The sequence below is a fragment of the Juglans regia genome, chromosome 16 (genome assembly GCF_001411555.2).
Source record: "Juglans regia cultivar Chandler chromosome 16, Walnut 2.0, whole genome shotgun sequence".
Lineage (NCBI taxonomy): Eukaryota > Viridiplantae > Streptophyta > Magnoliopsida > Fagales > Juglandaceae > Juglans > Juglans regia.
In genome coordinates, this window is record NC_049916.1 from 28,627,118 (window position 1) to 28,699,206 (window position 72,089).

At 38.2% G+C, this 72,089-nt stretch overlaps 3 protein-coding genes across 5 annotated transcripts in view; 1 reads left to right on the top strand and 2 right to left on the bottom strand.

The window, feature by feature from the left end:
* Positions 1 to 15,700: 15,700 nt before the first annotated feature.
* Positions 15,701 to 18,101, bottom strand: LOC109018240 (NADH dehydrogenase [ubiquinone] 1 beta subcomplex subunit 3-A-like). Its single transcript, XM_019000431.2, has 2 exons — positions 17,765 to 18,101; positions 15,701 to 15,942 (listed from the first exon to the last, which is right to left on the bottom strand). Exon 1 carries the CDS (start codon positions 17,995 to 17,997, stop codon positions 17,767 to 17,769), a length of 231 nt encoding a protein of 76 aa, XP_018855976.1. The 5' UTR covers positions 17,998 to 18,101; the 3' UTR covers positions 15,701 to 15,942; positions 17,765 to 17,766.
* A 10,590-nt stretch (positions 18,102 to 28,691) lies between these two features.
* LOC109018335 (2-C-methyl-D-erythritol 4-phosphate cytidylyltransferase, chloroplastic) lies at positions 28,692 to 50,439 on the top strand. 3 transcript variants are annotated; one of them, XM_019000578.2, is made up of 12 exons: positions 28,692 to 29,051; positions 29,180 to 29,262; positions 29,357 to 29,428; positions 30,494 to 30,549; positions 37,009 to 37,088; positions 37,261 to 37,334; positions 43,995 to 44,072; positions 48,422 to 48,490; positions 48,696 to 48,764; positions 48,886 to 48,932; positions 49,915 to 50,005; positions 50,147 to 50,439. In XM_019000578.2, exons 1-12 carry the CDS (start codon positions 28,889 to 28,891, stop codon positions 50,210 to 50,212), a joined length of 948 nt encoding a protein of 315 aa, XP_018856123.1. In that variant the 5' UTR covers positions 28,692 to 28,888; the 3' UTR covers positions 50,213 to 50,439. The 3 variants fall into 3 exon arrangements, 2 of the variants coding, with proteins under 2 accessions (XP_018856123.1, XP_018856060.1); XM_019000515.2 differs by having other exon boundaries at positions 28,694 to 29,051; positions 37,252 to 37,334; XR_002000610.2 differs by lacking the exon at positions 48,886 to 48,932 and having other exon boundaries at positions 28,693 to 29,051; positions 37,252 to 37,334.
* Positions 50,440 to 64,288: 13,849 nt separating this feature from the next.
* Positions 64,289 to 72,089, bottom strand: part of LOC109018644 (protein STICHEL) — an 8,941-nt gene continuing 1,140 nt past the window's right edge. The window contains exons 1-6 of the mRNA XM_019000813.2: positions 70,757 to 72,089; positions 70,358 to 70,577; positions 68,346 to 68,915; positions 66,135 to 66,846; positions 64,935 to 65,016; positions 64,289 to 64,834 (exon numbers count right to left, since the gene is read on the bottom strand). The exon at positions 70,757 to 72,089 is cut by the window's right edge and continues 1,140 nt beyond it. Of these exons, the coding sequence (XP_018856358.2) occupies positions 64,736 to 64,834; positions 64,935 to 65,016; positions 66,135 to 66,846; positions 68,346 to 68,915; positions 70,358 to 70,577; positions 70,757 to 72,089 (3,016 nt within the window). The 3' untranslated portion in view covers positions 64,289 to 64,735. The remainder of the gene's footprint in view (positions 64,835 to 64,934; positions 65,017 to 66,134; positions 66,847 to 68,345; positions 68,916 to 70,357; positions 70,578 to 70,756) is intronic.

Consider the following 72,089-nt stretch of genomic DNA (forward strand, 5'->3'; position numbering starts at 1 on the left):
GTATTCCAGACAACATATACAAAATGTGTTTTGTGATAATTTTGATATTAGCAACATGTTGGATTGTGAAAATGAAATTGAAAGTATGCAATTTGAGCAACAGATGCTAATTGTATAGATCATTGGTAGAATGTGAAAACAAAAATGATTGTTGGAGATTGTGAAAATAAAAAATAAAAAAATATTTAAACAAATAAAAAATTGCATTAAAAGGTAGATTAAGGTACATTTGGATAATAAACTCATCTCAACTCATCATTATAATTTTTTCAAATTTCAACAAAAAATATAATAAACAATTCAACTTTTTCAAATCCCAAAATAATAATATTAAAAAATAATATTCTAACAATATTTTGTCATCTCAACTCAACTCAACTCAATTCAACATCCAAAAGTTGCCTAAAAATAAAAATTAATAATATTTTATTATTATAGAGAGTGCAACTAATTTAATGTAAAGTTCATGTTTTGAGTGATTAACCAATAGCCAAAAAGTGGTATATTAGCTAAACTTTGACTATTAAAATAACTAATTTCATTGCGCGCTAGTGTATGATGGACCCTTCTACTGTAAATGGAATTCGACTTCTTCGAGGGAGTCTGCCTCCATAAATGTGATAAAAAAAATTTGAGAGTGAATGAGAGAGAGAGAGAGAGAGAGAGAGGAATTGCACTTGAATACCAGAGTCGGCCTCAACCCCAACTCATGGCTGCCTTTATACAGAATTTGCGAGATGAACATATACATGAAGGGTTAGACGACTGTGTTTAACCTCTTGAGACCCAACGACTATTTCATTTACACTTCATTAAAGGAAATGACACCGTATAACTATTGACTAACTAACATAACTACCAATTCATTAAAGCAAATGACATCGTATTCATCCTTTATTAACTAACAAAACTGTCGAGGCTTCTTTTCATTCTTTTACACTTCATCACAACACCTTTCACATTGCACTTCATCACTTCTCAAGCACATAACATACCCTCCCCCTTTAAAGAACCTTGCCCACAAGGTGAGAGAATTTGTCACGTAATTCCCAATAAGCCTCCCAAGTAGCTTCCTCGATAGCAGCCCCCTTCCACTGTACAAGAACCTCCATCAATGGTCTGTTATTGACTTTCCTGGTCCTCCTTTATAAAATGCACTCAGGTTCTGGGGCTAATTCACCATGAAAATTGACTAGAGGTAAGGCAGATAAAGGCGATATTAGCTGGCCTAGCTTATTCTTCAAACATGAAACACTAGATGCAAACTAGAAGTTTGAGGCAAATCCAGCTTGTATGCCACCTGACTAATCCTCTCAAGTATCTAACATGGTCAATAGTACTTGGGGGATAATTTTAAGTTTCTCCTAACAACTAAGGACTGTTGTGTATAGGGTTGTAACCTGAGAAACACACAATCTCCAACTTGGAATTCTCTCTCAGTCCTGGACTTATCAGCTTGATATTTCATCCTTTCCTAAGTTGCTTGCAGATTAAGTTTTAAAATAGCCAACATCTCTTCTCTTATTCTCAACACCTTTTCCACTGCCTAATTAACAAATAAACCAGGAATATAAGATTGCAATTTAGTTGGAGCTCTACCATAAACCATTTCATAAGGGGTTAACTTGGTAGAAGTGTGAAACGTGGTGTTATACCACCAAGACATGTATTCACTGCCTCAGTTTGGCCATCACTTTGAGGATGATAGGCAGATGAATAGGAGAGCGTGACTCCTTGTAATATGAATAATTTCTTCCAAAAGGAACTAGTGAAAGTCGCTCATCTATCAGAAACAATATTCTGAGGCATACTATGCAATTTGAAGACATGGTAAAAAAATAATATGACCACTTTCTTTGCTATGAAAGGGCGTTTTAAAGGCATGAAATGGGAGTACTTTGACAGCCTAGTCACAACAACCATCACCACTAAATAACCCTTAGAAACTGGCAAGCCTTCCACAAAGTTCATGGACAAATATGTCCAAATATTCTGAGGTACAGTCAAGGGTTGTAATAATCCAGCAAGGTGAATGTTTTCCACCTTCTTTCTTTGACAAGTTTCACACTCTCAAATGAAGCTCTTCATATCTCTTCACATCCTTTTTTAAACCAAGCCAATAAAATTCATATCTTGCCCTTTGGAGGGATTTATGAAATCCTGAACGACCATCAGAGGGACTCATAATGAATAAAATGCAACAACTTCAACTTCAACTATTGACAATTAGACACATAAATCTTGCCTTTTCTAAATAACACCCCATGTTTCATAGTAAAAGAGGAATGTGAAGTAGAACCATCTGTCATCAATACTAACTGTTGCTGAGTTATTGGATCTATGACATAAGCTTGTCTAAGCTCTTCTAACCATACTGGTGTAAGGTATGAAACGACATACACTGCAGCTTCATCTTCTTGGTAATCTTTTTGAGACATGCATCAACCACCTTGTTCTTTATCCCTTTCTTATATTCAATGGAAAACTTATAGCCCAACAGCTTTGAGATCCATTTTTGTTGAGCTGTTGTACCTACTTTTTTCTCCAACAAGTATTTCAAATTCAAATGATCAGTTCTTATTGTAAGAACTAATCCTAACAAATAAGGCCTCCATTTTTAATGAATAAGACCAATGCTAGCAACTCCTTCTCATATGTAGAAAGTGTCAAATTCTTCCCTTTTAAAGCTTGGCTTAAAAAAGCTATGGGTTTCTGATTCTGCATCAACACAACACCCACTGCTACTCCACATGCATCACACTTAATCACAAACTTTTGAGTAAAATCTGGCAATACTAACACAGGAGGAGTCACAACAGCTTTCTTCAACTCATTAAAGGCCATGGTAGCTTCTTCATTCCACAAAAAAGCATCATTTTTCAACAAGGAAGTCAGTGGGGGTGCAATATGGCCATAATGTTTAATAAATTTTCTGTAATAACCAGTTAAACCCAAAAAACCCCTCAAAGCTTCAAGAGTTTTTGGAACTGGCCAATTAACCATTGCTTGTAATTTCCTTGGGTCAGCTCTCACACCCCCTGGAAATCGAATGGCCTAAGTACTCAATCTCTTGACATGCAAAGTGACACCTAGACTTTTTAGCATATAACTGATTTTGCTTCAAAACTCCCAAAACAGTTGCTAAATGTGTCAAATGAGATTCTAGATCCTTGCTATACACTAGAATATCATCAAAGAACACAATTACAAATTTTCTCAAGAATGGTTTAAATACATCATTCATGAGAAGTTGAAAAGTTGAGGAAGCATTAGTAAGTCCAAATGACATAACAAGGAACCCATAATGTCCCTCATGTGTTCTAAATGCAATTTTGTGTATGTCTTGAGGCCTCGTTCTTATTTGATGATAACCTGACCTAAGATCAAGCTTTGAAAAAATAGTTGAGCCAAATAACTCATCCAAGAGTTCATCAACTACTAGAATGGGGTACTTATATTTAATGGTGGCCTCATTGAGCATTTTGTAATCCATGCACATCCTCCAAGAGCCATCTGCCTTTCCGACCAGCAACACAGGCGATGAGAATGGAGATTCACATGGTCTAATAACCCCAGTCTTAAGCAATTCAGCCACTATGCTTTCAATTTCTGCCTTTTGAAAATGGGGATATCTGTATGGCCTCAAGGATATAGGTATACACTCATCTTTTAAAATAATCTTGTGGTCTCCAGATCTATTGGGAGGAAGGCCCTTGGGTTCCTAAAAAACCCTTCATATTTTTGCAACAATTCATCAATTTGAGGGGACAAGATAGATTGTTTCTGAGCATGCTCTACAGCCATCAACTGGAGCCAAAAGCCCTTTGAACCCACTTTAGAAATAGTGGCTAACTCTTTATTATCAACCAACTCAGCAGTTGGTGATGTTAACCCCTTAAGAACCACAGTTCTGGTGCCATAAGAAAACTGAATGTGTAACTTAGCAAAATTCCAAAGTATAGACCCTAGTGACAGCAGTCACTATACTCCCATAACCACATCACACCCTCCCAAATTAAGGGTGAGAAAATTAGCAATAAAATTGGTATTGCATCTGTACTGCTACAGCAGTAGTTCTGCCCAAACTATGAACAACATCTCCATTGGCCACTCCAACCTGAATGGATTGATCTTTATTGACTGCCAAAGCACACTTCTCAGCCACTGTAGTATCCACAAAATTATGGGTACTGCCAGTGTCTATTAAAATGACCACCCTCTTTTTATTAATCTTACCCATAATCCTCATTGTCTTAGGATTTGGAGTCCCTCCAATAGCTTGCAAGGAAATCGAAGCAATATCACCAAACTGCATTGCTTCTTCATTATCCTCTACCTTATCTTGATCTTAAGCAATTTCATCATCAAGAATATCCATACCCTCTAACAAATAAGTATTTGGCTTAGTGCATTTGTGACCTTGATGCTTATCCTCACAAAAATAGCAAAGCCCTTTTCTTCTTCTTTCTTGCATTTGTGCCTCAAAAACTTTCTGATAAGGCAGTTTAGTATTAGGCAACACGTTAGGTGTCCCTAGTATTGACCTCCTGCAGATTGACCACCAAGATCTCTAGAAGTGCCCCTCCAAGATATCGTAGTCGACCAAACATATTGTTCTTGTATCTTGGTCAACCCAAAGGCATCATTTAAGGTAGTGGAATTAAACATCCTCACTGGTACGTAGTCTCACTTCATCCTTCAAATCACTTAAAAAACAACTTAGCTTGTTTTTTTCGGAAACTCCTTTAATTCAATTTGAAAGCAACTTGAATTCTGCCTTATAAGCAGTGACAAAATTAACTTGCTTCAAACGTGTTAATGCCTCCATTGGATCATCATAAGCTGATGATCCAAATCTAACTTGGATAGCTTTTGTGAATTCTTCCCAAGAATGGAAAATGTCTACTTCACTAGCATCTTGAAACCAGATAAGAGCTTCTTCATCCATATGAAATGAAGCCAAAAAAATTCTTTGGCCAAGTGGAATCTGATGATACAAAAAATATTGGTTCGCCCTATATATCCATGTTGTAGGGTTCTTACCAAAAAAATCTTGGAAAGTCAAGCTTAATCCCTTTAGAAAAGGATCTGTCACCCATGTCTTGAGTATGCACCTCACCCATTTCTTCATGATTATCGCCATCTTTGCCTTCACGTTGACCATCCTGATTGTTTATTGCATTATGTCCATTACCCTCAGAATTGTTGCAAGAAATTCTTGATATATGCTGCAAAAGCTCCGAGAACCTCTTTTCTTGATTCTCCCTTTCAAGTCTTGCCACTTCTTGCTATTGAAATAAGATGGAAATCGTATCCTCTATCTGTTTTTGTTGCCTTTCTGGCTGCTATCTGACTTGGCTAACTACATCCACAATCTGTGCATAAGATCTTGTACCTTCTGCCATTACTACTGACTGCTGATACCAACTGTGATGGACCCTTCTACTGTAAATAGAATTCGACTACTCAGAGGGAGTCTGCCTCCAGAAATGTGATCAAGAATTAGAGAGAGAAAGTGTGAATGAGAGTGAGTGAGTGAGTGAGAGAGAGAGGAATTGCACTTGAATACCAGAGTTGGCCTCAACCCCAACTCATGGCTGTCTTTATACTGAATTTGCGAGATGAACATATATAAGAAGGATTAAACAATTGTGTTTAACCTCCTGAGACCCAACAACTATTTCATTTACACTTCATTAAAGGAAACGACACCGTATAACTATTGACTAATTAACATAACTACCAATTCATTAAAGCAAACGACACTATATTCGTCCTTTATTAACTAACAAAACTGTTGAGGCTTCTTTTTATTCTTCTGCACTTCATCACAGCACCCTTCACACTGCACTTCATCACTTCTCAAGCACATAACATAGTGCTTTCTCCCAGCACAACAGAGCAAAGCTCTATCAAATCATCATCATCATCTCTCTCTCTCTCTCTCTCTCTCTCTCTCTCTCAACTTTGATGGGTTTTGGACAAGATGGAAAACATACTTATTCATGCACGCCTTGTCATGTACACACATAGGATGTATTAGTTTTTATTGTGCGGTGTGTACTGAAAACTTGAGAAGGGTTTATGGTTTGTGCAGGATTATGATGATGTCAAGAACATCTTTTATTTATTCTTCATGCTGCCTCTAATTTCCATGCACCTATGATCACCTGTGATCGTGAATTTGTTTAGATCAATGTTTTGAATACCGTACTGAAAATTGTACCAGTCAAGGCACTGGAACGAAATATTTCAGGACTGGTACCGTTTCGTGTATCATTTTAGGATAGTTGATATATGAATAAATTATATTCCAAAATAATAGTCTATATATGAATACATTATATATAAATTATAAATAGTCTAATCTGTATTAAGGATTAAAAAAAAAACTTGTAGTTTGAAAAAATGAAAAAAAAAAACATGAAGGTCAAAATATAGGCCAGTACAGCCTGTATTTGGGCTAGTACGAAACGTATATGGTACTTGTACTGGCTGGTACGGTAAGAGGTTGAAAACAATGGTTTAGATGGTTCGGAACGGGTCATTTTGGAGCGATTTGGGGGGGTGGGGAGCAAATTGCTTGACCATTGGCTTACCAGTTATGCTATAATGTTGAGAGCTCGTGAAATTAGGCCTTGTTTAGATTGAGAGAGCCTTTCAACTCATCTCATCTCATATCTTCACATTATTATAACTTTTTCAAACTCACACACAAAACACAATAAACAATTAAGCTTTTTCAAATCACAAAATAAAAATAATATTAAAAAATAATATTCTAACAATATTTTATTCAATTTTCATTTCATCTTTTCTCATCTCAACTCACTATCTAAATCTCTCCCAAAAATATTTGGGAAGTGAGATGAGTTAAGTATTTTTTTTCTTAATTAATGAAACTTACCTTACCTAAAATTAAAAGCTCCGAGAAGCTGATAATTAAAAAACTAGGCATCCTTTCCAAATGAAACACAAATATAACTAGAACCAAAGATAGCTCTCTACAAAAGGAACTCAATAGAATACCGGGTAATTATAAATATATGTTTCAAAAGAAAATAAAAAACCATTATGAAAATGGGACACGAAACAACGTATTTTTTTTTTTTTTAAAAATGAGTAATTCTACTCCTAAGCCGGTTTAGTGTCCAACACTGCACACCAACTGAGCTGACAAACCCGATTTCTTAAAAACAGTCTAATCCCTCTCTGCTCTCCCCCTACCTTACCAAATCCTTTGTCTTCCCCCTCCCTTTGCGAATCCCTCTCCCCCCTCCCAAAACCACTCTCCCGTCGACTCTGCTCTCCCCCCTTCCTCTAATGAATCATTCTCCCATATTCCAAAACCGAATCATTTTTCCCGACGACAGCCCTCAAGACATACACCAAGAGATCTGAGAAACACTCCCTCCCTAACCTAGCTGAATCCCCTTGTCCCATCGACACCATCCTTTAAGAAAAGTCCTAACAGATCTGAGAATACCCACTCTCTTCTCTCGTCGACACCATCCCCTTCTCTCTAAACCCATCAACAACATCGTTTTTGCTCCCTTTATTATTATTATTTTTTTGTCTCTAGTTTTCCTTTTATCCCCCACCTTCTATTATTATATAGTGGGGTGGCTTCTGGATTCATTGTAACTTACACTTCTTAGGTAGTGTTGACCAGAAATTTTTGGACGATATAAGTGCACCTCAATTTTGTTCCTTAACAATGAAAAATATTGAGCGTAGAAATGTCTTCTTCTTATTATTCTTCTTCTTCTTTTTTCCTTTTTTTTTTTAACTTGGTAATAGCCAATTGTTGATTAATGCAAGCATTTGCTTCGTATATTACTTAGTAGATGGAGTCCAAGGATTATAATATGTTGCCTAACATTTTTTCCTATTTATTCATTCAGATTCATTATGTAAAAGCTAGAGGATTGGCCAAATTTATGTCATTTGGTGCGATCTGGACAAGCAAACTGAAATGGATTGAAAATGATTAATTCCGCTTCATTGTTCAGTTGGGTTTGGTAAGTAAATGGGGGAGGGGCGAATCCGAATGGAAGATTTGGAGAAGAAGGTGGAAAACGTGGAGAGTAGTCTTCAAAACGAATCGTCTTGAAAAAAAAAAAAAAAAAAGCCAGCTCAGCTGGTGTATGGTAGGGGTGTGCATCCAGACTGGATTTTTTTCCAGTCCGGTCCGGAACCCGGAAACCCGGGTGCATCCAGGCGGTTATCCGCCCGGTTTACACCCGGGCGGTTAATAATATCCCGGATCCGGTTACGGATCCGGTAATGTAACCCGGTTATCCGTAACCGGGTCATTTAAATTGAAAATATCCGCCCTTTCTATTTGTCTTCTCGCATCGCAACGATTAGGGTTTGCATCCGCCTTCTCGTCTTCTCGAATCTGTAACCGGGTCATCTCGAATCTGCCTTCTCGTCTTGACATCTTCTCGAATCCACCTTCTCTCTCGGTCTCTAAGTCCCTTCTGGCCTTCTCTCTCAAGTTTTTCCAATCCCCGAATCCGTTCTGGTCTTCTCTCTCAAGGCTCTGTTCTCTCTCAAGTCTTTCGACCTCACCGAAACACAGAAACAAAAACTTCGAAGTGCTTTGTGCATCTGGGTGAGACACGCGGAGGCTACCATCCATATTCTCTCTCTCTCTAAGCTCTTAAGGTATTTTCCATTGCTCTGTACCTTATTAGTGGAATTTTTCCTTTTCTCTGTTTCTCGCATGGTATTTAGTTTTAATCACTTTATTATGTAATACTCTGTTTGTTTGGTTTATATTATTTTTCATTTGCTCTGTTTTCACATGGGATTTAGTTTTCTTGCCATTACAGTGGGTCTATGGCAATGCCTGATTTAGGTGAAGGTTTAGGATTAGCTAGTGAGGGTAGCAAACAATCCCATGTTTTTCTTACTAAAAAAAAAAAAAAAATTAAGCATTGGATTCCCAAAATGTGGATAATCGTCAAGTATTCAATAAAGCATAGTTAGTCTCTAAACCCATATGTTTATGTTTACATAAGAGAAAAATATGCATCAATTAGTCTCTTCAAATAATATCTCTAAAACAAGTGTGCACTTCAAAAGGTTGACCGTTTCTGTATTGATAACATGTTATTTACTCTCCAATTAATTGAAATCAAGAAGTATAAAAATGGCAATACCACCCAATGAGTGGGTCAACAAACAAGATAAAAAAATAAATGCAAATGTCAATAGGATTTGGAAGAGATGAAACAAGAAACAAATCTCCATTAAACTGTTTAGGACAAGCAAGTCAAAGCTACCATGGAGTGTTTTTCTCAGAGGTAAATTAGTGTTGGAAGACTTGGGATCATCCCCTAATATGTGCACTGAAGCTGCATCAACCTTTCCATTTCCACAAAGATCAAGTTATTATCATTTTTCCCTAAACTGATTGATAATTATAAAAATAAATACAATGGTTTGGAGTATTTTCTGAATATCATCGTTGGGAATCTTTTCTGAACTTGGTGCTCCATACTGATCTTCAACTGATCAGAACATCTTAAATATGAATTTTCTTTTACCATTATTATGTCATTTCTGATACCTGATTTACACAATTGCAAAGAGGAATTGCAGTTTATAAGAGCTTGCCAATTGAATGGCGATTTTGTATGTTGACCTATTTATGTAAAGAATGGTGTTCAATAAGGTGGTGATCACAATTTGTCTTTGAAGAGCTTTCATCTAGGTGTTTTTCTTGTATACGTCCAGTGCATTTGGTTACTCCTATTGATATATATATATATATAATATTATTACTTAAAAAAACAAAAAGCTTTCATCTTAATTTTTGTCATGAATTCAGCCTTCCCAACTTAAATTTTAGGAATCTTCTTCAAGGTTTCATACATGTAGTTATGAGATGATAATTCTTGTGAGCTCATATTAATTAATTCCTTAATAGCTGGACTGCACTCATTACAAAATTATATATTTCTTTTAATTAAATAAATTTATTACTTCATGCATAGTACTAAACGTTTATATTTATTACCAATTTATAAAACTAATTATTTATCTAATTACTGATCTACCACTATAATCACATCACAATACCATGGAAAGTAAATCTTAGTGATCTAAACGGAGCGTACTGATCTACCTACCTTGCTCACTTAATTTCTTAATTATCCTCATTAAAAATATCTCTGAAAAGATTTTGTTCTAATTTGTTGATCGATGTTTTTCCTGAGTTCAAATTTCGAAAATTAAATTTCAACCTCCACTAAAATTAATAGAAATAGAGAAGAGTTATGGTTATAAAGAGAAAACTTACAATTAATTGATATAGAGAGAAAAGAAGGAAAAGATGGTTGCAAGGCCATGGAAGAAGTTACAGTGTATGAAATTAAGGCTGATGATCAGTAGCGACTACAAGAAAGTATGCCTTTTGGGGCCAAATTATATATATATATCCAACCAAACATATATACAATCCTCACACAGTATCCTTTTGAACCAAACATATATCCAACCAAACATATATACGATTTCTCTAGCTATTAATTATAAAAATATTAATAAGATATATCATCATGTGTACATCTCTTTTTTGAAGTTATAATTCTCAAAAAAATCTTATCATATTAATTAATTATAGATATATACGGCTCATGTGGTGTTGTGAAGTGTGTGCAGTCCATGACATGTAGCTATCATCATGTCATATACCGTAAAAATCTAATAGAAGCCCAGCTTAAATATACCAGACTAAGAACTTAGTGCCTAGAAGTACACGTACTGCAGAAATGGTATAAATTTATCTGTTAGTATTACCAAAAGATTGGTGTGGCTTATAGGATGGAATGTGCTTATAATTTATCCTAGGACCTATGCTATATGTGAATCTGGTTTGTTTGTTTTGTTACCTAAGAATGATCTAATTGGCCAAGCTTGTTTGATATTTGCTGTAATTGTTGGTTCTTATTATATTTGCTGAAGTATATACATTATTTTTTATGTTTAAAATAGATGGAAGGTAATTTTAGTGGTAGTGTTGGTGGATCAGCGCCTATTTCATTGGACATAGAGGAAAACACTAATCCTTTAGTGCCTTCCTCTGTGAATACCCAAAATCCCACACCATCTCTCCCCCCAAAGTCAAAAAGAGCCAAGAAGGCTACGAACCAATCTCTTGTATGGGATCATTTTACAAAGGTTGAACCTATTGATCCCATTGCACCCAAAGCTCAATGCAATTATTGCTTTAAGATTTATGGATGTCATTATAAAAATGGTACTTCATCGATGTCACATCATCTAAGATATTCTTGTCCGAACTCGCCCATTAGAGAGAATAAAAATATTGGGAAGGATAAATCACCATCACACACTGGAGTTAGGATGGATGGTAAAAGATCTAGTCCTCAAGTGTTAGGACAATATGATCGTGAAAAATTAAAGGCGATGATTTCTAATTTGTTTATCCAGTGTAAATTGCCATTCAAGGTTATAGAGCATCCGGCATTTGTTAAATTTTTGGGTTATTTAGAGCCTAGACACACATTGCCATCCCGAACCACCTTCCAAAAAGAGTGTATTGGTTTATACAAGGAGGAGAAGCAAAAGTTGAAGGCATTGTTGAGTAGTCAAAGAGTGAGTTTGACCACCGATATATGGACATCGGTGCAAAACAAGAATTACATTTGTGTTACATGCCATTATATTGATCAAAGTTGGGTATTACACAAGAAAATTATAATGTTTTTCAAGATTCCTAATCATAAGGGTGAGACCATTGCTTGGATGTTAGAGTCTTATTTGGCGGATTGGGAGATTAACCGCCTTTGTACGATCACCATGGATAATGCCTCCTCCAATGATGTTGCTATTGATCATGTGAGGAGGAACATAAGAGATAATGAGTTCACAATTTTGGGAGGCGAGTTCATACATGTGCGATGTGCTGCACATATTTTAAACCTCATTGTATGTGATGGTTTAAAAATTATTCATGATGCTGTAAATAAGATTAGAGAAGCAATTAGATTTGTGAGGTCCTCACCGGCAAGGCTTGATATGTTTAAAACGTGTGCAAACGAGCTGAATATTATGTGTGAAAAAATGGTGTGTCTAGATGTTCCTACTAGATGGAACTCAACATACCTAATGCTTAGTATTACTGAAAAATACGAAAGAGCTTCCGTACTAATGGGAGTGAAGGAGTCAACTTTTGGCACCTCCGTTTGAAGATTGGAAAATAGCTCGTATTTTTATTAAGTTTCTAAAAATTTTTTATGATGCCACTTTGAAAATCTCTGGCTCATTGTATGTGACATCTAATATGTTATTTCAACAAATTTGTTCAATTGAGAACACTTTGAACAACATGGGTCAAAGTGAGGATGATATGTTGATGAAGATGGCTTCTATTATGAAACTTAAGTTTGATAAATATTGGGGGAAAACAGATAGGATGAACATGATTGTTTATGTAGCTTTTGTCCTTGACCCTCGATATAAGATTACAGTCTTGTCATATTGGTTAAAAAGATGCAAAGGGGATGAATGCGGAGATAGAATTGAGGCCAAAGTAAGATTGCTCATAAATCATTTGATTGAGCAATACACAAGTTTTATGGGCTAGGTAGTGGAAGATTAAATATGGCCCATAGAAGTTCCTCAAGTATTATTGGTGATGACCTGGACTCTGAAGATTTTGATACAGCTCTAGAGCAATATCTTGAGAAGCAAAACAGTTCAGTACTTAGCTCGGACATGGATAGGTATTTGTCTGATGTGATTGAACCAAAAATACCCGAGTTTAATATTTTGGATTGGTGGAAGAAGAGCTCATTTAGATATCTCATCCTTGAGGAGATCGCACGTGATGTATTGGGCATCCCTATTTCCACCGTCGCATCCGAGTCCGCATTCAGCACTGGTGGACGTGTAATAGATCCATACCGAAGCTCATTAGCTCCGGAGACTGTCCAAGCACTAATTTGCACGCAAAATTGGTTGACTTGTGAACCACTTAGTTCTTGGGAGGTCGATGAGCATGTAGAACGCGTTGACATCAAAGGTAAACACTTTGATTTGTTAAGTTTGAGTTTTTATTATTAATTTATCCATTTAACTTAACCTTTACATTTTTTTCTGCTTAAGGTAATCATCTTCCTTCAACTTCAGCATATGGACTCCCACCCTATGTATTGAAAACTCTCCTTATGCAGTAAGTTATCGGAACCATGCCATTTTTAATTTAAATAGATCATGAGTTTCTTAGTTCTTTGTATTTAAATAGGTCAACCTTTGTTGATTTTAGGTGTTGCATAACCCACTATGATTATGTACACATTCTTGTTTAATTTTGCTAAAGAGAGACCGGATTTGGGTCAAAATCTGTTTTCTGGCATGGACTGGATGGTGAGAAATCTGTTTCCACATCACTCACCTGTTAGTTCTCCTTCATCATTTTTTAGTTGTCACATTTATTCTTGTTGGGTAAAGGAAGTTTCCAATATATTTCACTTGATGCAGGAAGGTTTATGCTTTAGACATTTCTGGTGAAATACCCAAGGAAGTTTTTCTGCTAAAGGAGCTGATGGACTTGTGAGGGATCTATTCTTAAGATTTAAGAACTCCTTGTTGCTTTGATATTGATTGATATTTGAAATCTTGCCTAATGATGCAGGAATTTGGGTCAGAATGTTCTGAGTGGACCCATACCTGATGAAATTGCACAGTTGCAAAATATGCAATACCTGTAAGGCTGTAACTTCTAAACTAACTTCTTTTTGTCTTTCTGCTAGTTTGAATGGATAGAATCAAACTCACTGCCGTTTTTCATTTTCATATATACGTTTGAGGTGTATTCATATTTGTTTTCTTTATGATGAGTGATTGAACAGTAGCCTAGGCATAAACAACCTGACTGGTCGAGTGCCTCCAGAGCTTGGTAATTTAACCAAGTTGGTTTCTCTGTAAGCAAACATGTGCATTTTTTCAACGCTATTTTCTGTGTTTGTTAAGCTTCTTCTGTACTCATCTAGTAATTTCCAAAAATTGTATCATATTACAGAAGTTTTAGCTCAAACAACTTCTTTGGACCGTTACCAATTGAGCTTGGAAAATTGACCTCCTTGCAGCAGCTGTAAGTTTTTCCCATTTTTGCCAACCTTGAAGTAGCATCTTTCTCTTTGTTGAGCAATCTCATTTTTTACCTGTACTTCTTTCAGGTATATTGATAGCAGTGGAGTGAGTGGACCAATACCACAAGAACTTGCAAACTTAAAATCCCTACAAATTCTGTACTTAATTTCTCTTCTCTATGTACTTGAACATGGTGCTTTTTGAAATATCAGAGTATTATAATATTTGATATATATTATGTTGACTGGTACTGCACTTTCTCTTTCATAGGCGACTTCAAGGTTCCTTGCTTGTCTTGTGATTTATCTTTATCGATACTGCTTGGTAATACTAACAGATATTATATATATGCAGTACGTGTCCAATCCCAAGTAGTTTTGGTGCTCTAACTAAGCTAGAGAATCTATAAGGCCTCTCCTAAATATGAACTTGCATGTTTTGATGCGTCATGTGGACTTTAATAGTTGCTATAAGATCTATATCCCTTTGCACTTCTAATGTACTATTCATGATTATGCTTTTTCCCTGACTCATTTGGGATTTCTGTTTTCCTTATGTTCTTAGGAGAATCGGTGATCTTAGCAAGGAAGACTCAAATCTTGATTTCTTGGAAAAACAAACGAGTTTGTCCATACTGTAAGATGTTCTATGTTCTATATCGATCTTAGAAAAAGAAACTTAACATGAATCTTTAATGTACATACTAAATAAACTTTCTCAAACGTGTTTCATAGATCTTTGCATTCTATTAACAAGTATTGGATATTGAATTAGGTACATTCTCATTGTCTTGGAGGGCAGCCCACTAGAATGGCCTTGCCCCTTGAAATGGCAGAGGAACCTGTTTATGTGAATGCCAAGCAATATCAGTTTTACTTCCAAAATAGCACTGGATTAATACAAGATGTGAAGACTAATAAATTTTGATCTTTGTAAATTTATTTCTTTTGTTCTTTGTAAATTTATGTTTTAGTTTAATTAGTTGTGATGTATTATTATTTTTTTTGTTTTTTGTAAATTTACGTCTTCCATTGTAATGTAACAACAATATTTTTATTTATTTTACATTTTTATTATCAGAATTTAAAAAAAAAAAAAAAAACTAAGTGCTATAAAAACATTTTTTTAAGTTTTAAAGTCTCTAAATAAAAAAAAATTAAAACCGGATTAACCCGGATTTAATCCGGTTACAATCCGGATATCCGGATTGAATCCGGTTATCCGCCCGGATTAAATCCGATAACCGGATTAAATCCGGATTAATCCGGGCGGATAACCACCCGGATTTTAGCATCCGGATCCGGATCCGGTTATGGCCGGATATCCGGATCCGGATCCGGATGAACACCCCTAGTATATGGTGTTGGAGACTTAAGTGGCCTAAGAGTAGAATTATTCAAAAAAATATGTCAACTCATCAAAATTCATTAAAGAGAGCTACGGGCAGAACCCAGGTATGCTCTTCCTCTTGATAGGGCTCCCATGCATGGGGAGCCATGGCAAGCAAAACCATAATTCTAATCCAAGAATTTTATGGTAGTAGCAGACGGAACCAACCAAAGAAAGACAAAAGTACGGAAAGAAAAAAACATTAATTCAGCCATCAAATGTATGGATAGTGAATAGAATATAAAGAGAGTTATTTATAATTCCACATAGTAGCTTCTAGCGAAGCTACCATATTCCTACTTAGAAACAAAATAAACATTGCACGCTTTAAGCTTAATGTTTGAAATGTTTTTTATTTAAGACCAAATTAAAAGAGGAATTCTGAAATACAAGGCCCAAGCTTCCTTCCTTTCACCAATAGCTCATCTGCAAGATCAACTATTTGTCAAATAATCAATTAGCAGAGACCATAACTGTTTTTGAAATGTGATAAAGCAAAGTAAGAGCAGTGTGAACATCTTCAGTTTGAAAGTAAAAGCTCTTCCAGGTTCCAATCAGAACATCCTCACATCATAAAACGTACACGGGTAAAGTTTAGCTGGCAAAATTAAAGATGTAGGGAAAAAAAATGAGAACTGCTCTCCTTAAAATGCTAATGCTTAGGGCAGCGGGTAGCTGCCCCCCGCCCCACCCTTACCCCTAACCCCATGCCACTCATTCCCAGTGAACGGGCAGAAGGATTTTTCCCTTTCCATCTGTAAGCCCACCAAAAGGCATCATCAAACGACAGAAATACAAGGGGAAAAAAAGGAACTCCAACAGATCAAAAACAACTCTCTAAATGTAAATTATCAACTCTCTTCCTCAAGCAAGTGACACAGAAGAAAAAAAGGAGGAGGAGGATGCGAGGAGGGGAAGGGAGGGGGAGGAGGATTGGGCGGATTTTCTTCCCATTACCCTTGCTGGCGGGGGGGGATTGGATGGACGGGGGGGCGAGATTGTGGGAGCCAGCACCCAGCCCTACTAATGCTTGCTTGTATAGGGCACTTGATAGACTCGACTTTTGCAAACAATGATCACAGCAAGAAATAATAAATCCACTCTATTTTGTTTTCCTCTTTTCAAAAAATAATAATTCCTTTCATGCATTAGTAAGGGTTGATCAAAGTAAAAGGCATACAAGATAGGTAAACAGATAAACTATTTTATAGCTAAATGTGAATCTTACCCAGAGTAAAATTCATTTATATAGGGAAAAAATTATGAGAAAATGCCAACTCATAAGAATGCATTCGGTAGATGATAATGATGAAAGAGCCACAAATAAAATAAATAATATCCAACATTCTTGCTGGTATAGATGTTCACACAACCTAATATCTCATTTATTCGTTACAAAATCACCGTATGATATCCAGACCAGAAACTTTCTTTTTCTTTTTTTTTTTTATGTCGGTGAACCTCTGCAAGGCAAGGCCCTTCAGACCCACCCCTGCATAGTAAACCCCGGTCCATGCACCGCAAATCCCTACCGTACTTATATAAAACCATGACAAGGACTGTTCAATTCTTTTGTCAGTTGAATTCACTCAGCCAAAGACCACTCGGTTTTTCGTTTCAAGATTCAATAGCCCAAACCTAACTTACACGAACTCTTCCCTAAGTATATCAAATTGCAATTAATATTTCCGTGTGCTTCAATCCCATCCTAATACCATTTAAAACTTTGAACTTAGGTCCAAAAGTTGGTAATTGAGAATAGAACTTCATTTAAGGCTCTATTGCTGCCACAGAACTGGCGCAAAATAGCCGATGTCTATCCCCATGATCAAAACTCTCATCCCCCCTTCAATTAACAAAAGACTAAAGAGCGCTATCTAACACCTTTCGAAGAAAATTTATTTCACAACATTCCACATGAAGAAATAGATTTTCTTTTGATGGGTAAAAAAAAAAAAGTAGATGCCCTCTCACCAATTCCTAATTACCCAAAAAAAGGCACTCAGTTGGTCTTATCCCCCACAGGTAGAGCTAGAGCTCGTTGGATCCCATTAAAAGCATCGATTTGATTACACTTAATAGGGAACGATTGGATCAACTAGGGTTCAATAGTAGATCAAAGACACCCTTTTGGCCAAAACCTAACATAGGACGAGTAACCCATTTCACCGAAAAGCGCGTCGGCGTAAAAAATAAGTACGATCGAATCGAAAACCAAAGGAAACCGTAAAACTGGCCAGAGAAAGACCTTCAGTGTGAAGCAGAGGAAGTTGATGGAGCAGAGTGGTTGTGGTGAGAAGAGGAAGGCGAGTGGAGCCTGTCGTACACTTGTTCGCCGACGAGGTAGATGCCAAAGGCAACGAGGGCGATGCCGAGGCCAGGAGTGGCGTGGCGGAGCTGATTCGTCAGCATCGGGTGCTTTCTCCACTCGTCCCTTCTCCTGAAGAACTCTCCCGTGGGCCCCAGGGCCTTATTCGCCATTTCTTCTCTGTTCTGCTGCACTGTTTTCTTTGGGTGCTTCTTTCTCCTTCAATGGGAATGAATGAGAACTAGAAGTATTTGGGGGTGCTGGTCCGGTCCCTGTTGGACCCTTCCACGTAAGTCCACGTTTTATTTTTGGTGATGACAGTGCATCTTTTGCAAAGCAGATCTGCGTACTAATCCTGAGTCACAAAATTTGCTAAAGAGGTATTAATTGACATTTGGACAGAAATTGAATATGGAAAAGACTAGCATGGTGTTAAGTAGAAATGTGAGTGATGATGTAAAATATTTGAGCTTGCCTCCAATGATAGGAAGGAAAAAGTTCACTGCTTTATCTAAAATAAAGTCAAGAGTATGGAAGAAACTACAATGTTAGAAGGAAAAATAGCTTTCCAAGGAGGAAAGTAATATTGCTCTTGCTATATCTACATATGTCATGAGTTGCTTTAAACTACTTAATAGTCTTTTCAAAGATCTTGAAAATTTGATGGCCCAATTCTCGTGGGGGAAAACCAAGAAGAACAAAAAGATCCATTAGATTAATTGGAAGAAAATGTGCAAATCCAAGTTTCAAGGCGGGTTAGGCTTCAAAGATCTTAAGCTGTTTAATATAGCTTTTTTTGCAAAACAAGGTTGGAGGCTTGTTAATCAAACAGATTCTCTATTGCATCAAGTTTTAAAAGCAAGATATTTTTCCAAAACAAATTTTCTAGATTTTAAGCTTGGTTATAATCCTTTCTATGCTTGGAGAGGCATATGGAAAGCAAGAACTCTCCTACTGCAGGGTTGTCAAAAGAGAGTGGGGGATAGAAAGACAATAAGGATTTGGCATGATCCATGGATTCCACGTTGCATAAATTTGATTCATGAGTAACATACGGTGGAAACGAATGAAGAGATACCTGAAACTGTGGATTCTCTTATTAGTCTGGAAACCAGATGGTGGGACACTCGAAAAGTATAAGCTCTCTTCAATCCAATTTTAGCTGAGAAGATTCTGAAGATTGTGATTTGTCCAGTGGGGTATGAAGACAAGTGGATGTGGACTGAGGAGAGGAGTGGTGAGTTCAGTGTTCAAAGTGTCTATAAACTGTTGCAAAACAGTGTTAATATTTCAGAAGGGGAGAGTTCTAATAGAAGTAATCTTAACAAGCTTTGGAAAGCAATTTGGAAGATGAAGTTACCATTGAAAATCAAGATCTTTGCATGGAAACTGTGCAAAGATTGTTTACCAACTTGCTTAAATCTACTAAAGAAACATGTGGACATTGATCCTAAATGTAGTATGTGTTATGAACAGGATGAGGATTTGGGGCATGCTATTGTCTATTGCTCTGAGTTGGTTAAATTTTGAAAATGTCATTTACCTATTTTATTTGATATACCACGAACTCTTTACTTTATTGATCTAATCCAATATGTGCAGAATATGGGTACTATAGAGGAGTTGCAGAAATTCTTTTTAATAGCATGGAGTTTTTGGTTTAAGAGAAATAAAAAGATACATGATGATGTTTTACTTACTCCTAAACATGTTGTTGATCATGTTATTTTAGTACAAACTTGTTATACTTCTTTTCACAACAGAAGAACACAAATCAGATTAAATATAACTGCCATTGGAATCCTCCTACTGCAGGTTTTCTTAAATTTAATGTTGATGGTGCATTATTCTTTGATCAAAAGAAAGCAAGGATTGGTGTTATGCTTTGAGATGAAAGAGGGGACATTATCTTTGTAGCTAGTAAGGTGGAGTTCCATATTGAAGAGCCTGATACAATTGAGTTAGTGGCAGTGTTACGGGGTTTACAGTTATGTCTTTAGTCTGGTATCACAAAGCTACTGGTGGAATCAGATTGCAAGTTGTTAGTGGATGATCTGCAACAAGAGTCCTCACAAGCTGCATCACGACTATGAAACTTGGTCTTAGAAGTCAAAAGGTTGATGTCTTATTTTGATGTTTGTTTATGTAAGTATGTTAATCGTTTAGGGAATAGTGTTGCTCACAAGTTAGCGAGAATGGCTTGGAATGTTGATGATTTGATTGTATGGGGGGATTTTGTACCTAAGTCTATTGCCCAAGTTATTTGGGTTGAGAAGATTTCTTGTAATCCTTGATGCAATATATGAAAGCCTTCTTATTAAAAAAAAAACTTCGGGGGTAATTATTTTTTATAGATACAAAGCACTTCCTCTCTAGGACGTCCTGAGCTTGAGTAGAGGCCATAGTCTTTGTGTAGGGTTTTCTTTTCTTTCCCTTTCTCCTGTTTGCATGTTCTTTTATACTGTATGGAGGACAAGTTGGGAAAACTTTACTAGAGATTATCTCTCAATGAACAAGAACAAGAAGAGATCCAATTGGAGACCAACCACTTGGAAGATGCCATTTCAAAAGGAGCAAATGTTTGATTATGAAATTGCTCATGAAAAAATACGATAATAAGGAAGCTTTCGAGCAAATCATGAAGAAGATATGGAAACTAGTGAAGCCAGTTAAGTTTCATGATTTTAACTCCACACTCATATTGCGGAATTTGTAGATATAAGGGATAAAGATAGAATACAACGTGATGGCCCTTGGTCTTTTGATAAACAGTTAGTGATGATGATGGACTTTGATGGTGGACAACAAGTTCATCAAATCCGTATAACAGAGGCTCTATTCTAGGTGCGAATTTATGATCTTTCTTTGATGGCACGTAATGAATATGTGGGTCGCCTTATCGGAAGTTCGCTGGGTATAGTGGAGGAGGTTGATCTGGAGAAAGGTGAAATGGCATGAGGGAATACATGCGTGTACGTGTTAAGCTTGATGTAACAAAGCCTTTGATGAGGAAAAAGAAGATCACTGTACGTACAAATGAATCATGCTGGGTTCATTTCACCTACGAAATACTCCCCAATTTCTGCTATTGTTGCGGACGATTAGGCCATGGTCATCACGACTCTGAACATTGGCAACTATCAAAGGAGACTTTTGAAACTGAAGCATTCCTGAATGGTCAGTGGCTTCGTGCGGGACCTATAAGTGGATGAGGGTGGGGACAACAACCACTGAAAAAGGCGGTTGATCAAGAAATTATGGTAAGAAACACAATGCCGTAAATCAATCAATGGCAGGGATCAAATGTGGTAAAAAACCAGGGCATTACAGATATTGGGGATGAAACTGCTACGGCTATTGGAATGACACAACAAATAAGGGGCCAGAATCCCGTGGAAGATAATTCTTGGTTGGAGAAGGATAGCGAGATTTCAGGGCGGAAGGTGATTGATTCCATGAACCATGATCAAAGGCCATCAGATGTTCAATTTATGGTAAGAGGAGTTTTAAGGAAAGATACAGAAGTTACTAGCAATTTGGATATGGGCCGTGATGTTTCGGGCCCTAAAATAGATAAGTTTAATTTGGATGATAGCCCGCTTACCACATTGCTAAAACAAAAAGGCCCACGTACTCAATGGAGAAGGAAGGATCAACAGTTGAAACAGACAGAATAGATCAACCTAAGCTCTCAGATAAAGAACAACAGGCAAAAACGATAGGCTTCAGAGGATGGAGATGAACAAGGCAGATATCAGAAACGTCAAAACCAGGATACAAACAAGGCTTATGGTGCAGAGGAGAAAGATGAGTTATTGGTAATGGTTGTCTCACAACCCTGCCGAGCATAATGAAAATTTTAAGCTAGAATTTCCTTGGGCTTGGGAACCCACGCGGAATTCGTACACTCCACGACATTGTCACGAAGGAAGATCCCGATGTACTACTCATTCAAGAGACAAAGTTGAAAGCTCATGTTATGGAAATCTATATCATCTCGGATTCCCTAGTTGCTTGGTTGTTGACAGTGATGGTGGAAGCGGTGGTCTTGCGTTGGTGTGGAAGGAAGTATTGTTTTGACTGTGCTAAATTATTCTAAATATCATATTCATGCGTTACTGGTCACTTATGATGTTAATAAAACTAAGTCGTATCTGACGGGTGTTTATGGGCACCTTGACATGGCTAGTAGAAGGGAGACTTGGAGTTTGATCAGGACTTTAATTAGTGTATATGGGAAATCATGTCTTGTTTTTGGGGATTTTAATGAACTGTTGAATGTTAATGAGAAGTGGGGTGGGAAGGAAAGACCAGAGCAGCAATTGCTTTGATTTTGTGAAGTACTTAGTGAGTGTGATTTAAGGGATTTGGGGTTTGTTGGAACTCCATATACTTGGTGTAATAAGAGGCAAGGGACTGCTAGCATTAGTGAAAGGTTGGATCGTTTCCTTGCAAATCCTCAATGGTGCCAATCGTTCCCCAATGCATCTGTTACGCATGGAAGTGTTGCTTATTCAGACCATATTCCCTTATGGTTGGAAACTGATGGAGTTTATGTAGTGATAAAAAGAGCAGTTAACTCTAGAAATCTAAGAGTATTGCAAGAACCTTTTTTTAGCTTCGGATCAAAGAGGCTCGATGGAGACAGCAACAAATATCAATTGCAGAGTAACTGGACAGATCAATGAGGAACTATCAAAGCAGCACACTGAGGAGGAGGTCTCATTAGCACTCAAGCAAATGCATCCTAGCAAGGCCCCTGGGCTAGATGGTATGTCCCCTATCTTTTTCCAAAAATATTGGAATATTATTGGAAAATCTGTTATTGTTGCTACTCTACTTGCTCTAAATTTTGATGACTTTCCTTATGCTTTGAACCCTACTTTCATCACTTTGATTCCAAAGAAAAAATCTCATATGAAAAATGATGATTTTCGCCCTATAAGCCTCTGCAATGTCACTTATAAACTCATATCCAAAGTGATTGCGAATAGGCTGAAGCAGTTTCTGCCTTGTATTATTAATGAGTCTCAGTATGTTTTTGTCCCGGGTAGATTCATAACTGATAATGTCCTCATTGCCTATGAGCTTATTCATTATTTAAGACAAAAGAGGAAGGGGAAAAAGGTTACATGTCTCTCAAATTGGACATGTGCAAAGCCTATGATACAGTCGAATGGAATTTTTTGGAACAAATCTTGACTAAATTAGGCTTCGAGGTGAAGCTGGCCCAGATGATCATGAAATGTATTAGAACAGTATCTTTTTCTATTCTGATCAATGGTGAACCTGAAGGGCCTATTTTCCCAAGTAGAGGACTAAGACAAGGGGACCCTCTATCCCTTTATCTCTTTCTTCTTTGCACTAAGGGGCTTATTCATTTGCTTAAATAAGCTGGTAGGAATCAAGTTGTGCCTGGAATTTAGATTTGTAGAGGGGCTCTTACACTAAACCATTTGTTGTTTAAGGATGATAGTGTGATTTTTTGTAAAGCAGATCCTTCCACTAATAAGAATATACAAGACTTGTTGGATCAGTATGAACATGCGTCAGGGCAGAAAATTAATAGAGATAAAACATCAATGATGTTTAGTAAAAATGTCATAGATGCTGTTAAAGAAGAAGTTTTGTCTTTGTGGGGTGGTGGTAATGTTTTGCAGTATGAAAAGTACTTAAGTCTTCCTCCCATAGTTGGAAAATCAAAGTCTAATGCTTTCTCTAGTATAAAATGTAGAATTTGGTAGAAATTATAGACCTGACAGGAAAAACAGCTTTGTCAAGGTGGTAAAGAAGTTCTTTTTAAAGCGGTGGCCATAAGGGAGACAAGGCAGCCTCTGGCCCGACCCGTCTCCTTGGTTCGCTGGGAGGTAGGTTGTTCAGGCAGTCTGTAATTGGACCCGCTCTCGCTTGTTGATACTTATGAGGAAGGTAAGTCTTCGTCTTTGAGTAGTTAAGGACTACTCGCACTCCATCAGTGAGGGGTCGGAATGCCTTAAGCTAAATTGTCCATTTGCCCCCCCGAGGAGGTAATTTGGACAGCAATGTCGTTGATCCGCTCCTTCGCCATGATGGGGGTCAAGGTAAGTATTCAAGTAGCCTCGAGGTTGGACCTGCTCTCTGTCGCAGAAGGCACAAGGTGGCCTTTGGCTCAACCTGTCCCTTTGTTTCCCGCGAGAGGTAAGTTGTTCGGGTAGTCTGCTACTGGACTCATTCCCATATGTTAACACCTTAGGGAAATGTAAGTTTGGGTTAGGCTGGCACTAATCACACACTTCTTCGTAGCTGAGGTCAGGGTAAATTATTCGGGTAGTCGTAGGGCTGGTCCCGCTCTCTGTCGCGGGGAGACAAGGCGGCATCTAGCTCAACATGTCTCCTTGGTCTGTGGAGATGTAGGTTGTTTGGGCAGTCTGCTACTGGACCCGCTCCCGCTTGTTGACACTAACGAGGAATGTAAGCCTTTCCCTTCGGGTAGCTGAGGACTGACCCGCACTCCTTTGCGGGAGGGATAAAACAACATTAGGCATTACACTCATCCCTTTTGTACCCAGCGGGGGAGGTAATTCAGATAGCGATGTGGCTGGTCCACTCCTTCACCGCGACGGGGGTTGCGGTATTTTTTCGGGTCGTTTGGGGGCTGGTCCCGCTCTCCCAGATGAGGAGGTTAAGCCTCCTACTCACCTATCATCTTTCGTGGGGAAGTAGGTTGTTCAGACAGTTTAGGACTGGACCCGCCCTCGCCCATTGATATTGCTGGAAATGGTAAGTTTGGGTCAGACTGACGCTGATCCCACACTTCGTTGTGGCGGAGATTGTGATAAGATTTTTGGGTAGTCTTGACAAGCTTTTGAATTTAGTTTTGTATCGGCCAATATGATCGAAATATGCCATACCAGCCGAGTAGTTGGTACAGAGAAGACCCTTGTTTCGTACCAGTACGAGTTTCGGCCATATAGATGTGTTTCAACCAGTACCGGTTGATATATCGGATTTCGGTTGGAATGTATTTTGAGTTACTTCTTTTTATTTCTTCTTCTGTATTCTTTGATTTTTGGCCTCAACACTTCATATAGGATAGAGAAATAGAGAGGGAGTGGATACTGTCATGATCGAGAACGGGGCCTTGTGAGAGAAAGGAACCGATGCGTGGGATTAGAGGGAGGGAGAGAGGACGATGTGGGGCTTATTCCATGGTGGTTGATGGCTGAGTATGGTTTGAGAGGGAATGACTTGTGGCCTGAAGTGGTACTTTCCTGGCGAAACTCACAGAGAAATGAAGAGAGAGACGTCTGTGTGTTGGGTGCAAAGAAGAAAAAAACAGAAAATAGAAAAAAATCGTGGGAGAGAAGCGTGGGGAGGAGATAAATATTGGGAGAAGACAAAGAGAGATAGAGAGGGCACGTATGGGGCAGAGAGAACCTGCAAAATGTGTTATAAAGGGTTGCAAATATCAAGGAAATCTAGTGCAGGATTTGCTTTTTTTTTTTTAAAAGTGAATTTTCTTTTATTTTTTTTAGATATAAAAGATATATTCTATTTATATGAACCATAAAATGAATAGAAATTTTATCTTTTTGTAGTTTATGCGAGTATATATATATATATATATAATTTATTTATGTGTAAGACTATTCAGAAACGGTACACGAAATGATACCGATATCGAAATATTTCATTTTAGTGCCTCCACCGAAACGATATTTAAAACTTTGAGCCTCGGGGTTAGACCTGCTCTCCGTCGTGGGAGACAATGTGGACTTTGGCTCAACCTAACCTTTCGGCCCCCCGGGAGGTACATTGTTTGGATAGTCTGTAACATGACGTGCTCCCACCTGTTGATGCTCATGAGGAAGGTAAGTTTTTGTATTCGGGTGGCAAAGGGCTGACTCACACTCCTCCGTAGGCGGGACAAAGTAGTCTCTGGCATGACTCATCCCTTTGGTGTCCCAGGGGAGGTAAACAATCGATGAAAACTTTGATAATAGAGATTACGTTGATGGAGATTCTGTTGTTGGAGATTACGTTGATGAAGATTCTATTACGTTCCTGAAACTTGACATTGAAACACAACACCTTTTCCATCAGGATTTGTAGCATATGCATGAAAACATAAATTTACAATAATTAAGCTAGCTTTAGCAATAAAATTTTCATAGGTGTTCGAAATTTCATGGGAGCAGCAGCTCGTTTCCTTGGGAGTCTCAGAGTTTGTGGAGCCCGAGCGATCGGTGGTGGTGACCACGTAGGGGCCTTCCCATTAGGGGCTCAGCTTTCCCTCATCTCGCTTTGTTGTTCCTATTTCTTTGAGTACGAGGTCTCCGACTTTGAATGCTCTTGGACGCACTTGTTTGTTGAAACATCGCTCGGCCCTCCTTTTGTTGGTGGTGGTTCTTACCTCTACCTCCAATCTGACTTCTTCCAACAAATCAAGTTGTTCTTCTAGCCGCCTGTCATTGGAGTCTTGCTCGAAGTGCTGAACTCTGTAGGTGGGGATCCCGATTTCTACTGGCAGAATCGCCTCGTGGCTATAAGTGAGGGTGAAAGGAGTTTCCCCTATCAATGTCTTGTCGACGAATTGAAAGTTTGAAGTAGGTGTGGTGCACTGTCCTAAAAAATCATGCCTTTCTTTAAACAACAAGAATTTACCGTATTCAAGTAGCGAATTACAAAATAAGGGGAGATGGAGCCTTTATCCAGGGAGCTTTTGCTTGCTTTTGCCTACTTTGCCTTTGCCTCTAGGACCATGCACTCTCCCGCTTCCCCTCAAGCCGGGCAGGGCGAGTCATAGACTAAGGCCAGCCAGGGCTCCTTAAGCGGTGCATGCCCTACTCTCTCCTAAAAGTGCCGTTCAAGATGACTCAACCATTTTTCTGCTTCAGTTCTTGGAAGTAACATTCCCTTGCCAGGACCTATTCGCCTTGGATTTCTCCCACTCCATGGTGGGGATCCTGAACTTCGGTGGCAATGGCACATCCATTACTTCTTTCGTGTAGGGTAGACCAGTGCATGTGAGCAGTCGATCTACCGATGATGATGTGCCCACTTCTTTGCAATCACTTTGTATTTCCCTTTGAGATTATGGAGCTCGTCTTGCATGATCTTCCTCTCCTCCTCCATATTCGCTCCAGCTCCTGCGTTTTGGGACTCCACGTGTTCGCTATTATTGGGCTTCGCCTCTTCGTTTTGTCCTTGTTGAGGTTTCCTGAGCTCTTCATTCTCCTTGCGAAATTTTTGCACTTCGCCGGTTAACTTTGTTACCCAGTCCTCCATAGCTTTCAATTTCATCTCCATGAAAACTTCCTCTATGTCCCTCTCGAGGTTTCTGGAACGGGTTGTCACAGGCATACGAAGTACACGCAAGATCTACCAGGATCCCACAGACGGTACTATTGTTAACGTCGTGTTTCATACGCAATTGAGCCAGATTCTAGCAACTTAGGTCTTCAAAATTGGGCCTACGAAAACGAAGAAGAAATCAACTGGGAAATGGCAGCCTTGAGACCAGGGAGTGTCTGATGCCAAAGTCAATAGAGTATTTTGAAAAGTTTGTAAATAATGAAAGAATTTAGAGACCCAAGAAGTGAGAGAGTTTTTTTGTACATGAAAATTGTTATTTATACCAAGAGTCTGAGAGGATAGATCGTGTCTGTCTCTGCGGAGCCTGTGTCCTTTTTACTGTTCATTTTGTCAGAGTCTTTTAATGCGACGTGCCTCTGCGATTACTTTATTAATGTGGCGTGTTGCTAGGGTAATTGTGCCATTAATGTGGCTTGACTTCCTGATCGTTTTATTCTGCAAGTCTTATTGGCCGTTCGTCGATATTTCCTAATTAGAAGATCAAATGTTCTTTATCTTTCTCGTTCTGCCCTGTACGAGTGCCCATAGGCGAGATGCTGCCGAGTGGCATCAGACCTATCTGTCTCATCAGCTATTATTGCTTACTTTCCCTTGCAGGTGAGTTGCTTTATGGGCAAGTTTGGGCTCTAGGGCCGAGTATCGGAGTGAAGTCCATTACTCTCGACCGAGTGCTTAGTGGGCTTATGAGTTTGGGAAAAATTCCCTTATAGTTTTCATAGGCCCAATTATGAGTGAGGGGGGAATCCCACAGACGACGCTACTGTTAACGTTGTGTTTCATACGCCTTTGGGCCAAGTTCCAACAACTCAAGTCTTCAAAACTGGGTATGCAAAAACGAAGAAGAAAACAATTAGGAGAGGGAAGCCTTGGAGTTGGGGAGTCTCCGATACCAAAGTCAGTAGAGTATTTTGGAAGTTTGTAAATAATAAGAGAGTCTAGAGACTCAAGAAGCGAGAGAGCTTTTTTGTAACTGAAAATTATTATTTATACCAGAAGTCTGGAAGGACAAATCATGCTTGCCCCTGTGAAGCCTATGTCCTTTTTACTGTTCCTTTTATTAGAGTCCTTTAATGGCATGCCTCTGAGATGACGTCATTAATGTGGCGTGTTGCTCGAGTAATGGTGCCGTAAGTAGAGTATTTTGAAAGTTTATAAATAATAAGAGAGTCTAGAAACCCGAGAAGCGAGAGAGCTTTTTCATACCAGAAAATTGTTATTTATATCGGAAGTCTGGAAGGACAAATCATGCTTGCCCTTGTGGAGCCCATGTCCTTTTTACTGTTATTTTTATCAGAGTCTTTTAATGCGGCTTGTCTCTGCGACGGCGTCATTAATGTGGCGTGTTGCTCGAGTAATGGTGTCGTACCCGTTAAAACCTGTATGAGTCCCCATGAGTGGGATGCGGTCAAGTGGTGTCATACCATTCAGTCCTATCAACCATCATTATTTACTTTTTTTTATAAGTGAGTTACTTCGTGGGTAAGTTTGGACTTTAGGGCCAAGTATCGAGACGAAACCCATTAATCTCAGCCAAGCGCTTAGTGATGAGCGGGGGAAATCCAACTCCTATCCTTCCGAATTTTGACACAATATAATCGACTTGTTATACTAATTTACATAGAACACCTGGGGGGTTTCCTGGCAAGTATTAGCCCATAGCCCAAGTTCCGTAGGCATTAATGTTAATTGCATTCCAGGGGAGGGAGAGAGATGGCGATTATTCTTCCTGTGGACCTGAGCTTTCCACTTCCTTCTGCAGCTACTTCGCTTATTTTCTCTTTTTCTTGTTCAATTTTCCAGAGCAATCGCAGAATCCCCGTCAAGTCCATCCCGGTTTCACTCTCAAACTCCAACTTTACGTTTCCATTTCCAGGCAAAGTCAAACCCTCCCCAGTAATCCCACAATGTTTGGCTGCCCAAAAAAAAAAAAGAACCTTGGGAGTCACATACTCTATGTTACTACATTCGTAAAAGTTAAGTTTATCTGTGATATTGTTGTAGGTCCTAAATTCGATTTCAGGGAAAAGGGGAGAAGCGGTAGATCGAGGATCACTCCTTACTGCGCCGAAAATTCTGACAAGGAAGTGAGTTTACGACTTTATAAAATAAATGTCGAAGGTTTTTTATTTTTCATTTTGCCAATATTTTTATATTGCGTGTTTTGAATGTTCTACGCAGAAGTCTAGAATTGTGAAGGAAAAAAGCGTATCGGTGATTCTTTTGGCTGGGGGGAAGGGAAAGAGGATGGGAGTGAGTCTTCGTCTTTGTTTTCAATTCCGATGGGACTGCATTTTTTTTTTTATATCTAAATCCCAGTGCTTTGTTTAATTCACTTGGAGAACCCATTAAGACATGTAAGATGGTTACTATTTGCCTGGTATGGAGTATTTGTACTTTACTAGATACCAGGAGTTAAATATCCGTACTCAATTGCGTTTTATCTGACAACTAAGATCAAATTGTTAAACAATAACTAATATATCATTTTCCTTTTCTTTTACATGAATATATAACTGGAAAGTATATATTTTCACGGTTCAAAGCAAAGAAGGCACTACGAGTATAAAATACACTTACCTCCTCTAACTACGAAAAAATTTACAACATCCTCAGATCTTTCAATATCTGGCTTGCCCCCAATACACTAATGCGAACCAATTGAAGTATTTTGAAAAGTGAACTAATTCTTTGGTTTCAGTTTGGTCAGAGGGATCTTGAACTAAGAAAACGACTATAGAAAGCTTTGGTTTGACAATGCTTCACACCCCAAAACAAGAGAGCTGCGTGTGGGTTAAATTTGAGATGGAATTTACCTGCTTTATTTTTTCTTTTTCTTTATTATTATTAATTTTTTAGGGGGCCTGGCGATGGGGAGGGTCCACAGAACTTTTTGATTTTATTTCAACCTAAAGGCAATTGAAGATAGCTTTGCTTGGAGTTATCGGGCCAATGTAATTCATTTAGTTTAAGGTTTCCATATGAGCTAATGCATAGGCTTCAGCTTTCTTCTTCATGCTGAATATCCTTTTTCAAATCATTCATTTTACTACTGCTTGAGGGAATAATTGAAATTGCATTCAAGAAAAGTATAGTTCCAGAGGTATGTATGGCCCTTGTTTGGATTTTTTCCCTTTTATTTTGAGATGGCAAATTGTTATGTATGTATATTATATATCTATCCCTACACACACAAATAGAGTGTTTTAGTAAGCTTGAAAGTATACAGCACGTGCTCCCATTTTCTTCCTCTGTTCATAGTTTGTCTATTCCTTCCGCATCTGTGACATGATGGTTCTGTTTTATTTGTGTAAATAGGCGAGCATGCCAAAGCAGTATCTTCCCCTTTTAGGCCAACCAATTGCTTTGTATAGGTAAATTGCAACAACTTGACTCAACTATGAATGTTTTTTGGCCATCACATGGGTTTGGCTTCTGATTCTTCTAGAGGTCTGGAAATCCATCCGTGTATTATCTGGAGCAGTATTAGGAATCTTTTACTTTGTGGTGGGGGGGATTGAATGCTACTCAAGATAAACTCAACATTCACACACACACACACTAACGCTCTTGTACTTTTCTCAAAAGCCAAGTCTTAATTTTCTAGTAGAAAAATAAGTCACAAGTCACAAGTATATTGTATGCAAAAGTTATCAACTTTGATGGATGTCTAAGAATAATTTTAAAGGAAAACTAATAATCTTTTTAGATTCTAATAATTTTATAGAAGTTTTCTAGTTCTGATGTAGCCATGTATAAAAAAAGGATAAAAATATCCCAAAAAGAACTTAGCATATCAAACTTATGCTCGACAACTATTTGTCATAGAATAGAATGGATCCATTTATATCTTGGGAGTGAAATTCTCAGAAATTCTTTTTCATAAAAACTTCCAAATTCTATTAGAAACTCATCCCTTAATCTATTACAAAGTCTTGTTTTCACAAGTTTTATCACTGAAAAGTCATGTTCTGTAGTTGGTTTAGAAACTGGAAGAGTCAACCCTAGGTCACTAATGAACGCAAGTACTTCCAATTTTTTTTATTTGCAATAGAAGAGGAATTAAGAAAACCATGCTGAGAAGAGAGCGCAGCAAGTTGGTATTTGTTTGATGGTTTTTATGTTGAATTTTTTCCATAACCTGCCTTGCGTATAATATATTATAAAAACCTCTAATGTACTGATTAATAACAATGTTGAGTTTGAGGGGAGCTTCTATAAAAAAATTTTAACCTGCTCATAAATTGATGTAATAGCTTTCTCAAACTTTTTAAAACTCTTTGGAGGGCAAAAAAATTCTTTTGGGGGGTCCTGAAAGCTTGCTTAAACTCTGAGACGGATCATAATGCATGATATCACTCTAGTTACTGTTGCAGTCAATGTGGTTAACTCGAACAGGGTTTTAAAATGAAAAAAGGTTCAAAATATCGGAGTGCTAAGTGTGGGTTCAACAAACTATTTTTTTTATATAGGTAAACAAGTTTTATTGATCAAAGAATTAGGCAAAGCCCAAAACAAATAAAAGAAACACCGTGTGCCCTAATTAAGAAGGCGCTAAAGAAACAAGAAAGTCATGTAGGTCCATGCCATTGAAATCAACAACAATGGCCCAACTACATAGAGTAGTGTAAAATAAAGCCTTAAGTTCCACTAGTGATATCTGTCTTCTTCAAACGTTCTTGCATTGCGCTCTTGCCACAAGCACCACATGATGCATATAGGGATCATCTTTTAAACTGCTTTAATCTGCTGCATGCCTCTTATATTTGTCCAACTGGCCAACACTGCCTCTACAGTCTCCGACATAGCCCACGCTAGCTCTACTCGACCGATCATCTCATTCCACAAAAACCTTGTTGTCACACAATGTAGTAGAAGATGGTCCACCGACTCTCCCCCTCCCCTACACATGCAACACCAATCTACTATGATAACCCTCATTTTTCTCAAATTATCGGTTGTGAGGATCTTGCCCAACGATGTTGTCCACACAAAAAATGCAGCTTTGGAGGGTGCCTTATGTCTCCAAAGTCTTTTCCAAGGAAAATGAGAGTTAGGCTCTTGAATGAGAGCCTTATAAAAAGAGCAAACCGAAAATGCACCTTTGTTGGCGGGTGACCACCACAACCCACTTTCTTGTTGATTGCTTGGTTTAACGGAGTACAAGAGGCTGTAAAAATCAGCAAAGCTGCTCATCTCCCAATATTGTGCTACTCTACTAAAACTGATGTCCCAATGGATTTGCCCACCCGATAACCCCATGACATCCGCCACTGCAATGTCTTTATCACTGGCAATTTGGAATAGTGAAGGAAATGAATCTTGTAGGGACGTATCCCCACACCAAATATCTTTCCAGAATTTAATCCTGGAGCCCTCCCCTAACTAGAGTCGAGTGTGTCGAGTAAAAACCCCCCATCCTCTTCTAATGTGTTTCCACAACCCTACTCCATAGGCTCCTCTAACTTCTTTAGTACTCCATCCCCCCAGATGCCTTCATATTTATGCTCAATCACCACCTTTCATAGGGAGGACGCCCTACACCCCTAATGGAAGTCCCAAGTATGTCAAAGGAAGTGAGGCCATCTTACATCCCACCATGCTAGCCAGCTGCCGTATATTAGGAACATCTCCAATTGGAATCATCTCTGATTTATTTAAATTCACTTTCAAACCGGAGGTTGCTTCAAAACAAAGCAACAATGCCTTCAACGCTTGAATCTAATTTTGATCTGGCTTAAAAAAATAAGCAGATCATCTGCAAACAACAAGTGAGATATATTAATGATACCCTTATCTGAGGTTCCAATCGAAAAACTATTATTAACCAAGGCCGATGTCATCCTGCTTAAACCCTCCATCACAAAAACAAACAGCAGAGGCGACAACGGATTGCCTTGTCTGAGTCCTCGCAAGCTATGGAAGAAACCAGTTGGGCTGCCATTTATCAATACAGAAACTTTCATCGTTGATATGTACCAACGAATCCAAGACCACCACCTCTCACCAAAACCGCACCTCCCATGAAGGTAGAGAAGAAAATCCCAGTTAACGTGATCATACGCTTTCTCCATGTCAAGCTAGCAAATGATCCCTGCTATACCCGCCTTCAACATACCATCTAGATATTCATTAGCAATAAGAAACGCATCTAGGATTTGCCTACCTACAAAGGCATTTTGGGGTTTGGTGATGATCTTCCCCACTACCTAACTCTGTCAATTCGCAAGTACTTTGGATATGATTCACTAAGCTAATGGGTCGAAAGTCCTTAACTTCATTTGCCCCAACCTTCTTTGGAATCAACGCGATGAAAGTGGTATTTAAGCTTCTCTCAAATTCTCCAAATATGAAAAGCTCCTGAAACACTTTCATAAGATCTTCCTTGACGACATCCCAACATTCTTGGAAGAAACCCATAGAAAACCCGTCAGGTCCTGGAGCCTTGTCTTTGCCCATCTTCCTCACTACTTCGAAAACCTCCTCCTCTTCAAAAGCCCTCTCAATTCAAGAGACATCACTCGGTCCAATGGTGTCAAATGCAAGGCCATCAAGAGAGGGCCGCCATCCCATCAGCTCAGATTATAGTTGCTCATAAAAACCAACTACGTAGTCGTGAATTGCCTGCTCTTCCCTACATTCTACCTTGTCAATCTTCAAAATCTCTATGTTATTGTTTCTCCTGTGAGAGTTTGCAATACTAAGAAAGAACTTCGTGCTTCGATCTATTTCCCTTAACCACATAGCTCTTGATTTTTGCCGCCAAGAATTCTCTTCTAGTAATATAATCCTTTCTCGCTCCGCCCCCAACAACGCCTTCCGATCTAATTCTTCCTTAGTAAAAGACCTAGCCTCTTGGAGTCTCTCTATTTCCTGGATCTCTTTCAACTTGCTTTTCTTGTTCTCCCCTATGTCTCCGAATGATTGCGTGTTCCACAACTTCAAGTCTCTTTTTAACTCTTTTAATTTCCCCGCAAGGACGAAGCTAGGGGTACCCTCGATCTGGTATGAGGACCACCACTGACTTACTCTTTCTACAAAACCTTCAGATTTCAGTCACATGTTTTCAAATTTGAAATATCTCCTCTACGGAGGCCACCACAATCAAGCATGATAGGCCAACGATCCGAACCAATATGAGGCAAACACTTTTGTCAAACATCCGGAAAGTGGCTTCCCATTTTGGAGATATTAAGAAGCGATCCAACCAAGACCATGTCTGATTATTAGCCCACGTGGTTGTACCCCCAGGTAGTGGCATATCAACCAAGCTTAAGTTAGAGATGCACTCAGAGAACTCTATCATTGCTGGCCGCCCTCTTCTATTACCTAAGGACTCACTTGGAAATCTAGTGACATTGAAATCTCCCCCAATACACCATGGAAGTTCCCACTAGCTGAGTACTCCTACCAATTCGTCCCACAAAGATGCTCTGTTGTTGTCTAAGTTTGGTCCATCGACAACTGCAAAAGTCCACAAAAAGTTATCAGACACACTCTTAAAAGAGCAAGCAACTGAGTACATCCCTATGAAATCCTCCATTTTCTCCACCACCCGTCTATCCCACATCACTACCACCCCTTCTGACGCCCCATTAGAGGCCAAATATACCTAATCCACATGAACATAACTCCATAAACTTATCACAATTTTCCTATTGATTAGCTTCAACTTAGTCTCCTATACAATGTCCGCCTTCCACTCACAAAGCAAGTTTCTAATCTGCATACGTTTACTGATCTCGTTGAGCCCGTGGACATTATACGACACAATTTTTGGTTTCATTGGGAGAAGGTCAGCCCCTTCCCTTTCAACCTGCCCTTGCTTGCGCTTCCCTCAGTATTCAGTGACCACGTCAACCTCTTGAGCTCACTCTGCTTTTTAGAGCTAGCTTTTCTTTGTTGTTGATGCCTCGCTTCAATGGCTGTAAGCAAGGCCATAAACTGTTCCTCATACCTTTCGCACTCCAAACCCACGAATTTTGGAATTTCTTTCACCTTATCAATGACCCAATCCGAGACCTCAAGATGACCAACGAGCATAAAATTTAAGGGCATAGGATCTACCTCCCTGCTGTCCATCTGTGTACCTCGGGTTTCTTCCACCAAGGTAATTTCGTCCAAACCTATGTGCTCATCCGTGGCCTGGACAATACTTTGAGAGACCTCATCCTCGGATAGCACCATTTCCACCCCATCAGAGTGCACAAAATCCTCAAAAACCTTCCCCTCCTTCAGATTGAACTCAGGTTCCTCGAGGAATTGTACAGAGAGGTTCGTTGGTGTCGCCCCCTCCACCTCGCACTTCGTCGGCATTGTCTAACCCCCACACGGCAGAGAAAAGCCACCCAACAGAGTTGGAGAGCCCTTCACAAAGTCTATCGACGAGATCTGTGCTTCTCGCACGTGTGAGCTATCATCAGAGGGTGCCACTGTCATCGTTGACGATTTCTGTATACCCGCCAGTAGCTCCACTTGCACCGGCGAGCTTTGCGGCGTGGTCCTCAATGGCAACATGTAGGTATCGCCGCTGGGAAAAGCCCTAAGGCTATCGAGGGTCTTCTACTGGGCTCTAGGCTGAGGCCCAATCCATTGGCCCATGGACTGTGGCCTGGATTGCCTCTCCTCACCCCCCTCTCCAGATGGGTCCGCGGGCTGATGCCCACCCAAGTGGCCCGTCCCCTTAACTAAGCACGTGTGCTTCGGCCCGGTCACCTTAATGCATTGAAGCCCCTCCCCCTTATTCTAATTGATGGGCCTTTGGTTCAGGCCTGGCCCCTTACCTTTAAACTCCCCCAACCTTAAACTTGCAGCTTCCTTATTTCGCCCAACACAACCTTTTATTTCTGCAATTTATTTCTGTACGTTCTGCAAGTAGCTCATCACCTCTTCCAACATCTTGCGCATGTCCCACTCCTTCCCCCTGCCATTTCCCATGTTTTGTACAATATGAGGGGCTCAACGCGAGTAACTGTCAGAGAAGCTGACACCACCTCCTCCCCCACTCTGCTCACGGTGTGGAAGGGGGGCCTCCTTGTAAGACCGCAACTATGGCCTCGCCTCCTCCTTCTGCTGTCGTGGAGGACCCCCCTGAAAAACCCCCTACTTCTACCTTCCTACATACACTCACCCATAGCCTCCCTCAGCCTCCTCCATCTTCTTCCCCCCTCCCTTTCAAGTATGAAGATGAAATTTCTTCTTCCACCCTCACCATATTCAGCAACCACCACGTAACGACCCCGTAAATTCGAACACCTCTGGGCTATAAAGCTGTGGTAACCTTCTTTAATGGTGCCATAGAACTCCTTCTCCCCTCTCAAATAGACCTCCAACGCCTTCTGCAGCCAACCCACAGTACTTGATTCCACCATAATCTCATGATCCTTCTTCCATCCTCTCTCAATGATATGTAGCAAAACTCATTCCTTCACTAATAAAAATAGTTTTGAATCTATAACCAACTCCCTTGTAAACCCCATCAAAACTAACTCAACACTACACCAACAATATCATCATCGGTTACAACAAGGAAGGTTTTCGCTACATGTATGGAGAGCAAATGTCTAGGAGAGAGAAAAATTCTTGAGTAGTGGGTTCAACAAACTAATTGCACCATTTTGTTAACAATTTGCACAGTGAGCCTTACATGACTAAAGACGTGGCCCAGTTCATATTTTGTAATTCTAGGTGGAAAGATTCCTTAGGTTACTCAGATGTAGGTTTGGCTCCTAAGGCAACATTAGGATGGTGTACCTTATGTAAGTTTGATTTGATTATAAAGTCATTGGTCATCAATCCTTAGTTTCGTGTTCTTGTGACAAAATTATATGCAGTTTGTACACTTTCTCACGATTGATTCAAGTGAAGGAAATCATTGTGGTTTGTGATCCCTCTTACAAGGACATTTTTGAAGGTTCTCTCTCTCTCTCTCTCTCTCTCTCTCTCTCTCTCTCTCTCTCTCTCTCTCTGTGGTGTGTAGTAGGCTTCTTTGCATGACATCTTGCCACTTGGCTATATTTGACCCATTCGCTCTAGTGCTTTAAGAGATATACAAACTGATGTTTGTCTTGTTTTAGGAACCAAAGGGAAGCTTTGTGTTGAAGTTAAATTTACACTCCCTGGGAAGGAAAGGCAAGATTCTGTCTACAGTGGCCTTCAGGTACTATCACCATTCCACTCTTAACACTCAACATATTATTGTTGCCATGAAAGGTCGGCAAAATGTTCAAAATATCATAGGCTCAATATTGAACGGACATCAAACAACATTTGGTTACTAAAGGTGTTGCCACTCTTTCTTTGCTAATAAAGTTCAGAAATATGCTCAAGGAAAATCATGATCTTTCTAGCTTACCTTAAACAGCCCTATGAAGATCTACCGTAAATTGCTTTTGTTGTTGCTGCTTTACTTTTTGTTGATTTGTTAATGAACTTACACTAATTCTTAACACCATAAAATTGATGTATTGTGTGTCTATGTTATCTTTTTGGGAAGGTCAAAATCATGATTCTAAACATGATTGCTGAATGATTTTTTTTTTTATAAGTAATAAGAAAATTTTATTAACAAGTAAATAGGCATAGCCCAAGTACACAGGAAGTATACAAGAGAAAACACCTAAATACAAGCTAGGAAGTAGAATGGGCTAAAAGCAAATCATGAAGGTTATCCCCATTCAATACAAGAGCTTTAGCTCAAATACACAAAGTACTAAAGAAAAACTCCCTAAGTGCTCCCACTGAATGTTCTTTATGTTCAAAGCATCGCCTATTCCTTTCCAACCATAAGCACCACATCGAACATGAAGGAATCATCTTCCATATGGCAGCAATGCGACGATTCCCCTTAAAACCTTGCCAACATGCTAAAAGGTCCACCACTTGCTTAGACATCACCCATGCAATGCCCATCCTACCAAAAATTTCATCCCACAAAGTCTTAGCCACCTCACAATGAAGAAAAAAATGGTCAACAGATTCACAATCTTTCTCATACATGAAGCACCAATCCACAACAAATAATCCACGCCTTCTCAAATTATCCGTGGTCAATATTTTTCTAAGAGACGCCAATCAGCAGAAAAATGCAACCTTACTAGGCACCTTAGATCTCCAAATGCACTTCCAAGGGAATTTATTGACACAATGATAAGTTAACGCCTTGTAAAAGGAGCTAACCAAAATTCTGGAATTACCAGGGTGAATCTACAGCAAGCTCTCCTCCCTTCCTTGCACAATCTTCATATCATATAGTCTTCCAAAAAAATCAGAAAAGGCATTCACTTCCTAGTCATGCACATCTCTAATAAAATATACATTCCATTGAAGATTATTGTTTTAAAAAATAAAGAAATCAGCCACTGCAATTTCTTGATCTCTTGCAATCCTAAAAAGGGAAGGATATATTCTTAAGATCTGTATCCCCACACCAAATATCCTGGCAAAAATTAATCCTAGTTCCATCACCCACCTTGTATTTAATGTGATCGACAAATTCCCCCCAACAATTCTGAATAGACTTCCACAAACCCAACCCATACACTCCTCTAACTTCATAAGAATGCCAATTCATCCTCCCATATTTAACATCAATAATGTTTCTCCATAAGGCATCCCTCTCAAGGTGATGCCGCCATAGCCATTTTCCAAGTAAAGCTTTGTTGAAAATCCTCAAATTTCAACCCCCAAGCCTCCACAAGAAACCAAAGAGCAGACCTTGTTCCAACTTACAAGGTGAAACTTTCTTTCCTCCCCATTAGCACCCCGCACAAAATTCCGAAAAATCCTTTCAATTTTGTTGGCCAGCCCTATAGGCAAAGGAAAAAGAGAAAGGAAATACGTTGGTTGGTTAGACGATGTACTCCCAATCAAAGTAATCCTTCCCCCTTTGGACAAATATATCCTTTTCCAACCAGCCAACCTCTTTTCAATCTTCTCAATCACACCATCCCAAATCATCAATGCTTTGTAAGGAGCACCCAATGGAAGACCAAGATGTCTCATAGGTAGCGATGAGACCTTACAACCCAAGATATTAACTAAATCCCAAAATATTCAATGCAGGACGTACAATAACTATTTCAGACTTAGATAAGTTAATTCTAAAACCAGAAACAGCTTCAAAACATGACAAGAGGGCTCTCAAAGACTGAAGATGATCTTGCTGAATGATTTAAGCATAACTTAGTGCTTTAGATTCAGTGTGAGAGCGGTGAATGTGATCCCACAGGGAGGGTGAAGTTACTGTTTATAAAGATTCCAAGGGTTTCAATTATGAAATTTCCCACCCAAATCTTTTGGAATGCAAGTCTAGATGTAGTTTAGGTTTTCTCTTAGTCCTTACAAATGGTATTAGAGCTAATCTCCATCAAAAGTGTGGGGCTTGAACCTTGCCTCGTATAATGGACTGGTCTGACGAGGACATTAGAGATCTAAAAGGAGAGACTGTAATGCCTCAGATTTAATATGAATGGGATTTCATATTGTTTGGGTGAGAGAAGATATTCCAGCTTATAATGATTTCAAAGGGTTTTAATTGTAACATTGACTTATTCTTTTTAAATATAAGCCCGGATGTAGTTTGGACTTTCCTTTGGTCGTTACATGTAATTGTTTGTAAAGTTTGTTCTTTACCTAAGATTAAATTCAATTTTGCGGCTTTGAATTGAATTTGTCGAGTCAAATTGCTGAAAGTTCAACTATTTCAATATGAGCTCACATGAATTCATGATATCCTAAATATGTACCTTATACTTTTAGAACATGTGAATAAAGAAACAACAACTTTTACTGGAATTTTGCCTTGATCCCCTGTGCTTTACTCTGATGTGGATTCGTGTAACACTTTCTTCTTGTAAGTTAGGGATGCTACTAAAGTATGACTTTGCACCAGGTTAGAGACCCACATAAAAGCAAATCACTACATTTGATTGGATTTATAAAATTAAAAGTAACACAATTTCTTGAAATGGGAATAACAAAAAACAGGCTAACATGAGACTTTTAATGAATTAATCTATGTGTTTGATACTTATTCATGGATGCGAGGTTCTGTTGTCTAAGCCTGACCCACTGTCTCATCTTCCACATTCTCTTCACCCATATTAAACAAAGAAAATGAATCAAAGACTTAATAAGCAGTACATCATGCAATAAAATTTAACTTGGTTTTTCTTGAAAAATTGTTCTTATATGAGTCTGGCATAATAATTGTGTAACAGTGTCTATGCAAAAGAAATTAACAACTAATATGTTTGGCATGTGATATGACATATTGAGCATGGTAAGCTATTACTATGTTCATACATGTCTAATAAGTTGTCTTTCACCATTTTTATGGCCAACACAAATTAACCCCTTGTTTAGGTTTGTGCACTGGTCCCACAGCCTGTGGCCATAGGCGCAGCTGCTAACTTTCCCATAACTTGTCATGATTACAGTGGACCACACCTTAACTGCCATAACTCCTATGGCCAACTTTAAAGCTTAATACCTCTTGCATCTTATCATTCTTAAGACTTTATGGCATATGAGAGATGCAAGGATTGTGTGATAATGTGTGTAACATGGTAAGGTAGTGGGTCAGGTCCAAATCCCTTATATTTGTTACAAACCATATTAGCTTATGTTCACATGTGTATATTAAATGTAGATTTAAGAACACATGAATCGATCGTCAATTACAGTTTAAAATGAACTGATAAAACTTCTTTGTATGAACTGCCTGGGTTAATTTTTCTCATTTGTGCTAGAAATATGATGCATGATTATGTATTTTATTGTCATTTTCTTCATATTTTATACCTTGTAACATATTCTGCAAGGAATCAACTTTATTAGGCAATAGAAACTGCTTTTTGATGTCTTCAAACAGCCATGATATAACACTGAAATGTCATGGGAACTATGTAATAATTGGTTCTGGTGATTGTTTATTGTAAATCAAATTTAATTGCTCATTGGAGAGGCATTCTGGGAAACTACAGTTTAAATGAACTGATAAAAAAAAAAACTTCTTTGTACGAAGTTACAAACTGCCCATCGGTTAATTTTTCTCATTTGTGCTGGAAATATGATGCATGATTATGTATTTTATTGTCATTTGCCTCATATTTTATACCTTTTAACATTTTCTGCAAGGAATCAACTTTATTAAGCAAGAGAAACTGCTTTTTGATGTCTTCAAACAGCCATGATATAACACTGATATGTCATGGGAACTATGTTATAATTGGTTCTGGTGATTTGTTTATTGTAAATCAAATTTAATTGCTCATTGTAGAGGCATTCGGGGCAACTCTAAGATTGCAACAATATGGAAGATGGTTCCAATATGTTAATGTTGGTGAATCAGTTACTTGTGGGGGTTTGGGGATCCGTAATTTGAGGCTTTTTAATAAAGCCCTTCTCGGAAAGTGGCTTTGGAGTATCAATTAGAGAGGGATGTGTTATGGAAAAATATTATTGATGTTAAACATGGGAGGGCTTGGTGGTGTTGGTGTTCTAATGAAGTTAGAAGTGTGTATGGTGTGGGCTTGTGGAAGTAAATACGGAATGGATGGGGGGAATTTGTTAAACATGTTTTGTTTAAGGTTGAAGGAGGAGATAGGATTTGCTTTTGGCATGATCTTTGGTGTGGGAAATTGGTTCTCAAGAATGCTTTTCCTTCCCTATTTAGAATGGCAAGGGACAAAGACGCCACTGTAGCTGATTCTGTATCTTTCGTCAATAATATTCCCCAATGGAATGTGAGATTTATTAGAGATGTTCATGATTGGGAAGTGCCGATTGTTACTGTCTTTTTCAGTAGACTATATGACATAAAAGTGGTGCAGGGGGAGAGGACAGAATGTTGTGGCAACATGCTGGAAATTCAATTTTTTCTATTGGGGCTATGGAAGTTTATAAGGAAGGGGTGAACAAGCTTTGTAAATCATATTTGCTTTGTCACAGGTGAGGGCAACTGAATCAGTTTTTGGCGGGACGTGTGGTGTGGAGATCATGCATTGAAAATGGTTTTTCCGGCTTTATATCGTATTGCAGTTAATAGGGAGGCTTCAGTGGCAGATGTGCGGTTATTTGCTCATGGTTCGCATCAGTGGAATATTATGTTTAATAGGGATATTCATGACTGGGAATTATCTATGGTTTCAGACTTTTTCAGCCTGTTACACTCCTTGGAGACAACTATGACACAACATGATAGCTTGAAGTGGAGGTTTCAGGATCAAAAGAAATATACAGTAAAAGCGTATTATAAACTCTTGATTACACAGGATCACACCTCATTCCCTTGGAAGAAGATTTGGAGGTCTTTTGTGCCCTCTAGAGTTGCTTTCTTTGTTTGGAATGCCGCTCTTGGGAAGATCTTGACTATGGACAACTTGAGGAAGAGAGGATGTGTAGTGTTGGATTGGTGTTACATTTGTAAAAAGAATGGAGAATCGGTAGATCATTTTTTACTACATTGTGACGTAGCAAGGGGGTTGTGGGATGAGATCTTTCGAAGGGTTGGTGTTGCTTGGGTAATGCCTATGAGGGTGGTGGATTTGATGGGTTGTTGGAGAAAATTGTAGGGCAGTCATCAAGTGGCAGCAGTTTGGAGGATGATTCTGTTGTGTATCATGTGGTGTATTTGGACGGAAAGGAATGCGCGCTGTTTTGAAGACAAGGAACGAACAATGGTGGAGCTGAAGAATTTTTTTCTACATACTTTATTACTTTGGTTTTCCGCTATTGTATTAAACGGGGATGATATTCACGAATTCTTGTCTTTAGTTCATCACTCTTAGAATGTATTTAGGTGTTCTTTTGTATACTTCTTGTGTACTTGGTACATGCCTATTTCATTCACATCAATAAAGTTTATCTCTTACTTATAAAAAAATAAATAAATAAAGTGCTGACGTGCCATTGTGTCAACTAATTCCCTTGGAAGTCTATTTGGAGATCCAAGGTACCGACTAAAGTTGCTTTTTTCTGCTGGTTGGTGTCACTCGGGAAGATTCTAACAGCAGATAATTTGAGGAAGCGCGGTATAATATGCCTGGACTAGTGTTATTTGTGCAAAAAAGATGGAGAGTTGGTTGATCATTTGTTTCTGCATTGTGAGGTGGCAAAGACTCTTTGAGATGAGATTTTCAGCAGGTCGGGTATAGCTTGGGAGATACCCAAGAGAGTGGTGGATCTATTGGCTTGTTGGAAAGGATCTATGGGCAGTGATCACATTGCTGATATTTGGAAGATGATTCCTCTATGCCTAATGTAGTGTTTATGGCTAGAAAGGAATGGACGCTGTTTTGATGAAAGAGAACGCTCGTTGGGAGAATTTAGAGAGTTTTTCTTTCGAACTCTTTGCTTTGGGGCCAAAACACTTGTACTGAATGGGGATTTTTTAAATGTTTCTTTTTTAGACTCTGCTAGTTCCTAGTTCATAGCTTGTATTTAGGTGTTTCCTCTTGTATATTTCCTGTGTACTTGAGCTATGTCTATCTACTTGCATTAATAAATCTCTTATTACTTATAAAAAAAAAATGTTAAATGGTGGTGTATTTGGTAGGAGAGGAGTGAAAGAAGTTTTGAAGATCAAGAGCGGTCAATGGATGAGCTTAGAAATTTCTTTTTCAATACTTTACTACATTGGTTGATTGTAATTGATTTTCATGGCATGACTTTACATGAATTCCTTATATCACTAAAATAGCTTGCTTAGGTGTTGCTCTTGCATATGTCTCATATATTTTGGCTCTTGCCTATTCTTATGATCAATAAAATTTTGTTTACCAATTTTTTTTTAATTGCTTATCGTTTATGCTTACAGGCAGTCGATTCGAGTTCAGAGCTTGTTTGCATTCATGATTCTGCAAGACCTTTAGTATCAACAGGAGATATTGAAAAGGTTGGGCTCTAAAGAACTTTGTTATGTGCTTATATAGTGCATTGGATTTTGTTGGTCAAATTACTGATGGTCATTCAGTGAACTTTTTTTTGGGAGACATACAGTGTTGCTTTTCTTGGACCATCACTTTCTAGAATATCATTTATATGTTCTTTCCTTGCCCATTTTGTTGTACTTTGCAAGGTCATCATAGCAACTCAAAACCTTTTTTTTTTTTTTTTCAAAGAAGTATTTTTATTGAGACAAGTAAATTAGGCATAGCCCAAGTATATAGGAAGTATACAATTTTTTTTTTTTAAAGAAGTTTTTTTATTGAGACAAGTAAATTAGACATAGCCCAAGTATACAGAAAGTATACAAATGCATAAACGTAGTTATAAGTCAGGAACTTGAAAAAGAATCAATGAAATCATGAACACTAGTTCCATTGAATACAATGGCCGAAGCCCATAGAAATATGGTGTTAAAAAAGAAACATCTACGTTTGTCCACTGAGTGTTCCTTGTCTTCAAAACACTAGTCATTCTTGTTAAACCAAATACACCACGTAAGACATAAAGGGATCATGTTCCAAACAACAACAATTTGAGAGTTACCCCTAATGCCTCTCCAACAAACGAAAAGATCCACTACCCTATTGGGCATCACCCACGCTACGCCACACCAATCCTATTAAAGACTTTTGATACCTCATATGATAAGGATAATGGTAGGTAGTGTATGGGATCCCACATTATTTGGGAATAAGAAGTTTTTGCTCTTTATAAGATTCTAATGGGGCTTCAATTGTATCATTGACTAGTCCTTTTGAAGTATAGACCATGTGGTTTGGGCTTTCCATTGGGCGTTGCAAATGGTATCAAAGCCTATCTCAATCAGAAATGTGAGACTTGAGCCGTGTCATCTATGACAGACTGGCCCGGCAAGGACGCCGGGAATTTAAGGAGGGTAGATTGTGATACTCTATATGATAGGATAATGGTAGGTAGTGTATGAGATCCCACATTGCTTGGGAATAAGTTCTTGTTCTTTATAAGGTTCCAATGGGGTTCTAATTGTATTATTGACTAGTCATTTTTTAGTATAGGCCATGTGGTTTGGGCCTTCCATTAGGGCTTCCATTAGGGTGTTACAAGACCTCATACCGTAACACCCTTGCCTCTCACAATGAAGTAACAAATGATCCACCGATTCACCACATTTTTTACACATTTAGCACTAATCCATAACAATTAATCTATGCTTCTTAATATTGTCCAAGGTCAGAATTTTCCCAAGGGAAGCAGTCTAACTAAAGAAAGCAACCTTTGATGGCACCTTACTCCTCCATGTACACTTCCAAGGAAAGAGTGTACAACATTTTGACCAGAAATGCCTTGTACATAGAGCGAACTGTGAACTTCTTATTTCTGGTACGAATCCAAACCATCTTGTCCATCTCACCCCTGCTACCCTGCCAATACTCGTATCATACAACAAAATAAATAGATTGGAAATTGCATCCATTTCCCAATCGTTTGCTGCTCTAGTAAAATGAACATTCCACTAAGGGGAACCACTCAAGTAATCCAAAACATCTGTCACTGAAGCATCATTATCATGAAGGATCCAGAAGAGGCCAGGAAAAGCAACCTTAAGGGCCCTACCACCACACCAAGAAGCATGCCAAAAACTAATCCTAGAACCATCACCAACTACAAAACTTACATGTTTAGCGAAATCTCCCCAACAACTCCTAATATTTTCCCACACAAAGGTAGATTCACTGTTAGATTGTTTTACCCAGTTCTAATGAGCCCTGGAATGACCATGTTCTCATGGAAGAGTATGTGGCAGACAAAAGCTCCTTCAAAAGCAGTTTTTTTCGTATGGACAACATCATTGGACAAAATTCTCACCACAGATAATTTAAGGATACATCAGGTAATAGTGTTGGATTGATATATGTGTAAAAAGAATGGTGAATCAATAGATCATCTGCTTTTACATTGTGAGGTGGCTAGGATCATGTGGGATGATTTTTTTGTGGGAATTGGATTGTCATGGGTCATGCCTCTTAGACTGATGGATTTCCTAGCAAGCTGGAGAGGTCTGAGGTAACTGCAGCAATCTGGAGAATGGTTCTTATATGTATGTGTGTTGGTGTATGTGGTTGGAGAGAAATGATAGAAGCTTCGAAGATCACGAGAGAACAATGTAGGAGCTTAAAGTTTTCTTTTTAAATCATTGTTCTTATGGGCGAGGGCCATTGTTTGTAATGGACTAAAATGTCCATGATTTTTTTCTTTCGGTTGTAAACTCTAATTAAGTACTTCTCATGTATACTCTCTGGGTATTTGGGCTTTGCCTACTTTTATGAATAAAACTTTTTGATTACCTATATTAAAAAATAAAATATTTCCCACACTTGCTGAATTAAATTATAAAACTGAAATTTTCACCTGGGACATCCATACTATTTATTATCTTTCTGAGGCTAATTTTTTCCTTGGCTCTGAAATCATAGAGGAGAAGTACTGTAGTGAAAGATGAATATTGTTGATTATCTGACTTTATGCTTCTGCATATCCATAAACCTTAACTCTTCCCCTCCCTGCCCCCAACATCCATCCAGCAGGCACATTTTTCCTTCTTCTTATCATACCCACGTAATCTATTTTCAATTTCAATTATTTCTTTACCTGTAATTGTCAGTCTTCTTCAGCATCTTAATCGATGAGAGGTAAGTCGTATGGAGAAAAGGATCAACAAGTAATGCTGAGATGTGATAGAAATACACCTGGAGCTTTGAATTTTGATGCATACATGTTTCAAATATGCCCTCATTTTGGAATATTTTTCTTTTCGACAGGGCGTAAAGAATCTATGGTTGAGCAAAAGATGTCCAATAGGTTCAATAATTAGTTTCACACCCATATCTTAAGCTTACTACAGGCTGTCTCTTGGATTTTGGAGTTTCTTGATTGAGGATTCCATTTCAATATCTTGGTGTTTGTGACTGTTGCTTAAATATATGCTTAGAAGAAAAAACTGGGGAACCTTGCCATTTGGTTTCTTACTACCACTCCAACTTGCGAAAGGAATGATTTGATAGACACAATAGGAAGAAGTTAAAACTTGGTCAAATATGCAAAATGTATAAATGATCTGCAATTTGCATATGTTCCAGAATAGTTAATGATTGGATGCTGATACTCTACCATGATAAAATATATGCTGTAGTTGGAAGTGGAAATTTGTTTAAACTTGAAAATCTAGTGTGAATATTAGAAGACAGATGATAACTTGCCTGACGTTCCAAAATTGGTAATTTTTTAGGGTTAGTAGAAAAGACTATGTATCCATGCAATTAGTGGAAGCGATTATCAGACCTAGCTGCTGCACTACCTTGCATGTCTCATGGTAGGTCGCAAAGACGTCAATGAGCATGGCAGGTTTCAACCACACACTAGTAAGATTATATCTGAGAGTATGTATTATATTTCCCCCTTCTCAATTTTTGAGCCATCTTCTGATTTTGGTAAAAAAGAAGAAACACCCCAAACTACAACCTCATTCTCAAATATACATTCAAACTGTGACTTGCAACAATTCACCCTCTAAAATACAAATATTTTTACAAGTTTGTCTCCTGGTCAGTAGTGATTGAGAAATATTGGCGCTAAGAATTTAACCAGAAAAATGACTAGGCCCTATTAGTATCGCTTGTTATAGTTTTGGTCTGTTCTAAATTTTCTTATCCTTTCTTCTGTTGGGTGATTTTGCCCTAGTTATTGTTTTCCTCCTTTCTAATCAGTTACTTTCTATCGTAGCCCTTTATACTTGAGTTGCACCTTTTTGCTATTAATGAAATTTGAATTACTTATGAAAACATTTTGCTGGGTCAGATGGGAGAATGAAATTGAAGGTTAAATGACATCGGTGCCCTCATTTATAATATAATTAATGTATTTGCCCTCTATTAAAAGGGCCTGACTTTCCGTGAATCCTCTTGAAAGGAGTGGTGCCTTCAGGAATGGATTGGATAAAGCATCTGAGTTCACGGATTTGTCTGCATGGGATCCACAGCTATGGCTCCCATGGCCACCATGGGGGGATGAGTTGTAATGGGTCACCATTTTCTTTTAAATTTTTGTTAAGTGGAGGGCAACTGTATGGTTTTATTATAGTTGGGGGGTAATATCGTCTAATTCAATGTTCCAATCTAACCTGGGGGCAGTTGGTAACAATTGTTTTTTGAGGTGAGTTAACAAGTCATAGTTTGGAGGTGTACTGATTTCTTTTCTCATTCCAAAATATGACTGTCAAGGTTACAGAATGTTTTAAGACTTGTAAATTGTTTTTTTTAGGTTCTTAAAGATGGTTGGCTGAATGGAGCGGCTGTACTTGGTGTTCCTGTAAAAGCTACGATAAAAGAGGTATCGATTAATTGTTGAGAGTCACTGAAATATCTCTATAGGTTGCCTCTGAGCCCTTTTCTTTTTTGTCTTTTCCCAGTCCACTACTTATCTAAAATAAGAATTCAAGTTGAAAAACAACTATTATAGGCCTTTAAACGGTTAGAACAAAGTCATCAATTTGACCTGGTGAATAGTGAGACGTCTTTTCATAACTTTTGTGCAGGCCAATAGCCAATCCTTTGTTGTCAGAACTCTGGACAGGAAAAAGCTTTGGGAAATGCAGACTCCACAGGTTTAATTTTGATATCATGTAGATGTTTTATAATTGTGTCAAGTGTAAATGAATGCTATGGATGTTTCTGGGTGAATAGGTTGAATAATAACATTGCTCCCTTATCAATCTCTTTTCACAGGTCATTAAACCCGACTTGCTTAATAAAGGTTTTGAGCTAGTAAATAGGTACTGAAGAGCTACCTTTTATCATCATTCTTACTTTTCTATTGGTGGGAATGTACTTAATAGCTCACGTTTCATATTTCATGCACTATTTGACATAAATCTAATCTTACCTCTTCATTAGTGATAATACAAAAGATGCTGCAGTTCATGTTGATCCATCCACTTGCAGTTTTATTGGGAAATGCAAATTAGTTTGTAATATTGTGATACCCCATATGATAAGGATAATGGTAAGTGGCGTATAGGATCCCATATTGCTTGGGAAGGAGAAGTTCTTGTTCTTTATAAAGTTCCAATGAGGCTTCAATTGTATCATTGACTAGTCCTTTTGGAGTATAGGTCATGTGGTTTGGGTCTTCCATTGGGACATTATAAATGGTATCATAGCCTATCCCAATCAGAAATGTAGGATTTGAGCCGTGCCACCTATAACAGACTAGCCCAATGAGGACGTCAGGTATTTAAGGGGGGTAGATTGTGATACCACATATGATAAGGATAATGGTAGATGGTGTATGAGATCCCACATTGCCTGGGAAGGAAAAATTATTGCTCTTCATAAGGTTCCAATAGAGCTCAATTGTATTATTGACTTGTCCTTTTGAAGTATAGGCCATGTAGTTTGGGTCTTGTATTGGGGCGTTACAATAGTCGAGAGTCATGAAGGATCTTGATGTTCGAATGGAGTCCTATGGTGTTTCAGGTCATAGAAACAACAGATCATCAGTAGCATTGTTGTACATATAAACCACAAATATATACTAGTTAGTAAGAAACTATAGCCGTTACTAACTAGTCAGTGCATACAATCCAGTAAATATGGCTACTTATATCCTCATCTCAATACCTCTTTTTTGTGCCCATGCAATGCATGCTTCTTGGTTTAGAACATCTCTTTCTTCAAGAACAACCTTGGGTGAGGAATTTGTGGGCTGTAATTGTTCTCTCTTCAAAATCTACATGTAATTGTACATCTCGACAGAGGAGGACTTGAAGTCACTGATGACGTATCTATTGTGGAGCACCTCAAGCATCCTGTATATATTACCGAAGGATCTTATACCAACATCAAGGTACTGAAACTTAAAATGCTCTATGATATCATTCTTTGAAAGTGATTTATCAAAAGATTTGGTAAATAGTTTGAGTTATGGAGCAAGAAGGCAATCTAATCTGTCAGGATTGTAAATCAACTGGCTGAGACTGTTTTGCAGGTCACAACCCCAGATGATTTATTGCTTGCGGAGAGAATAATGAGTTTGAGCACTGGAGATGGCTAGACTATATGGGCTTAATTTGTGTATCATATTGTTGTAGAAATGGCATTTTCTTTTAATAATTTTGAAAATTGTTGGAGTGAAAGAATTTCTTGACTTGAGAAAAATCCCCGTTCTACCCCAGGATTGCATAAAAAAAACGCCTCATCTTGAAGGCAGTCCAATACCACTACGAAAACTCCCCTTTGTGAATTCCGGGTTTGTTTCATACTCCGAACGCAGAATGTCTATTGCGTATGTCGACATTTTTTTTCCCTTGTCCTTGAGGTGTTGATTGCGTGGGTAGGCTGAGAGGATTTAGCATAGCATGCAAATAAAAGGAATTTTCTTTTTTATCTTTCCTAAATATAAAGCAAGTTGAGCAAACATGGCAGACCTTCCCAGGGAAGGACTCCGAATCTAGCCCTGTGGGAAATAAGGTTTCTTGGGAGAACATATGTCTTCCTCTAAAGAAAAGTGGCCCTCGCATCAAGGACTTGGAGAGCTGGAACAAAGCAACTATGCTTTGACATACATGGCATTTAAGTACCGATGAATGTCAATCCATCGAGAGTTGCTGGGTAAGAAACTACCACATCAAGGGGAAGAACTTATGGGAGCTCAAAAACTCTGGCGATTGCTCTTGGACTTGGATAAAGTTGTTGAAGTTTAGACCACTCGTGCACGACAAAAATAAATGGCCACCTATGAAATCCATATTCGGTTCTATTTACGGCTTCTTTGTGCGTTATTAAGCATGCTAGTTGCTACATGTTTATTTTGTTAAGATGGTTTGAAGGATATTGTGTTAAGGGACCGATTGTAATAAAAAGCACGCAAGGAAAATGATGAGAAAAATGGATGATAGATTGGTTTTTCGAGGAAACAAAGACCTCCAAAGGGCTATTGCCTTGTGAATATTCTTTTCTGCATTTCTTCTAGAATGTTTTCGTATTACATAGCAAAGCATAACAGAAATGTAATGAAATGACTATAGTGCCCCTAATGTGATAATGGGCCCACCAATTAACAAACAGTAGTAAGGTCTATTACATTTCGGTGAGACTACTAATTAAAAGGTCCAACAAAAGCCCAACCACAGCCCGTCCCACTTGGCCCGTGACAACAATTGAAACATAACTCTAAAATATAACTCTAACTTAACTAAGTAGTCGATCCTTCTTCACTTAAGATCATCCTTGAAGTCCCCTCGGAACCCTAGCTCTGCAACAACAAACTCCCCTTCAGAAGACCTTGCCCTCAAGGTCAGGGAATTGCTTCCGCAGTTGCTCAATTGGCACCTAGGTAGAGTTTTCCTCAGGCTCATCTTTCCATTTCACGAACATTTCTATTAGGGGCTTATTATTATGTTTACTCATTCTTCGTTGTAAAATCCTCTATGGTTATGCACGATGTGCACTGTGATGATCCAAGGGTGGTAACACCATCGATGTGGCGGTGAAGGACCCCAAGCAGTGTTTGAGACAAGACACATGGAACATCGAGTGTATCATGGACCTCGGCGGCAACTTTAGCCTATAGGCAACATCACCAATTCTCTGCAAAACCTCGAAGGGGCCATAATATCTTAGAGCAAGTTTGGAGCTTGAGCGACGGGCCACACTTTGCTACTGGTATTGTTGAAGTAGGTATACCATATCTCCTACCTTAAACTCTCTGGATGTGTGCTTGGTATCATACTATTTCTTCATGGAAGCTTGTGCCATGTGTAGATTTTTCTTCAAAATATCTAGAATTTCATCCTTGTCAGTTACAATAATGGATGACATCCCATGAAGTTTAAAAACACGTGAGATGAATACTTTAGCTACTATAATCACAGTGTAGGGATGGGAGAGACAGGAAGTGTGCATACTTAGTGAATCGATCTACTACCACCAACATGATTGAAAAAACCTTGGAAATAGGTAAGGACTTGATGAAGTCCATAGAAATATCAGTCTAGCTCCATGTGTGAATGGGTAATGGTTGAAAGAGGCCAGCAGGGTGCACATTTTCTGATTTACACTGTTGACAAGTAGGCACTCCTTGATATAGACCTTAAGGTCCCTTCTCATACTCAGGTTGCCTGGACAGCGCATCTGCTGCTTTATTTTCCATTCCTTTTATATATTCAATTGAAAAATCATATCCTAACAACTTACTTAATCACTTTTGTTGGGTGGGTATGCCTATTTTTTATTCCAACAGAAATTTGAGGCTCTGCTGGTCTGTTCTTACTACAAAGGTTCTACCCAAAATATACAACCTACATTTCTTTACAGCATACACTTGGGCAAATAACTCATTTTCATAAGTAGAAAGGTCTAAGGCCCTTCCTTTTAGAGCATGACCAAGATAAGCGGATGGCCTGCCCTCTTGCATCAAAATAGCTCCAATTCCCACCTCGAAGAATCACACTCAATGAGGAAGGATTTAGAGAAATTAGGTAAGGCCAACACTGGAGGTTTAGTGACTGTTGTCTTCAACTCATCAAAAGCCTTAGAAGCTACTGCTATCCATTGGAAGTAGTTCTTTTTCAACAAGGCAGTGAGGGGGGCATCAATTAACCAATAGTGCGTTATGAACTTCCTGTAATACCCTTAGGAACTTCCTGTAATACCTCGTGAGTCCTAAAAACTCGGACCTAAAGGAATTGGGCAGGGGCCAATTCAGCATGGCTTGAATCTTAGATGGGTCAGTTTTTACACCCTTAGCTGATACTAGGTGTCCCAAATACTCAATTTCTTTGCACCTAAACTTGCACTTGCTTCTCTTGGCAAACAATGTGTGTGCTGCTAATGTTTCTAGCATCGTAGTGAGGTGGGTTCAATGCTCCTTAAGGGTCATATTGTAGATCAAGATATTGTAAAAAAAAAAAAAATCACAAAACTCCTCAAATATGGTTGAAATATTTATGAGTTCCTAAAATGTGGCAGGAGTATTGGTTAGCCCAAACGACATGACTAGGAACTCATAGTGGCCATTGTGAGTCATAAATGATGTCTTGGGTATATCTTCCCACTAACCCTTATATGATGGTATCCTGACCTTAGGTCCATTTTAGAGAAGATGATAGCTCCGTGTAGCTCATCAAGTAGTTCATCGATTACGGGCATAGGAAACTTATCTTTGATTGTCTGCTTGTTTAAGGCATGATAATCAATACACATTCTCCAACTCGCCTTTCTCACCAACAATGTAAGAGAGAAAAAGGGAAATTGGCTCAATCTAATAACTCCAGTCGTTAGTAACTCATTGACTATCTTTTTTATTTCTGATTTATGATTAAAGGGGCACCTATAGAGTCAGACAGATAGGGAGCAGTGCCTTCCTAAAATATTTTTAATAATTTAATATATTATTTTTATATAGTAATTATATAAGTTAATGATATATTTTTCATCTAATTTATTATCATTGACCATATAATTTTTTTTTAATAAGTTAGTTACATAATACACATAATGATTCACTTACTTTAATTTAGTAATTTAAATAAATTTTTATTAATTTATTTGAAAAAAAATAAAAAATAATTGGGTCGGACCGAACGGACCAACAACTACCGGTCTGGTCCCTATGGATGTTTGGTCTGGTCCGGTCTGAAAAAAATGATGGACTTAAAATTTGGCCATCACCCCCCCTGGACCGGACCAAACCGATTTACACCCCTAACTAGAGGTACTAATGTTTCCACCTCCACTTGTCCTACTTCAGAAATTCGTAGGAGCATTCCCCCTCCTTTCCACCTTGGCTAACTGAGTAAGTTCACTCCCATCCAACCGCTTAGAATGATTGGGGTATAATCCCTTTGAGTATTGGCATTGGCTTAGCCAAATGCTAGTGCTCAGTCAAATATGACGATTTTGTGATAAAAAAAAAAACGTTGGCATTGGATTAGCCAAGCAAAGGTCATCCGAATTTTTATCTACGGTCATTCTTTAAAGATGAAGTAAGCTGTAGCGGGGTTATTCGATTTTTAATAAATATTTGCAAGTCCACTTTTCTCCTTCCACTTCGTTTCTTTCCACGCATTTCTCCTCTCTCTTCCCTTCAGTTTATTTGCCCGCTTGAGTAGACTACCAAGTAGTTGTGATTTTATTTGATTATGAAAATAAAAAAAAAAATTAAAAAAAAAATGGAGAGTTGGAGATTATAAAAAAAAGTAGTCTACCAGGTAGTTGTGATTTTCTTTTATTTTATTTAGTGGGGAGAGTTAGAGATTATGAAAATAAAAATAAAAAAGTATTTAAAGAAATAAAAAAAAAATTGTATTAAAAAATATATTTAAAAAAATAATATTTTATTATTATAGAGAATGAGATGGCTAATCCAATGTAGAGTTTAAATTTTGAGTCATTTGGAGATAACTAATCCAATTAGAGTGCTCTTAAGAATGACAGTCCTACTTTCTCGGGTGAAGGTCATCGTGAGGGTCGCAAAATCCCACAAAACTGGACCCAAAGTCTTAAGCCATTGCATCCATAGAACAATATCACAACCCCCAAGGAGTAACAGAAAAAATTCTCATAGTTCTCGTGTTAGGTGACCCTGCAATAGCATGCAAAGATATTTCAGGTGCCTTACCAATAGTTACAGTTGTGTTTACCCTTTTCTCTTCTAGCTCCAAGTTCTCATCACCATCCTCCTCCACCTCACCTTCATGGAAAAATTCTACCCCTTCCATGACATACAACCTGCCCTTTTACATTTGTGGTTGGGGTTCCACTTCTCTTCATAGTAATAACATAGCTCCTAATCACTCATTTCTTTCATTTCATTAGCACTAACCTTCTATATAGGAAAATAACCCTTAAGAGAGAATCCTTTCGGAGCTGAAAACTCCTTTACCACAGTCCTAGCAACCAACAGCTCTGATGCCAAAATGTTAAGGGACCGATTGTAATGAAAAGTGCGTAAGGAAAATGATAAGAAAAAAATGGATGATAGACTGGTTTTTCGAGGAAACTAGGACCTCTAAAGGGCGATTTCCTTGTGAATATTCTTTTATGCATTTCCTCTTGAATCTTTTTGTATTACATAGCAAAGCATAACATAAATGTAACAAAATGACTATAGTGCCCTTAATATGATAATGGGCCCACTAATTAACAAAAGAAGTATGTTCTACTACATTTCGGTGAGATTACTAATTAAATTGTCCAACAAAAGCCCAACAGCAGCCCAGCCCACTTGGCCCGTCACAACAATTGAAACATGACTCTAAAACATAACTCTAACGTAACATAACTCTAGTCCACGTAGGGTTGCTGATATATATTGAGGTATTACTCATTCAGTCAAAGATACTTTGTGCATCTCTTCACAGTTCTACTTCTACTCTTGTAAATCTTATAGGGTCCTTGCAAACATATGAGGCATCTCAAAAAACATATTTTGTTCGAGGTTAGGTTGTTGGCTCAGCTTTGCATTAGTTGATTGGACAAGGGTCTGAATGCGAAGGAGATAATATATCAACCTATTGGTTTCTCTGTTGAAGCATGGTTTCTTTGTTCCAGCTCTCCAAGTCCATGATGCGAATGCCACTTTTCTTTAGAGGAAGACGTACATTCTCCCAAAAACAGAGGGATGTTTTATCATATCGGTGGCAGCATGCTTTGCACAGGGGAGCCAAATAGAGGCACGTTTGAACACTAGATGGAGATAGACTCTAATGATGCACTCTAGTGTTAAGAGTAGATTGAACATTCGCAGTCCAACTGATTTCGTTTCACTGTCTTTGACATCATTTATTTTGTTGTGGTTGATTGCATAGCACATTAACAGCTTTGTGGGGGTATGCCATTAGATATTAATGAATTGGTCTTTATCTCTATTGCTCTTTTTTTGGCTATTTGTGACATGGTTAGTGTTAAGGAAACTAACAATCAACAGTTATCATCAACAAATCAAGATAAACATCATGGTCCATATCAAGATGAGATTAGAAGAGAGATGTTGGATAAGCTGATCAGAAGATAGAAATGAGTGTTACATATACTGTCCTATTAGTTAGGAGTTATCATGTCCTATTAATTAGGAGTTATCAAGTCCTATTAGTTAAGAGTTGTCTTTATGTTGTAATGGATCTATCTTTCGTGGTTATCAACATATATAGATGTTATCAACACCATGTAAATTATCTATAAATACAACAAAACATGGCATGGTCATTATCATGGCCAATATTCCTTTCCATCACAATATTCTTTTCATGGTATCAGAACGAGGTTTTCAATAACACTTGAATTGCATGAAACATGAGAAGAGTTTTGACTTATTTTTAAAAGGAAACCTAGAGTATTTAGAAAAATCATCAATAAATGTGGCATAAAATTTACATCCACTTATTGAGACAATTGGAGATATCCAAACATCACTATGGATTAACTATAGAGGTAAACTTGAGACTCTACTAGACTTGAGAAAGGGAAGTTGCTTGCTTTTTCCTCATTGGCTGGGTATACATATAGTTGAGTTTGAGTCTTTGTGTGACATTGGAAGTTATTGGCTTCTAAGCACACAATACAATGCAAGATTTGAGAGCTTGGATGGCCTAGTCTTATATGCCAGATGTGAGCAAAGGTTTTGACTCCAATCATGACTACATATGCTCTCCCTTTATTCTTGGCAAGCTTATTTAACTTCATAGGATAAAGGCTACCCTTACTTGGCCTTTGTAGGAGAATCGACCTTGTTAGGTAGTCCTTTACCACAAAATAAGAGTCAGTTAGCTTAAAGAAACAATTGTTAGGAGTGTACAGGAACCGATGGGACCGACAGAACTGGCTGCCAGAGTCAGAAACTAGTGAAGAACTGGTCAGCCAGCAGTAGAAAATAAAAGAAACTGACATCGGCAGGTTCGGTTTCGGTCTGAACCATTTTCAAACCATCAAACCAGCCGATATAATACATATATATATATGAGGTAAAACGACGCCGTTCCACATCGATCGGTTTTTATTTTTGAAAAAAACTGAACCGCAACAGTCAATTTTCACCCCTAACAATTGTTATCATGCCATAGTTGTTGAATGGATAGTAAATTAGCGGAAGCATTGGGACAATGAAGTATGTTTTTTCAAATGAACTATTGAGTGAGGAATATTGAAGGAGTTTCCTGTGTGCGCTATGCTAAGGCCATTACCATTACCTATTGCAACAATTTCAGATCCTTCAAAAGGTTATTGCAAGCTGAGGTTATTCAACTCTACTGTAATATGGTTTAGGGCTCCACTATCTGCTAACCATTCATCATCATCACGTAATGCAATTGGTTGAGACACCATGATTGCAAGTTCACTTGGAGGATGCTTGCCTTGATATGCAAAGTCCATTCTATAAAAGTAATCTAAGGCTTGGTGGTTATTTTTGCCACAAATCTGACAATGAGTTTTGTTAGTGTCAGATGCATTATTTGGACTAGGAGATTTTTTACCTTGTGATTGATTTGGTGTAGAACAGTAGCTTTGTTTCTAGTTTGAGTTTTTAGTAACAGTGAACTTAGTTTGTCCAGGTTTTGGTTTGCAATTTGGGTTGGTAAACTTTTAAGAGTAGAGTGCAAAGCCATTGGATTCTAATGCAGCAATTTGGTTCTTGAATGAGATCTTCATCTCCAACAGGGTTTCCAACAAGTGCCAATTGATCTGCAAGGGTCTTGGCTCCTTGAACAAAGTCAATATAGGTTTTGGTTCACTCGAGATTTGGAAGGTGAAGCATAACGAGTAAACAATGCATTCCATACTTGCCTTGAAGTATTTAAACCATACACTGTTTGGACTATCTTAGCAAATAGTGTAGCAATAAACCAGCTCAAAATATGCTGGTCCTTTTTCTCCCAGATTTCATAAGCTGGGTTCAGCATTATAGACCCATTTTTTTCAAGGTCAAGAATGAGTCGAGGTGGACAGGGCTCTTAACCATCAACAATGCCTATTAGTCCATTAGTCCTGAGTATGGGAGTGAATTGACATACCCAGGCCAAATAATTGGTATCATCCAATTTTGTATAAATTGGATGAGAGATGTTGGGATCGAAAAAGTAAGTGATGCATTGACTGAGTTGCTACTAGATCTAGCTATTGGAGAAGAAGAAAAATGAAGCAGCGTTAACCTTGTTGCTCTAGTACCATGAAAAGAATATTGTGATACCATGAAAATATAATTAATCAAAGTATTGATGGCAAACAAGTGGCTATTCGTGACAATAATATCATCCATGCAGATGAGAACAAAGATATGAGTAGAGCCCTTGTGAAGCATAAACAAAGGGGTGTCAAGGAGAGAGCCTGTGAAGCCAAGGTTGTGTAGTGTTTGTGTCAATCGATAAAACCATACTCTAGGTGCCTGCTTGAGGCCATAAAGGGCTTTGTTCAAATGGCATACATGATCTCCTTGACATGGTTAATCTGCTTGGATCTAAACCTTATTCAGCACCTTGTGTTTCTAGCAAGAGATTGAGTAAATTTGATGGGGACCCCCTACCAGATCCTACAGTATATAGACATATTGTAAGAGCGTTACAATATTGTACCCTTAAAAGGACTGTTCTCAGTTAATTAGTTATGTCATTTCCTTCATTGCCCCACAATTGCTCATTTTTTTGCAGCCAAACGCTTGTTGAGGAACCTAAAAGATACAATTGATTTTGACCTTTGATTTACTCCAGGACCTTTGCAACTAAATGCCTATTATGACTCTGATTGGATAGGGCTGTGCAAAATTTTAAAATTTTCGATTTCGCTTGACATTTGATCCGATTCCAACTCCGTCAGAGTCGGAGTGGTTGAAAATCAGAGTTGGAGTGCGGAGTGACTTCGAATAGGGAGTCGGAATCGAAGCTCCAAGGAGCTCCAAACTTTGACTCCAATTTCTTTGAAAAAGATCCAGATCGGAGCTCAATGTGGAACGGCGTCATTTCATCACATGGGGGGTCCAAAATGCAGAACCCTCCTTCCATTCCCTTCTCCCTTCTTCCTTCTTCCTTCTTCCTCCTGCTCTCTCAAGTCTCACGTCTGAACGGCTGAACCAGTGAACCTCGACCTCGCCTCCTCGTTCCCTCTTTGTTGTCACCGTGAGTCATTGCTTCTTCGTAGTGCGTGGCTTCAATCCAAGCTTCAGCCTCCGTTCAGCTTCAGTCTATGGTGAGAACCCGATTCTGAGCCCTAAAATTAAATTGCTTGATTTAATTTTATGTACCTGTCTCTTCTGTTACTCATAGCATGCACGTCTGAGTATTTTGTTGTGATTCTCGTGAATTTGTTTTGTAAATTTGTAGTAAGGAAATGTGTTTGATAAAATGTGTAATGTGTTTGTAAGTTGTGTTGTATGCATGCAATGTGCTTGATAAAATGTGTAAGAGATGTTTCTATGAGATTAGACAGATTCTCCTTAAAAGGAATGTGTTGTATGCATGCAATATTGCAATGTGTTTAATCTGAAAGTATCAAGAACAACTGAAAGTATCATATTCGTGCAATGAAAATAGATATCCTTTAGTAAAATTTTCAGGTTCCATGGGAAACGTGTAGCAAAAACTATATTGTGCTGTATAGAAGCTTCCCGAAAAGTTTCTGCATGCTGCATTTCATATTATCTACATCTATAAAGATAAATAGGATGCATGGAAACCCTTCCAAAGTGCTAAATGTGGTGGCCTCCGTTAAAGGCATCTGTGTTTAAATTATGAAAAGAGAGAAAAAAAACTTCATATGGATAGGCATGAATCATCCCCATTGAGATAGTCTTCATGGATAAAATATTAGTTTGTGTCATTACATAAAACTATCATGATATGTTGGTTTAAGTACATGCTTGGGAAAAGTGGGTGGGTTGATGTTTCTCAGACCAAGGGCTTATTAAAATGTTAATTTTGGTTGATGTTTCTTAATTACTGTTAGTCAAATGCACTCTGATCACCATGGAGATGCTAAACAACAACCATAAGATAATGTCATGATCTTAACCAAACTGACATAAAGTATTTATTCTGCTTCCTTGACCAAATTAATCACATTCATAAACATGATTCCAAATTATATATATTTTTATATATTTGCTTGATTTGTCTTCACTCGATCATGTTTCTCTATTGAGTTGGTCATGCATGCTTTGTTCTCTATAGATTTGTGTCTTCAAGTTATTGCAGTGTTTGGTTGCTAAGAAATATTAGAAAGGGATGCCAAAAATTGAAAATTTGACAATACTTTATCATCATGAACTAGTTGTTGGAAAATTGAAATACAAATGTTATGTACTTCATATGAACTAGTTATTTTTTAAACTAATTTTTTATTTCAAATTTATTTTTTTAGTCACATTGATTGTGATATGGATCCTAGACCTAGTGGAGATGATCGTCTACAAGGGGATGTGGTGGATGCCAATGCTACAACTCCTACACCGGTGGGTACTTCCACCCCTAGAGCCACATCTAGGGTAGCTACATCTAAAGCAGCTACATCTTGTGCGAGTAGTCGACTCCCACTTCCAGTAGATATAGAAGATGATGATATGTTCAACGAAGAGGAAGAGATGCCCATTGAGCAAGATCAACGACCATGGCCTTCTAAAAATAGGTCGTGGATTTGAGAGCATTTCAACAAAATTCCTGGTGATATTGCGAACTCGGTAGCAAAAAGTCATTACTGTGGGCAACTTTATGGATGCCATTCGAAGAAGTAATGCACCAGTGTGTTAATAGCACATCTAAATGGTTGCCAACGATATAAGATCATGAAGGGATTGGCAGCCACTAATCAGACCAACCTCAGTTACCAAACTTCTACAGCCACTGATGGTACACAGACTAAGAAACTGGTCATCCCTCAATATAGTGAGAAGATGTTGAGGGACATGCTTGCAGAGATGATAATTACTGATGAGATGCCTTTTACCACAGTCGAGAAAAGAGGCTTTCGAAAGTTTCTAAACTTTGTTAAGTCACAATTTCACATTCCATCACGGTATACGGTAATGCGAGATTGTATGAAGAGGCGTATAAAAGACAAGGCGAAGATGAGGAAAATGTTTATTACCACTGGTCAGAAAGTGTCGTTTACGACTGACATATGGATGTTCATACAGAACGTCTGCTACATGTGTATCACAACACACTACATTGACAGTGAGTGAATTTTGCATAAAAGAATTATTGACTTTAAAGAAATTGTGGATCATAAAGGTGCATCCATTGGGGCGAAGATGGATGATTGTTTAAAGGACTGGAGAATTCGAAAAGTACTGTGTATTACAATTGACAATGCGAGTGGCACTGAAACAACAATTGATTGGTTTAAGCGAAACACGACAATGAAAGATGATGTCATTCAGGCCCACGAGTTTATTCATGTTCGATGTTGTGCTTATATCATCAACCTCATAGTTGTTGAGGGGTTAAAAGAGGTTGATGATTCCATTATCCAAGTCTGCAACATTGTGCGATATGTGAGAGGTTCCCCCCAAAGGCTTGCCAAGTTCAAGGCAATAGCAGAAGATCTTAAAATTGAATGTTCTAGTATGTTGTACTTGGATGTTCCAACTCGATGGAACTCTACATACATGATATTGGATGTGGCACAGAAGTACTAAAAAGAGTTCGAGTGAATGGAGGTCGAGGATGGGGGCCTGAGATATGCTTTGTTGGAGCCAGCAAGACAGAGGCTCGGTGCTTCTGACGCACATGATTGGACTAGTGTGAGGTACTTTATTGAATTTTTTTAAAAAAATTATGACATAACCATGCTGCTATCTGGATCCAAATATACGACTACGAACTCATTCTTCAACGAGCTCTCGGAGCTTCACTTCCATTTGGAAAATAGTTGTGTTGACTCTGATGGATTGTTATCTACTATGGCTACGAGGATAAAGACCAAATAGGATAAATATTGGGCGAATATTGAGAAGATAAATAGATTACTATTTGTGGTTGTGATCCTTGACTCCCGATATAAGTTGGCCGTTCTAGAATTTTGGGTAAATTTTATCCTCGGGACAATGAATGTTGCAGAGTTTATTAGACTGCTAAAAAGTGATATTGATAACCTATATAATCACTACAACAATAGTTGTCAGCCTTCATCTGCAGCTGGTAGCTCCTCACATTCGAGGTCGACGGGGTCAACAACTTCCTTAGGTGATACCGACCCATCCGTAGGGGTTAGAAGCCATCGTATTATGCAACAGTATCATTAAGTCATATAAACAAGGAATATTATGCAGTGTACATATAAGGTTGAACGATATTTTATGGAAGCTGTCGAGGCACCTAGTAATGTATTTCAGTTATTAACTTGGTAGAAGGTTAATTCCACCAAATATCCATTCATTTCCCGTATAGCCTGAGATTTGCTAGCCATTCATGTCACTACGGTTGCCTCAGAGTCGGCATTTAGTACTGGAGGTCACATGTTGGATGCTTATTAGAGTTTATTGTCACCGTCAACCATGGAGGCCCTCAGTTGCACACATAATTGGATAAGTGAAGCGCCCATTGGACTAGATATCGTTGGTGTTGATGCTGAGATCTATAGGTTTGAATCGGGTAAGTTTATATGTTTTTAAATGATTATTTAATTATTTTAATGTTTCTAACTTCTACTTTTTATGATTTTATAGACCTAATTGTGAATCTTAACATAATTTCCGGTGACTAAGAGTCTGAGACGGACGCCCCTTGAGAGTTGGGATGGAGTTGAGAGAACCCCCTTTCTTAGCAAGAATGAAATTCTACTTTTACCGTTTCAGTTTTTTTTTTTTTTTAATCAATTTTTTTCATTTATTGATTGCAACTTTCTATCTTCATTTCAAGCATGACCAATGGACTATTGAGATTTGAGTAAAATGGGCATTTAATATTTATGTAGTTATCTTCCAAGGATAAGTCAATGTTATTGTTACGTTATAAATGAGACTATTATAACTTATGGCTATATTATACATGTTATTTAATTTTTAAACTATTGTATTCAAGTTTTTTTTTTTAATCTTTCTAGTATTTTTTTTTACATATTTGGACTTGGACTTTGGTGATCATATTTAATAATTTATGTAGTTACATTATATTGTGCTCGATCTAAGCAAAAACTCAAACAAGGACCCACCACATGGCACATGATACTCTTATTAGTCTTAATGTCTTATATTTATTTTTAAATTAAGTTGTAGATACACCTACCTCTGTTAATAGTGTTATGTAATGTAATGGATCAAATTTATTTTTGCATGTAATTTATTTAACAAAATAAATTGACCACATTATTTATTTATGTACTATTATTATTATTTTTTTTTTTGCCCAATAGACGGTCGGAACTCCAACCTCCGATCGAAGTCTGAGTCGGAGCAAAAATTTTGTTCCAACTCTTGTCGAAGTTGGAGCTCAAAAATGGCTACTCCGACTCTGTTCGAGTCGGAGCTCAACCCTATGATTGGGTAGGAGACCCAATTGATTGACGCTCTACTAGTGCCTACGGTATTTTTCTAGGAAATTGCTTGATTTCATGGCAAGCCAAGAAACAAAATGTTGTGTCCAAATCTAGCACAAAGGCCGAGTATCGCTCCCTGCTATAGCTAAATTATATTGGATCAAAATGCTATTTAAGGAACTTAATTGTTCTTTGCGTGCCTCTCCTCAGTTATGGTGTGACAACATGGAAGCTCTTGCATTAGCTTCTAATCCTATCTTTCATACAAGAACATACACATTGAAATAGACTATCATTTCATACATGAAAAAAATTCTAAACAAAGATGTCGTGGCTTGTAATATCTCAACTGCAAATCAATGTGCTGATATTTTCACAAAGGGCAGGTTTAACTTCCTCTCAGTTTCTTAAACTCCATGACAAACTCATGGTCACTACCCCTCCTATGAGTTTGAGGGGGGCTGTTAAGGAAACTAACAATCAATAGTTATCATCAGCAAATCAAGATAAACACCATGGTGCAAATCAAGATGAGATTAGAAGAGAGATTCTGGATAAGCTGATCAGAAGATACAAATGAGTGTTACTTATCATGTCCTATTAGTTAGAGTTATCTATCTGTTGTAATGTATCTATCTTTCGTGGTTATCAACTTGTATAGATGCTATCAAGTTATCAACCCTCTGTAAATTCTCTATAAATACAACACAACATGGCAGGATCATTATCCTGGCCAATATTCCTTTCCATCACAGTATTCTTTTCAGTTAGAACTCATGTTATTGGTCACTTGACAAGCAAATAATGGGGAGAAGCTGTATCCTGACCAAAAAGAACAAACTAGAAAGATACTTCCATCCATCCCGTTCCTAGAATAGTCCAGCAGAGTCAGCAGATCAGAAATGCGAAAGAAGATTAACAGTTTAACATCCACTGTCTCTCTCCTTTACTGATGGCATTGGAAAATGCACATGCCAACTGGCAACCACAGCCTTTACATATCGTACGCACCCTCCCCCCGCAAAAAAAATGGCTCAACTGTCAAAAGATAAATAAAGTAAAATATATAGTGAAAAGAACAGTATATCTGAAACCCCAAACTACAAATTCTCCCTATTTATCGTCTAGATCCACACTCTGTTTTCTTTGGCCTGCTGCAATCACCAAACAATGAAAACCGTCCACCCTTTTGTGGCCGAACTGAGGTTACTTTAACCTGTTTACAGACAAAGTACCAACAAATTTATTCGACATTCAACAAGTTTCCCTGCCTAAATAAATGAAAACGGAAGGGGGAAAATAAAGCAACAGCCTACCCTTTCCCTCTTACGAGGTTTGGTGTTATTCCAACAGAAGAGCCCACTACAACCTCCAGTTCCAGACCCTGATTCATATCCCCTAGAGAAACAGCACGAATTAGCATGAATGTTATATGACAGAAATGTTGATACCTGGCAACAGGCACACATAACAACCCCAAGGCCTCATGCATTGCCTAGTGCATCAAATCACTTCACTCTCTGACACACTCTGGAAAATTAGAGTAGAATAGCATGACAAATTTATACCGTTTATTACGGGTGTAAACTCAAACCGGAAAACCGGTTTTTAAAATGTAAAAACCGGCCAGTTTCGGTCCGGTTCCGGAATTTTTTGGCCCGGACTGGACCCGTTGATTAAAAAAAATAAAAAATAAAAAATAATATTTTTATATATAAGTTTTATACAAAATATTTTATATATATTAAATATTAATATGTATAAGTTTTATATATAATGTATAATTATAAATTTTTATGTGAAATTTTATATATAATATATATATTCATATATGAAATAATTTCTTATTATAATTTATAAATTATTACATTAAATGTTAATACTAAATCACTAAAAGTTTATAACTAATACTAATATATAACTTATAACTATACCAATAGTCTAATATTAATACTATTATATAGTCTAATATATATTAATAAAAGTATAAAACAGTTTTTTTTTTAAATCAAAATTTTTTTTTTATACATAAATTTTTAATGACAAATTGTGAAACTTACATTTTAAAAAAATGGGAAAATCGGATCGGAAACCGGTAAAACCGGAAGTATCGGTTTAGGAGGGTAACCAGTGCGTAATCGGTATTGAAAAATACAAAACCGTTACATACCGGTTCGGTCCTAGATTTTATCCAAAACCAGACCGGTTACACCCCTACCGTTTATAAGATTCCCTCCGTTAAATAATCATCTAACAACATCATCAGTTATATATAAAAAACACTGAAGAAAGAGCCGGTACTTTTTTTTTTTTTGGGTTCAGTGAATCGAAAGAATGAGTCAAGTCTTACGCACAAATTGTCATGCCGTAAATGAACAGTGAACCCACCATGATTTTTACACAGGTAGCCACCAATTTCGCTTCAGATGATATCTTCCAATCAAGTGAGAGGCAAAGAAATTTATGAAAGATGTGGAAAAGAATGCAGTAAATTAAGAAATGAAAGAAAGACTCACAGGTTATTTTTACTGAAATTGCCTGCTAAGCTTTTATCATGCAATAAACTTGGTGACATGGGAAAAAGATCAATCCTTTTACTATTTTGGTCCTTCTGGAGGACCCTCCCAATGTTAACTTTGGGTTCATGATTTAATTCATCTTCCCAATGCTGAGAGAACGCCATTGAGTTCATGGAGTCCATTTGATCTTGACAATATATGCCATTTTGAGGCAGGACTTGATTCTTCTCAGGTTTCAAACGACTCAATGAACCAGGTGTGCCTTTCTCTGCAGTCTGTAACCAGGCAGTTTCTAGCCTTTGCTCGTGAATAATGGATTCTATTCTCTGCATTGGAATCTCCTGTCTCCTCTCTCTCGTACTATTGGTTTGGCCATTGCCATTAGCTGTTAAGTCTGATGAGCCAGAGGTAGATTGATAGGTTCCATCCAGCAACAAAGAACGTTTAGAGAAACCATTAATTGGGTTCAGGTGTACTGCCTTCCTTTCCTGATCAACAGCTGCAGCTGTTTCGGCCCTCTTCAGACCCTCTGGTAACTTGACCAGCTTCACGATATTAATAGAAGCCTCACTATCGGGCAAAAGGATTATTCTAACCTCTACATTGCATCTCAGAACTATTTCCATTGCATTTGTGATACTGCTCAAAAACCTTTCCACTCTACATTTGATGTCTCGATTCCCAAATGCAACAAAAGCAACAAGAAAACCTGCATGCAGAAGCATCTAAGAATAAAGAACAAGCATGTGTATGCCAGAGAGAGAGAGAGAGAGAGAGAGAGTACCATGGTCTCCCATCATGCACCTCATTTAGGAGGTCAAGTTTTAAAGCAATCCGATTCAATTAAATGCTTCCAGTTTTTAGAAAACCAACCCAATCAGTCATTGATCCTAGTAAATGACTCCAAGCTTAAGTATTTACAACTAGTATGTTATACCTTGACTATCCAAAGTATGGTCATCGCATTACGCATATAAGTTGAAAACTAAACATGGTGTATGTATCGAAAGAAAGAGCATTTGGACTAAAAAAATGTTGGGCGATCTTGGGATTTGGAGTTTCTAAAATAAGCAAGGAAGATTGATCATTATAACCTCTACAAGTTCAGTAGTAGCAGATAGAATTTTATCTGAAGGAGTAAAAAGATCTGTCTGAGTTAATCAGATGGGAGGTGGAACCAGGAGGGATCTTTCAAATCAATTTGACTAAAATGTTATTAGAAATTTAAATGAACTGACTCATTTCCTTCACATCATCGCTGTTGGTGGCTTCACAATTTCAAACAATGAACTGCAGCATATGCAGGTAAAAATGGTTTATTTGTGTTTCCAATATAGTGAATGATAAATATTAATCTCACACACAACTATGGAGTAAAGTTACAGCTGGAGTAAAGTTACAGCTAATGGCAATGGCCAAACCAGTAGTACGAGAGAGAGGAGACAGACGCTGGCACAACTATGGCTAAAGTTACACCAGCGTCTGCATCAGCTAACAAACTACACTCACTGAATAGGCAATATCCCTTTTTTTTTTTCTCAATAAGTAGTGATATCCTATTTTCGTTCCTAGAAAAATTCACATAGAAACTTGCTTTGGCAAGTAAGACAAGAGAAACAATATAGACCTGATTCCGTATGAGTACCAATCATTACATCAGCTGGAATTGAAATCCATATCAATTGTAGATTACTAGTTATTGGCTGATGCAACCCCTAAAGGTTGGCTCAAGTGTTAAAAGAGCATTGGTCTTGGTAGTATGCTTCCTCTACTTATAAAAAAAAAAGTATGCTTTCTTTATGTCTAAAGTTCAAAGCCTTGGGTGAAAACAATTTCTAGGGGCCATTGGACTAGGGGAATTTTCCCTTGAATTACTTGGCATGCAATTGCGGGAAACTCCTTGCCGAGAGGCTATGTACCCTCAGGATTAGTCAGGACATAGTTCTGGACACCCGGTGGCATTAAGAAAAAAAAAGCATTATTGGCGGTCCGCGGATACATACACACCATAGATGAAATTTTTACTATCATTTGACTTGTAGCACCAACTCTCACCAAGACAACCAGAGAGCAACCTTTTTGATAAATAGATTACCAACAAGCAACTTGAGACTATGATGAGGTCATGCACATTTTAAATCATTTTATGCTTCAGTTTTACAAGTAAAAAAGTATGAGTGTGCAACAACTGAAAACCTATGAGCTTACCTTCAACTTCGGATATCGACACAAGCTTTCCATGAACAGCTAGCAGCTGCCTCAGTGTCTTTGAATGGCACCTCTCAATGCAACTTGCCCAGACATCATTCAACTTTTCTGAGTTTATGCATCTAAACATCATATTTCTAGCCATAATATCATCACATGAGGCAGCTGAGGCACCCCCATCAACTGACTGGCTTTGTGACAGCTTGGGATTGGAGTTGGAGCTGAAACCGTCAACCCCTGACAACAGTTCCCTAAGATGGTTGGGATTCCCACTTACTGCCTTCTGCAGGGAAGCAGGAGAAGTTGGTTTTCGAGGAGTATGGTGAGCATCCCACTTCTGCTTGTAAGCAGTAGCTTCTCTTGAAGCACTGGATGGGTCATCATCGGTTGCCTTACAGCTCTGCCTTCTGCTGCTTCCGGAGTGAGAAAAGTCTGGAGAAGGTATTGAACCGAGCTGCAATAAGGTTGCTGTGAACCACGTTGAGCGTTCACTTGAAACCCTCAGCTGTTTCTCGGCCTCTGAAAGAAGCTTCAAAGCATGCTTTAATCTCTCCATTTCTAATTGAGTCACTGAAACATGAAACCCACCCATCCATTGCAGTTATTATTATTATCTCTGGAGATCATCGCAGTTATTAATCAAAGATCAAAATCATGATATTTTTAATTCCATATGAAAATAATTTAAAACGACACTTGGACGAGGCAGCAACATATGAAACACTAAACTTCCGTTTCTTTAGCTTTTTTTGGGATATTGATGTGTGAGAAAGACGATATGGAGAAAAATAAGATGGTATAGGTTGTATGTAAACATCAAAGAATGTGACTAAGAATAGTTGGAGGGAAGACCAACCAAAATATAAACTTTAACAAATAAATCCTACGCAGCAAGTCAATTACATAAGAACCTAGGACATTATAAGTCAAACAGCAGAGTGCTATCAGCAATAGCCTAGCTAGGTTGATAATACCACTTAAAGGTCTACAAAATTCTAATGGTTTAGGTAGCCCCCAGAAACATTCAAGGATTAAACCAGCCATGACCAACCTTGGGATTTGAGCAGCCAAAGAATATAAAATATGAACCAAAAAAAAAATAGAACAAATGTTTCATGCACCAGAATCAATCCAGTCTCCGTTAAGAAGGACCTTGCACTTTGAGGTTGCCAATGTTTTTGTTTTTTGGGGAGGGTACTATAACATCAACTTATTTCTCTAGAATATAATCAGGTCCACAATATAATCAAGTCAGGGTCTATCCACATGATGCAATAATTACATCAACAAAAGATGACCCAGTCTCTCATTGTATCGTTTTCTTCTTTTCCTGAAATACTTAAGGTAGTGTTAATGATGACAAATAAATATTTTTAACGTAAAGCACGAGCAGACATATTGGAATAGATGGATCAACTTATAACTAGGTATAAAAAGAATGCTAAGGGCAGAACCGAAAAATAGGATTCCACGGCTAACTGCAGGAGATGAGTCAATATAGAGAAGTCTCAGTGAAAAATTCCGGAATAAGGCAAAAAACCCTTATTACTTTATCGTCCATTTACATTCTAACTGATGTCTATTTTGGAACTACTATAAGCTTCTACATGGAATTCCTTTCAATGAAAACAATGCAACTCGATTTGGTGAGAAATTTCATTTGCCCGTGTTCCTGGAATTCCTTTCAATGCAAACAATGCAACTCAATTTGGTGAGAAATTTCATTTGCCCATGTTCGAAAATAAGCCCAACTTCGTTTGGCACATGGATTGGGCATGATACAATTATTTACTAGGACCAATAGGCATTTGGGTTTATCAACAATATTCGATCTGTCAATGATTATTTCTTTTTTTTATTTTTTTCGCTCAACCTAATTTTGATATTACACATTTGCTTATGACATGGTGTACCATTATTTTTCTTCTTTTCCCGATAAGTCACGCTACCAAAACTCAGGATGAAAAATGAAGTGCTGTACCGGCATCAAAAGTGAAGGGAATGGTACTCACAACTTCTTTCACCAGGGAAAAAATCACCACATTTGGCATCAATTGTGTTGTAAGTTCCAGCAATGATATCCATAATGAGACTGGCCAGTTGAGACATCAAAACCATCGGATCAGCCCCCAAGTCCATCAACTCCCTGGCTCTTTTCACTGTTTCTACAGTGTCTGATGACATTGCTAACTCTAAAAGTTCCAGTAATTTTTCATCTGAAACAACTCCCACCTGTAGAAGATAATACACTCAATTAATCCGTTTGGAACATTCTATTTCTTCATAAAATTCTACAGTTGTATAAATTTTTTTTACCGATCAAAAAAATTTATGCAACTATAGAATTTTATAAATAAATAAAATTCACCCGAGTAAAATTTGCTAACAAGTTCATTGGCAAGAAAACTCACAAGTTCATTTACAAGAGATGTGGTGATTCTTTTCCCCAGTAAACTCAGTTGTTCCAACATAGTTTCTGCATCTCGAAGTGAACCATCTGCATTCAAAGCAATCAAATCCAATGCATCCGATTCAACATCCAAGCTCTCATTAGCAGAAATATTCCGTAACCTGGCTACAACATCAACATCTTTAATTTTGTTGAAAAGGTATTTCTGACACCGTGATTGTACAGTACGGGGTACATTGTCAAGGTCAGTTGTTATTAGTATGAACACAACTCGCTCTGGTGGTTCTTCAAGAAATTTGAGAAATGCCAGCCATGTCTTAGAGGGTAACAAGTGACACTCATCAATAACAAAAACCTTGTATTCTGAGAAGGCTGATGAGGACGCCACCGATAGTTTCTTCAATAAGTACCTAACTCTATCCATTCCTTTCTTATTGGTTCCATCAACTTCCAACAGATCTCTACTCTTGCCAGAGATGAAATCAGTGCATTCCCTGCAGTAACCACATGGCTTGGTTTCATCAGGAGCCAGACAATTCAAGGCAGAGGCAAAAGTCCTGGCTGTTGATGTTTTTCCAGTTCCACGGGGACCGTGAAAAAGATAAACAGGGGCAACCCGACCCCTTATAACAGCATTTCTCAGCGACTGGACGACAATATTCTGCCCAATTAATTCACCAAAGAACATCGGTTTATACTTCTTACTAAAACTCCTGATATTGTCCGGTGTGCCTTCCTCTTCCCCTTCCCCATTAAGAGCTACAATCTCTAGTCCTTCTTGACTTCTACAGCTGGACGACCATCTCCTCCCATCCAATCTACTCAAAGCTTCCAAATCAAGCTCCCCAAAGTTAGTAGACAGTTCATCATCACTCCGCCCAGTTCCTATGGATGAACCGCCTCTGCAATCACCAAGTAATGGAAAAACACCTTGAGCACTTCTTGAAGCAATACTCCGCTTGTTGGAACCTGATGATGATCCTTGACGCCTGGGATACATAACTTGACTTCCGCACAACATGATGCTCCCTTTCCTCCTTATTGTATCTGAAAGTGAAGAAGAGTAACAGCTCCCACACACACCACGATGTTTGGGTGTCCTCTTTGACCAATAACAAGGAATCCCACATCCTTGGCGACCAGGCAAATCCAAATGATCATCCACCTCATCATCCCCATCATTGATTGAAGTAGTAGTACCATCCCAAGACCCAACAGTACTTGGGTTTTGATTACGATACCTATTATAGGAACTAGTCGACAATGCCGGTGTACTATATGAAAAAGAAGAATCCTCTCTTAGACCACTTTTTCTCAAAAACTTGGAAGAGTGA

Excerpts from the sequence above, each read along its gene's own strand:
- LOC109018240 (XM_019000431.2), bottom strand. The coding sequence starts at position 17,997 with ATGGCGAATAAGGCCCTGGGGCCCACGGGAGAGTTCTTCAGGAGAAGG.
- LOC109018335 (XM_019000515.2), top strand. The coding sequence starts at position 28,889 with ATGGCGATTATTCTTCCTGTGGACCTGAGCTTTCCACTTCCTTCTGCA. Across the intron at positions 48,765-48,885 it reads GGGAAATGCAGACTCCACAG|GTCATTAAACCCGACTTGCT; the intron begins GTTTAATTTTGA and ends CTCTTTTCACAG. Across the intron at positions 50,006-50,146 it reads GATCTTATACCAACATCAAG|GTCACAACCCCAGATGATTT; the intron begins GTACTGAAACTT and ends ACTGTTTTGCAG.